Source organism: Sus scrofa, chromosome 6 (genome assembly GCF_054392235.1).
Source record: "Sus scrofa isolate SSC_HxYL_T2T_F1_AM1 chromosome 6, Sscrofa_HxYL_maternal_Yorkshire_Landrace_v2.0, whole genome shotgun sequence".
NCBI classification, from domain to species: domain Eukaryota; kingdom Metazoa; phylum Chordata; class Mammalia; order Artiodactyla; family Suidae; genus Sus; species Sus scrofa.
In genome coordinates, this window is record NC_139388.1 from 98,122,802 (window position 1) to 98,193,429 (window position 70,628).

Below are 70,628 nucleotides of genomic sequence, written 5' to 3' on the forward strand. Positions count from 1 at the left end.
GGGATCCGAGCCGCGTCTGCAACCTACACCACAGCTCACGGCAACGCCGGATCGTTAACCCACTGAGCAAGGGCAGGGACTGAACCCGCAACCTCATGGTTCCTAGTCGGATTCGTTAAGCACTGCGCCACAACAGGAACTCCAAGATCAAGTATTTCTGATGAAAACTGAGTGTCTGGATTAAGATATGCTGTAAGTATAAATGCACACACAGAATGATGAAGACTTAGTTAAAAATGTAAAAGATCTCATTAATAATTTTTTATATTGATTACATGTTAAAAAGATAATAATTTGCATAATTTGGTTAAATAGAAGATGTGATTAAAATTAACCTTACTTGTTTCTTTTTACTGTTTAAATGTGGTTACTAGAAACATTTTTTCCCTTTTTTTTGTTTTTGTTTTTGTTTTTATGGCCACACCTGCAGCATATGGAAGTTCCCAGGCTAGGGGTCGAATCAGAGCTGCAGCTACCAGTCTATCCCACAGATACGACAACACCAGTTCTGAGCCGCGTCTGTGACCTACACCACAGCTGGAGGCAAAACTGGATCATTAAGCCATGAAGCAAAGCCAGGGATAGAACCTGCATCCTCGCAGACTTTGTTGGAGTCTTAACCCACTGAGCCACAGTGGGAACTCCCCCCAATTTTTTAATTAGATAAGTGGCTCAGATTTTTTTTTTTTTTTGTCTTTTGTCTTTTCAGGGCTGTACTTGCGGCATATGGAGGTTCCCAGGCTAGGGGTCTAACCAGAGTTACAGCTGCCAGCCTACACCAGAGCCACAGCAATGCCAGATGGGAGCCGCGTCTGTGACCTACGCCATAACTCATGGCAACGACAGATCCTTAACCCACTGAGCAAGGCCAGGGATCAAACCCGCAACCTCGTGGTTCCTAATCGGATTCGTTTCTGTTGCACCACGATGGGAACTCCATCAGATTTTTTAAATTATAGTTTATTTACATTGTTCTGTCAATTTCTGCGGTAAGGTGGCTCATATCGTATTTCTATTGGATAGCCCTGGTCTATAATGCCATTCCTCATCTTTGTATTAACCCTTCTATTCATCCTTCAGAGCTTGGCTTAAATATTACCTCCCCTGGGAGTTCTCTTCATGGCTCAGCAGATAACTTACCCAACTAGGATCCATGAGGATGCGGGTTCAATCCCTGGCCTTGCTCAGTGGGTTAAGGATCCTGTGTTGCTGTGGCTGTGGGTGGCATAGGCCAGCGGCTGTAGCTCCAATTAGACTCCTAGCCTGGGAGCCTCCATATGCCGCAGATGCAGCCCTAAAATAGAAAAAAAAAAATCACCTCCTCTGAAAAGCGTCCCTGAGATAGAGTCCTTTTATTTGTATTTAGTTTTATCTATTTTCATAGCTCTGTATATGTTTCCAAGGTTGCCTGCCTTTATCTCCACTCATTTATAACTATACATTTATTTGAAGGATTACTTGATTCACGCTTGTCCCCAACCGACCTCTAAGCTCCATGAGAGGGAGGCCCCTGTCTGCTTCCCCTCTGGGAACCAAATATCCATCCAGAGCCTGGTGCATGGATGGCTACCAGTGGACACTTCAGAATTTCTCAAGAGGTAAGTACATCCATGGTTCTGCCTTCAGGTCCAGCTGTCCCCAATCATCTCAGAGATCCTGAGCATCCCTCCCACTAGAAGGGGCCACAGGACCCTTTCAGTACATAGATTCTACCTCTCCCAGATGGCAAGTCCTCCTATAGAGCTAACTAGAAGCCCTCTTGCTGCAAGCTGGCCGAGCTCTTTGCTCCATCCTTAGAGATAAAGAGAACAGTGCTTCTCAGACTTGAATGTGCAGGCCAATCACCTGCAACCTTGTTAAAAAGCAGACTCTGGTTCCTCAGGTCTGGGATGGGACCTGAGATTCTTCTTTCTTTCTTAGGGCAGCACCGTGGCATATGGAAGTTCCCAGGCTAGGGGTCGAACCTGCACCACAGCCACAGCAACACCGGATCTGGGCCGCATCTGTGACCTCCACCGCAGCTCATGGCAACACCAGATCCTTAACCTACTGATTGAGACCAGGGATTGAACTCACATCTTCATGGATACTAGTCAGGTTTTTTTCTTTTTGCTTTTTAGGGCCACACCTGTGGCATATGGAGGATCCCAGGCTACGGGTTGAATTGGAGCTGTACCTGCTGCCTACACCACAGCCACAGCAATGAAGGATCCAAGCCGTGTCTGCGACCTACACCACAGCTCATGGCAACGCCAGATCCTTAACCCACTGAGAGAGGCCAGGGATCGAATCTGTGTCCTCAGATTCATTAACCACTGAGCCACGATGGGAACTCCACTAGTCAGGTTCTTAACCTGCTGAGCCACAACTGAAACTCCCAGGATGCTCATTTCTAACAAGCTGCCCAGTGGTAATGTTGATCCTGGTCCATGGACCACACACACTTTGAGTAACAAAGATGCAGAGAATCTGGTCACCTAACTATCCCCTGAGTTTTCTTCCTGCTGTGGCCCCTCTGCAGAGGAGACCATGGTGGGGGGGGAGTCTCTTGAAATTCTGCCCTGTCCCTTCCCACCCCCATGGGTACCCCACCAGCCCCTGTCCCCTGACAAGGAACATGGTACCTGTGGCTACTGTTGTCATTTGGTAGTCATTTTTAATTTGAAATAAACCTTTAAGCAGTTTTCAGAGTCAGGAAAGCCCTGATGTGGATCATGGGTGTGTAACAATACTCTCCAAGGATAAAGTCACACAGCTGGAGAGGCTGAACAGTCCTCGAGCTTTGGCTCCTGTCTGCCACACCAGGCTGGTTCTAGCAGCTCCTGCAGAAAGCTCCACTCTGCAGAGTTTGGGCTTGGACGCTGGAAAACGTTCTCTCTGACACGTCCCCTGGGAGCATCACAAACCAAAGTGTGTGCCTCTGGGCCTTCTTTCGGGCAGAGATGCCCCCTCTGCCTCCCTGCCCCGCTCACTCAGTGATGTCCGAGGAATAGAAGTGTCTTCCCGCAGCTTCGATTGTGTGTGTGTGTGTGTGTGTGTGTGTGTGTGCGCGTGCGCGCGCGCATGCGCACACGTGCACACTTTTGCATGTATGTCAGTAACACCTTTGGACATAGGGTCTGTGTGTCTGTATCTGCATGTCCCTCTATGTACGGAGAGTGTGTGTACATGTTGCTCCCAGGGCTCGGGTTCGGTAAAGCTGTCATCACACAGAGCAGTGCTGGACTCTTTCTACATGGGCCCAGAGGCTGAATGGTGTCCCTAGGTGGGTCCCGCAGAGGTGATCGGCCCCACTGTCCCCTGGTGCTGCTGCTGCTGGCCCTTGCGTCTCCGAGCACCGGCGCCCGCTTCCTTGCCCTCCTTCCGGCTGGGGTTCCTGTTGGCGTTCTCCCGCCGGCCCTGGCCACCCTTCCTCCTCTTCTGGCCTGCAACCCCAATAGCAGGAAGAGTCAACAAAGGGCATCCTGACACAGCAGGGAGGCCCTGGGCAAGGCCAAGGGCCCCAGGGCGGGTGGGGTGAGGAAGCTGAGTCCGGGGATGTGGGAGGGAGGCCCTTAGGCCACTGGACCAGCAGCCACCACAGAGGGCCCTGCAACCCAGGTACTGAGAAAGGGTCCCATGAGCCTTTGCACCTTCCACCCCCGATGGATCCTCCTCTCCCTCATGTCTTCCTCAGATCTTGGATCTGAATGGATGGAGAACATCTGCCAGATGATCACTGCGGCTCTCAGGACAGGAAGGGTGGCCCCTACTCCTCCATCCCCCACCACTGCCGCACCATTGCCAACCACAGGCTGTGTGACCTTGGAGAAATCACTGCACCTCTCTGGGTCCTGGCACCCTCTTCCACGCCGCCGTCTGACCTCTGAGGGCCTTTCCAGGGCCAACATCCACTGGCTCAGAAGAAATGGGGAAACTGGAGGGAGAGGGCTACAGAGGCTTCCTGCCACACCACACAGCTGCCGGGACTGCTCGGTGCCTGGCACGGGCCGGCACAACGTGGGGTCCTGAGCTGGGGACGCCCCATGGGTCCCTGGCCTGAGGCCCTCTCGTGGGCAACATGCAGGAAACAGAGGTGGTCAGTCCTGCCATGGTTGTGCTGACCCCCTACCCCAGGGAGGCGGGGTGGCAGCTCACCCTCGGGGCAGGGCGTCCTCCGCACAGTGCACCTCCGGGTTTCCTTGGTGTCGGAGCAGATGGCGTGGTCCCCCCCAGGGGCCTGGAGCACCCTCCGTGTTCGCTCCTCCAAGCCCCTCCGGAAGCCACAGAGCTTCTTCTTCTTGGAGCACGGCCCCCACAGAGACCACTCGCTCATTTCACATTGTGCTGATGGGAGGAGGGTGAAGATGGAGAGAGGCAAGGGTGGGGCGGGGGTCCCCTCTCCTTCATGGCCCTGGGTACCCCCGGGGAGCCTCTCCCACCTGCTCTGGACCTCAGCCCGAGGCCAGAGGCATCTATGGTCCAGAGGGCAGAGAAACCTTAGGGGGGCGTCTTGGGGGAGCTTTCTCTGCATAGGGCCCCGCCCACGCTCTCCCTAGCCACACCCACGCGGCCCGCCCCTCCCTCCCGGTCCCGGACCCTCAGTGCGGCACCCGCCTCGCCTTACCCCGCCTTACCAGGGCTGCTGCACTCCATGGTGCCGTTGGCAGCCGCAGAGCCCTCGGGACAGGCGGGATAGCAGCGGCCCTTGTGCAGATACAAGCTCTCCTTACACTTGGTGCAGAAATTATGGCTGAAGCAGGCCTCGCAGTGCTCGATCTTGCATTCTGAGGACAGGGCAGGATTGAAATGGACAGCTCCCCTCCCCGCAACCACCATGCCCAAAGCCCACCCATCCACACCCATCCACACAGGTCAGGACCCAGGCTGGAGCTGGAATTATGGCAGAGGAGTATTGGGGGCGGGTGGCAAGAATGGAAAACCAGGGCGTGGGAGGATAGGGGGCTAAAGCAGTCTCTCTTGCCAGCTGGCTGTGATGCCTGCCACTCAGCCAACCCCCAACCCCAACCCAATCCCAGGCCCTGGAGCCCGGGGGCGGGGGGCAAGAGAGCCAGTTTCAGAGGAGAGGAGATTAGTGGGGGCAAGTGAGGAGGGTCCCAGCATTTCATGGCACCCAGAGGACACCAATCAGAGTTGAACTGAGGGATAAAATGACACCGAGAGTGGCTGTGTGGTTTCTTCTCCCACTGCTGGGCATTGACAATACCCCCAACCCTGGTTTTCCTCCTCTCCCTGGGCAGCAAGAATCTGCCTGGAGGAGGGGAAGCAATTCCAGGGCAAATTCCTCTGCCCCTACAAGGCCAAGTTCCACGAACCACCTTGGTTGGACTCTGGGTCCCTCCCTGATGCCTTTCTGCCAGTTCTCCCTTCTCTGAGGACATGAGGGGAGGTCAGATTGCTGGCCTAGGCTGGAAGCCCCCGGGGGTCTTTCACAATCTCTCCCCTCCCAGACTGTGGGCTGAGCTGATTTCTTTCCAGTCTCTGCTCCCGAAGCCTGGGCTGTCAGTTTCCCAGGAGCTGGCACAACCAGGTACTCCCTACCCTAAATACCTGAGGACCAAGAGGGCAGGATCCTACCTCCATCCTTACAAACTCCCTACCACCCTTACCCCACCCTCCTCTTTGCCTCCTGGGCTCTGATTCCTGGGTTTGGTGGCAGGCAATATATGAACAAAAATAAGAATAGCATCTACATTTATTGACTGCCAGACACCGAGGGCTTACATATGCCTCTCAAAACAATCCTACAGGGTAAAAATGTGCGCCCAAGTTCCCTCTGTGACACAACGGGATCAGCAGCATCTCCGCAGCACCAGGATGCAGGTTTGATTCTGGGCCAGCACAGTGGGGTTAAAGGTCCCCGTGTTGCTGCAGCTGTGGCGTAGGTCGCCACTGAGGCTCGGATCTGATCCCTGTCCTGGGAACTTCATCTGCCGTGGGGCAACCAAAAAAGAAAAGAAAAGAAAAGAAAAGAAAAGAAAGCACACCTGAATTTTGCAGATGAAGTTTTGAGAGGCTGCAACTTGCCCAAGGTCATACAATGAATAAGCAGCAGAGTTGGGATTAGAACCCAAGTTGATGATCTTGGGTCAATCATTTCCCCTGTGGCCTTTGTGTTATCAGCTACGAAAAGGGAAGCATCACTGAGGTCTGTCTTCCTCCAGAGGTGGTTGGGTAGCTCAGCAGCTAGGAAGTCTGGAAATGCATTCTAAACCCCAAGGCACTGAACAAAATGGGAGGGTCACTGGCATTGTTCATAGGAGTATGTTCACTGTGTGTCCCCTAGCATGTCACAACTGAGACAGGATGCAGGTGTGACAGCATGTGCATTGGAGCATGTGGTCTGTGACTGGTATAAGAGAGCAGAGCAGAGTGAGAAGACCTTGGGGGGAGAGGAGAAGGTTGAGGAGAGAAGGCCAATCAGGGCTTGAATTTCTCTGTGGTCACTGGAGCCAGCAATTATTTTTTTTTTCTTTTTCTTTTTCTTTTTTTTGGCTGCAAGCAAGACATAGAAAAATTCCCGAGCCAGGGATTGAACACGTGCCATAGCAGTTACCTGAGCCATAGTAGTGACAATGCTGGTCCTTATCCTGCTGAGCCACCAGGGAACTCCTAGGTAGTGATTTTTTTTTTTTTTTAAGTATGATTGGAAAGGTTATGTGTCTCAGAAGCATCTTTCTGGCTACAGTGCTGAGGAAGAGTACTGTTCATCTGAGGGTTGGGCGACAGATGAACAGGCTATTGCAATGGTGCAGAAGAGATGATGGGAGCCTGGATAAGCTCCAACAGCAGTAACGGAGTTCACATTGTGGTGCAGCGGAAATAAATCCAAGTAGCATCTATGAGGGTGCAGGTTCAATCCCTGGCCTCGATCAGTGGGTCGGGGATCTGGCATTGCCATGAGCTGTGGTGTAGGTCGCAGACGTGGCTCAGATCCCACATTGCTGTGGCTGTGGGGCGGGCTGGCAGCTACAGCTCGAATTTGACCCCTAGCCTGGGAACCTCCATATGCCTAAGGTATGGCCCTAAAATGCAGCAAAGAAGAGGAAGAGGAAGAGGAGGAAGAGAAGAAAATGGCAGTGAGGATGAAAAGGAGACGGAGGAGGGAGTTCTCTGGTGGCCTAGTGGTTAAGCATTGTCGCTGCAGTGGTACAGATTTGATTCCTGGCCCAGGAACTTCTGCATGCCACAGACATCCGCAAAATAAATAAATAGATAAATAAACAAACAAACAAATAAGAGAGAGAGGAGTTCCTATCATGGCTCAGGGGTTAATGAATTTGACTAGTATCCATGAGGACCCAGGTTCAATTCCTGGCCTTGCTCAGTGGGTTAAGGATCTGGTGTTGCTGTGAGCTGTGGTGTAGGTCACAGATGTGGCTCAGATCCCGAGTTGCTGTGGCTGTGGTGGAAGCCGGCAGCTACAGCTCTGATTTGACCCCTAGCCTGGGAACCTCCATGTGCCGTGAGTGCAGCCCTAAAAAGCAAGAAACCTTCCCCCCCCCCCGCCCCCCACAAAAAAAAGGGAGAAAGAGAGAAAGGTGATGGAGTAGGCACAATTTGGTTATTGGATGGATGGCAGGGGTGGGGTGGGCACATAAATGAGAGGTTGGCTCTCAGGTCTGTGGCTTGGATGGTGGGTTGGGACACTGAGAATATGGGTCAGTGCAGGTGTGGAGGGAGGAGCTGCAGCTGTGATAAGGGTTGGAAAGGTGGGTGGAATGTCTGGGGAGATGTCTGGCCAGCAGCTGGATATCTGAATCAGGAACTCCCCCTCCTCAGTCTCCCCTCTACTCCTTTGCAGGCCATCGACAGTTCCAAGCACCCCCTACCCACCACGTCCAGAACCTCCGGCGCCCTTCCCCAGCCCTGTGCACACTCACTGATGCATTTGTTCATGTCGGGGTTGCGGGCATCGAAGTATCCAGGGGGGCAGGATGGCAAGCAAACGCCCACCTGGCGGATGTCATTCCTCTCCAGCAGGATGAACAGCTTGGGCGAGCACTTAAGGCAGCCGTTGACCTCCGAACAGAGCTCACAGCCTTTGGCACAGGCCTGGCTCCCCTCGGCGCTGACTGGAAGGGGGAGCAAGGGTGAGAGGCAGCCATAGGAGAGACCACCTTTCCCAGGCTCCCCCAAGGATGAGAAATGAGTAGACAGGAATTTCAGCCTACGCAATGAATGCGCTTCTCAGAAAGCACAGGCCAGGCTGGCAGCTCTCTGCAAGGCTGCTTTATAAATGTCCCCAGTATCCGCTTTCAAGGGAACCAGCACAGCAAGAGCTGCCATTCATCCTACGTGCCTCCCCAGCTCTGGGTACAACGCAAGCTCATCTTCCAGGCTTGCTTAGCCAACCCCAGAGAAGCCACCAAAGCTGCACCCTTCCTGGAATTTAAGTCCCCCCCACCCCCTGCCCGAGGAAGAAAAGCTCAGCCTCAGGAATGTAAGGAGGGCTTCGTATCCTTGAGAAAGTTTTAAGGACAAGAGAGATATGAAGAAAAGGCCACCTGCCCAGAGATGAGAAGACAACTGGAATAACCCATGTCTAGAACACTGGTCCCGACCAGAGATGAGTCTGTTCCCCCAGGGGAAATTTGGCAGAGTCTGGAGACATTTTGATTATCACACTGGGGAGGGGGGTGGATAGGGGGATCTGGGGGACAGAGGCCCGGGATGCTGCTAAACACCCTACAATGCATGGGGCAGTCCCTACCACAATCATCTGGTCCAAAATGTCAAAGATGCTGGAGTTTTCTTGTGGCACAGTAGGTTAAGGATCTGGCATTGTCATTCCAGTGGCTTGGGCTGCTGCTACAGTGAGAATTTGATCCCTGGCCCGGGAACTTCCGCATGCCTTGGGCGGTGGCAAAAAAAAAAAAAAAAAAGTCAAAGTTGCTGAGGTTGGAACCATTCTTTGAAGCAGTGGGGTCTCCAGGCCCAGCAATAATAGTCTCAGATCTTTGATCTCTTTTTTTTTTTTTTTTTTTTTTGTCTTTTTGCTATTTCTTGGGCTGCTCCCGCGGCATATGGAGGTTCCTAGGCTAGGGGTCGAATCAGAGCTGCAGCCACCAGCCTACACCAGAGCCACAGCAATGGGGGATCCGAGCCACGTCTGCAACCTACACCACAGCTCACGGCAACGCCGGATCATTAACCCACTGAGCAAGGGCAGGAACTGAACCCGCAACCTCATGGTTCCTCGTCGGATTCGTTAACCACTGCGCCATGACGGGAACTCCTGATCTCATTTCTTCACTCAGTTGTTCAACCAACACTCATCCGGCCCCTCCCAGGTACCATGTGCAGTGTAAGTGCTGGGGACATGGAGACAAAGGCAGCTAGCTACCCTGAACTGATCTCTCAGGGGTGCAGACAGACCTGCAAACAGGTGCATGCTGGCAGCCACGAGGCCAAGCAATAAAGGATCCGGAAAGAAGAGAGGAAGGAAGGAGTCCCAGAGGAGGTGCTATTTGGACCAACTCTTGAAGAATGAGCAGCAATGTGTCCATTGGGAAGCAGAGATAAAGGCCCTCCAAGAGCAAGACCACAGAGGTATAAAATGACCCAAAGGGAACGTTGGCTAGTTTAAGGGTGCAGGAGAGGTGGAGAGGGCAGTGGTGAGGGATACGGTGTCCTATCATTTTGTTTGTTTCCGACCGTGCCCGTGGCATGTGGAAGTTCCTGGACCAGGGATCAAACCCTTGCCACAGCAGCAACCAGAGCCACAGCAGTGACAATGCTGGATCCTTAACCCACCGAGCCACCAGGGAACTCCCTGAGGTGTCCTATTTTTTTTCTTTTTTTTGTCTTTTCTAGGGCTGCACCCGTGGCATATGGAGGTTCCCAGGCTAGGGGTCCAATTGGAGCTGTAGTTGCTAGCCTACACTACAGCCATGCCAGATCTGAGCCTTGGCTGCGACCTACACCACAACTCATGGTAATGCTGGATCCTTAACCCACTGAGCAAGGCCAGGGATTGAACCCAAAACCTCATGGTTACCAGTCAGGTTCGTTAACCACTGAGCCATGATGGGAACTCTGAGGTGTCCCATCTTGAAGGGCCTTTTTTCATATCATGCTAATGAACTTGAACTTTATCCTACCAGGCAGAATTTCGCAAAGAGTATTCCTTGGAAGGTGACTCTCCTAAATATCTAAAGGAGAGTATGGAGAAAAGGCCAAGGCATTAGGTAAGACTGAGAACCATCGAGTCCGACTGAACAGGATTTTTTTTACTACAGGGCTTTTTTGCAGCCTTTCTTATGCTCCTGTGACATAGAGTGACTCTCTCTGAGGGGGACAGAGTGAGTTGCACTTCATAGACATTTTGGCCACAGAGCCCTTATATTTCGCAGGGTTTGAGGGGGACCTTTCTCAGAACTGACTAGGCAACAGGGATTCATTGGCAAGTTTTAATTTTTTATTATTCTTTTTATTTTTTGTCATTTTAAGGCCATATCTGCAGCATATGGAAGGCTAAGGGTCGAATCTGAGCTATAGCTGCTGGCCTAAGCCACAGCCACAAGGGATCTGAGCCTCCTCTGTGACCTACACCAGAGCTTGTGGCAACACTGGATTCTTAACCAACCAAGCAAGGCCAGGGATAGAACCCAATACTCATGGATACCGGTTGGGTTTGTTGCTGCTGAGCCACGAAGAGAACTCCATGGGCAAGTTTTAAGCAGGAGCAAGAGCTCATCTGATTTCTTGGTTGGAAGGGTTCCTCTGCAACCTGGGGAGAGATCAGAGACTGGAGGACCATTTGGGAGGAAGCTGACCTGATCATGCAGGTGAGAAAGGTAAGAGAATCTTAAACCAAGTTCTGCTCAGCAGTGGTGGAGAGAAAATGATTTGAGAGATGCTTGGGGAATACACTCAGCATGGCTGTGGTGACCAGTAGGAGTGAGAGGAGCCTGGGGTGTTTCCCAGGGTTGTGGACAAGGGGATGTTTGGGGCCAGTCACTGACAGAGGAACCAGGTGGTGAAGAGCTGTAGATAGAGGCTGGAGGCAGAGCCAGGGAATCAGAACAGAGACAGCAGGTGATCAGGCAGCAACACAAGAGTCAGAGTTAAGGCTTCAGAGTTGGCTGGACCTGGAGCCAAATGCCCAGCCCGTGACCCTAAGCAAAACAGTGCATCCTGGAGTTCCCATCCTTGTGCAGCGGAAACGAATCCGACTAGGAATCATGAGGTTGCAGGTTCGATCCCTGGCCTCGCTCAGTGGGTTAAGGATCCAGCATTGCTGGGAACTGTGGTGTAGGTCAAAGATGTAGCTTGGATCTGGTGTTGCTGTGGCTGTGGTGTAGGCCAGCAGCTGTAGCTCTAATTTGATCCCTAGCCTGGCAACCTCCATATGCCGCGGGTGCGGCCCTAAGAAGCAAACAAAACAAAACAAACCAAATACAAAAAAAATTAGTGCATCTTGTGGTTCTCCCGTCCCACCACCAGATAAGGGAGATAAGGAGGCCCATCCCGCAGGGCTGTGGGGAGGAGCACATGCTCCAGAAACAATCCCTGGTTTCAGAACAGGAGAATGAGTAAGAAAAAAGCGAGCAGAGAAGAAGTTGGGCACAACAGACGCAATGATGATTAAAAACAACTAAATCATCATCACGGAGGCTTATTCCCAAAGGCACCGCTCTCAGTGCTTTACAAGTATTAATTCCTTTAGTCCTTATGACCCAAGAAGTAGGTACTACTACTTTTTTTTTTTTTTTTTTTTTTTTTGGTCTTTTTAGGGCCACACTTGCGGCATATGAAGGGAAAGATTCCCAGGCTAGGGAGCAAATTGGAGCTGTAGCTGCTGGCCTGCATCATAGCCACAGCAACGGTAGATCTGAGCCATGTCTGTGACCTACACCACAGCTCAGAGCAACACTGGATCGTTAACCCACTGAGCGAGGCCAGGGAATCTAATGGTCATCCTCACGGACACTAGTCGGGTTCTTAACCCACTGAGGGATAATGGGGAACTCTGGTACTAGTACTTTCTCACACTCTATTTTTATGGATGAAGAAATGGAGAGGTCGAATTACTTGAAAGAAGCTTCACAGCCAGTATGCATTCTAGGAGGAGGGTACAAAGTTTATGAAGGCCAAGGGTGGGACATTATGAGGGGACATGGAAACTGAAAGCATATCCAGACTGACTTTTTTTCATTTATTTGGCTGCACCCATGGCATGCGGAAGTTCCTGGGTCAGGGATCAAACCATTGCCACAGCAGTGACAACGCCAGATCCTTAACCGCTAGGCCACCAGGGAATTCCCCCAGACTCATTTTTTTTTAAATGGAGAATTTATTGATATAGAATCAGTATGACCATTTAATTAATCAATGAATTTAAAATTAAATAACATTCTCGTTTGTTGGGTCATTGTAAAAGAAAAAAGACTCCCGAGGTTGTGCTGACGTTATAAGGGAGATTTCTTGGGATTAGTTTTCCACTTTAGGTCTTTATTCAGCTGTATTACGAATTAATAAATCACTGTAGATTTTCGATATCACTCCCTCTTCAAAGATATTAAATTATCTATCACTCAAGGTTTTTACTTAATTCATTGTTTTTTGTTTGTTTGTTTTGCTTTGCTTTTTATGGCCACACCCGCAGCATGTGGAGGTTCCCAGGCTATGGGTTCAGTCGGAGCAACAGCTGCCATCCTACACCACAACCACAGCAACACAGAATCTGAGCTGTGCTGCGACCTATACCACAGCTCACGGCAACGCCAGATCCTTAACCCACTGAGTGAGGCCAGGGATCAAACTCGCGTCCTCATGGTTCCTAGTTGGATTTGTTTCTGCTGCGCCAAAACGGGAACTCCATACTTAACTCATTGTTGAAATGAACACTCCCTCTAGGTTTTGGCCTTGGTTTCAATAACCAAAGTCATCCAGGCATCCCAGTAACAGGCCTCCAGCTACATTCCCTTATTCATTTGTTTCTCTCTTGTCACCTTTGTTAAGGGTGGATTTGCAAAAGGCCTTCTTAGAATCTAACTGCCCACCTCCAGCTCAACCAGTAACAAATGTCTGGATATCTTTGCCTTCAGAGCTATCAATGACACGCAAGAGCAGGTATGGCCCGTGCGGCATCTGAAATTAGTTTGGCACGGCTGGAGTGTGAAGTGAGTGGAGAGAGGGGCCAGAGGAGGAAGGACTTTGAACTTGTATAAAGGAGTACGGACAGTACCCTGAAGGCCAGGAGGAATCCCTGGGGGCTTTTTGCTGTTGCTGTTTTTGGCTAAACTTGCAGCATTCTGAAGTCCCCTGGCCAGGGACCGAACCCACACCACAGCAGCAACTGGAGCCACAACATTGGCAAAACAAGATCCTTAACCCACTGCACCACCAGGGAAATCTCCCTGGGGGCCTTAAAACAGGAGGCATGGGAGTTCCCACTGTGTGCAATGGGATCAGTGGCATCTCTGCAGCACCAGGATGCAGGTTTGATCCCCCACCCAACATAGTCGGTTAAAGGATCTGGCATTACGGCAGCTGTGGCTCATGTCTGTTCTTCAGCCCAGGAACTCCATATGCCTTGGGGCAGCTGAAAAAGGAAAAACAAGAACAAAAACAAAGCAGGAGGTATGGCCAGGATTCCACTTTAGAAAGATGACTCGGTAAGGTAGAGAATGGATTGTAGGAAGGGTAAACCAAACGGGGAGAGGACTCCCAGGTTCAAAGAGACAGAGTTGAACCAAGAGGATGGAAAAGGAGTAGACACAGGTAAGATCTCCAGGTGATAGAATCAACAAGACCAAGTGATGAACTGGCTGGGGATTGAGGGCCTGGGAAAACACACGGGTAATGGGGCGGCTGTCAGCCCATCACAAAGACAGGGCCCACAGAGGAGGAGCAGATTTGGGTGGAGGAATTGATGAGCTGTGTTGAGTTTGTGGTTCTTGTGGGACGCCCAGGGGAAGGTGTCTATTAGGTGGCCAAACCTGTGGGTCTGGAACTCAAGAGAAATATTTTGGCTGGAGATTGGGACATGGAGTCCTTAATTTGAAATAGTCATCGGGGAGTTCCCATCATGGCACAGTGGAAACGAATCCGACAAGGAACCATGAGGTTGCGGGTTCAAACCCTGGCCTTGCTCAGTGGGTTAAGGATCCAGCATAGCCGTGAGCTGTGGTGTAGGTCACAGATGCGGCTCGGATCCTGCGTGGCTGTGGCTGTGGCCTAGGCTGGCGGCTACAGCTCTGATTGGACCCCTAGCCTGGGAACCTCCATATGTCACAGGTGTGGCAAAAAAAAAAAAAAAAAAGAAAAAAAAGTTATCAAAGGCCTGGAGGTCCATGAGATGGCTGGGAGGGTAGTGAGAACAGGCCTTGGACATGGAAGAGAAGGACAGAAAAGAACGGTCCAGAAGGAGCACCCAAGAGTTCCCACTGTGGCTCAGAGGGTTAGGAACCCAACTAGTATCCATGACGATATGGATTTGATCTCTGGCATCCTCAGTGGATTAAGGATGTGGCATTGCTGCAAGCTGCGGCATATGTTACAGATGTGGCTTGGATCTGGTGTTTCTGTGGCTATGCTATGGTGTGGGCCAGCAACTGCAGCTCGGATTTGACCCCTCGCCTGGGAACTTCCATATGCTGCAGGTGCAGCCCTAAAAAAGAAGAAAAAAAAAAAGAAGAAGGAACATTCAGACAGGTTGGGGACACTGAAAAGCATGTTGTCTCAAGGAAGCCAAGGGAAGTGTACACTCAGGGAAGGAGGGGGAGGTCCAGTGCCGAAGGAATCGGCCACAAACAGGTTGTTGGTGTCCGTGGTGGGGGTGATGAGAGGAGGGCAGTGGTCGAGGGATAAAGGAAGGTGGGGAAGAAGAACCATCTCATTCAAGAAACTGGCTTTGGAGTTCCAGTCATGGCTCAGCGGAAATGAATCTGACTAGCATCCACGAGGACACAGGTTCGATCTCTGGCCTTGCTCAGTGGGTTAAGGATCTGGCATTGCCGTGAGCTGTGGTGTAGGTCGCAGACAAGGCTCGGATCCAGCATTGCTGTGGCTGTGGTGTAGGCTGGCAGCTACAGCTCCGATTTGACCCTTAGCCTGGGAACTTCCATATGCCTCGGGTGCAGCCCTAAAAAGACAAAAAAAAAAAAAAAAGAAAAGAAAAGAAAAGAAAAGAAACTGGCTGTGGAGAGGGGAAGAGAACTCAGCGATCCATCCTGGGAGCCGTGGTTGTGGTTAAATCCTTGGGGGTGGAAGGCATCCAGGGAGAAAGCTGTGCAGCTTGAGACAAGGACCACGCTGAGGTCCCGGCAATATGTTCAGCAGACAAGAGGAGGAAGGGGCCTGGAGAGAAGCTGAGAAGCAATGGCTGGAGAAAGACAGGGGGTGGGGGTGGAAACCCAGGGGACGAGGGGGAGATCTGCAGGGACCGGAGCTGGGAGGAGCACTCGGCAAACCTACCACTCGTGCACAGGAGGTGACTGGGTGACCTCAAGAAGGGCAACGTGGTGACGTGGTGGGATGAGGGCCAAACCACAGGGGGCCAAAGAGTGAGTGGACAGGATGGAGGTGGCAGGTAAAGGGAGGTGAGGGACAGAGAGGGTCAGGGAACACAGACACAGAGAGGAGAGAGCAGCTGGGAGCAGGGACTGTGGTCACAAGACAGAGGCAGGGTAAAGTGACGGAGCAAAGACCCCGGGATACGAGTCAAGATTCAGAGCTTATAGGCGGTATGACTAGGCTTGAGGCTTGAGGCAGGAGTCAGGGACAAGGGCCTAGGGAGCTGAGCTCCATGAGGTTTGGGGGCTTAGGAAGGGGGATGGGTGCTTAGCAAGGAGGAGAGGGGCTCAGGGATGGGCAGGGGTGGTTCACTGAGGACAGGAATGCTTATCAAGGGGCTTGGGAGCCGAAGGGTATTCTCAGCTTAGCAAAGCAAATAGATGGGAAGTGGTGGGGTGAAGAGCCAGAAGGAAGGAGGCTCGGCTCTGCGTGTCCCAAGAAGATGCTGGGTAAGGGCAGAGGTTGCATCATCGTTCAAAGGGAGAAACCGAAGCTCATTCATTCCACAGACGTTCGCTGCATACCTAATATGTGTCCAGAACCTTTAGGAGCTGGGGATGTGGAAGTATAGCAGCTAACGCTCACGGAGGGCTGGCTGCACATTGTAGGGAATGGAAGAGGATGGAGGGCGCTCCCTTCCCCAGCGGGCTGGGTGAAGAGGGTGTGCAGACAGGAGGAACAGCCTATGCGAAGGCTCAGAGGCACCAAACATCCTAGTGCATCCGGGGAATGGAAAACCAGGCTGTATTCTATCGGCAAGGAAAGGGACTTCAGAAGGGCATGGCGGGATTCACAATTTAAAATGCTCCCTCTGGCTTCTGTGCCTATGATGGAGGGAGGAGGGCAGAGGAGACAGCCTTGCAGGGCTGGAGCCTGGGTTGAGGAGACGGTGTGGGCTCAGTGATGGGGGAGGGTGCTCAGAAAGTGAATGGAGCCTCCTTCTAACCTCTTGGCCACCTTTCTCCCAGAGCTCTGCCCTTCCCATCCCCAGCGTACTCCCTCCATCCCAAGCACTCAGTGGAGCCCACTACTCTGAGCCAGGAAGGCAAGGCTGTGCTCTCCTCCGTTCCCTTGCTGCTTCTCGCCTCCCGAATCCTTGTGCAAAACCCTTTCGAGTTGATGTTTCTATAATCAGGCCTGGCCCCGGGGTGGCTCAGGCCGCACCTCTCTGAAGAATGGCTTCAGTGCCCCTTCCGCCTGGGCTTTACTTCTCCCAGCCCCCAACTTTCTCATCTCAATATCTTTCCAAAACCCAAATTCTGATGGTGTCATACACCTGCCTAAAACCCATTGATAGCTCCCAATCCATGCAGAATTTAGACCCAGCTCTTCTGCCTGGCTGTGCCACCCGCCTCATTTCTTTTTTCCCTCCTTTTAGCCTTTTTAAGGCCGCACCTGTGGCATATGGAGGAGCCCAGGCTAGGGGTTGAATCAGAGCTGTAGCTGCCGGCCACAGCCACAGCATCACCAGATCTGAGCGGCAACTGTGACCAACACCACAGCTTGTGGCAACGCTGGATCCTTAAACCACTGAGTGGGGCCAGGGATCAAACCCAAGTCCTCATGGATACTGCTGAGCCACAACGGGAACTCCCACTTCATCTTTTAATACCACCTCTAAGCAGTATGGAACTTTTTTCCCCCCCTTTTTAGGGCCACACCCGAGGCACATGGAGGTTCCCAGGCTAGGGGTCTAATCGGAGATACAGTTGCTAGCCTCCACCACAGCCACAGCAATGCAGGATCTGAGCCGTGTCTGCGACTTACACCACAGCTCACAGCACCAGATCCTTAACCCACTGAGCAAGGCCAGGGATCGAACCTGCAACCTCATGGTTCCTAGATGGATTTGTTTCTCTGAACATGTCACACTGCTTCATGCCTCTGTGCCTTTGCTCAAGTTGGGCCTTCTGTCTGGAACTCTCTCTGCCCCTTCCTTAGCCTAATTCTTTCATGCCTCAGAACTAAAGTCACCCCCTCCAGGAAGTCTCCCCTGATTGCACCTCCCTGTAAAATCTGGATGGAGTATTTTTCTGTGTTCCCTGCCCCCCGTACTTGACTCTATCATGGTAGACATCTTTTTGTGTCCTTATTGCCCACTAAGATGTCTTTTTCGCCAAATGGAAAGAGCTTTGGAGGGTGGAGCCAGTCCTATTTCTGAATGGGACACCAGTAAGGGGTGAGGTTCCACCAAGGGCACCCCTAGAATGCAGGGCTGAGGATGTAGTGAGTGAGACAGAGGCTTAGGGAGGGCGGAGTACATGGGTGGAGCTCACTGAGTGTTCAATGAAGTGTGGGGAGCAGGACTGGATAGGAATGGGGGGGGGGCTGCGGGCATTGGGTGAGGGTCCTTGGCAGAGAGAGAGGAACTCTCCATGATCCAGAGGAGGGCTGACCTTGGCTTTGAGGTGGAATCTAACCTTGGAGGAATTGGGTTCAGTGAGAGAGCAGTGAGTTAAGTGGATGGGGCTGGGGCCGTAACAGGAACAGCGGCCTCGCTGAAGGGGCTGAGGCAGGGGGTAGACAAAGGGCCTGCTGAGACCACACTTTTCCCAGGAGAAGAGCCCACTCCTGGTGCCCTGGCGCCCTGAGCATGCCCCCCAGGAAGATCCAGCATACTTCAACTCAACTGTGAGCTCAGTGAAGACTGAAGGTTTCCCTGACCTGGGCCCACATGGCCTCTCACTGGCCTGTTTGCCTCCCACCTCGAGCTGCTCCCCTCACGCCCTCCTGGAAGTGGACCACGCTGCTCTCCTGAACAAAATCTCCCAGGGGCTCCTCATCACCCACAGTTCAAACTCCACAGCTGGGCGCCGGGTGGGTACCAGGCACTCCAACATCTGACCTCTGCCCGCGGCTGCTTTCGTTCACCCCCAGGCAGCTTTCGTGGCTCTGCCCTGATGGGTTTAGCAGCATAACCCTTCTTCTCAGTAGAGAAGGACCTCCAGGTATAAAACAGAATGAGCAGAGCTGCTCCAGTGAAAACCCCAGCACTCCCAAGAACCGCACTCAGAAACCTTTTCTCCAGCTGCACCCCACTTACTGCTCAGTCTGGTCTGTGCCTCATCCCAACCCCACCCTCTGCCTGGAGTGTCCTCCACTCCCCCGACCTCCCTACTCATCTTTAAAATCACAATTCAGAAAGTTCCCATTGTGGCCCAGCCAAAACAAACTCGGCTAGTATCCATGAGGACAGGGGTTCAATCCCTGGCCCTGCTCAATGGGTTAAGGATCCAGCGTTGCTGTGAGCTGTGGTGTAGGTTGGAGATACAGCTGGGATCTGGAGTTGCTGTGGCTGTGGCGTAGGCCGGCTGCTCAGCTCCAATTCAACCCCTATCGTGGGAACTTCCATATGCTGTGGGTGTGGCCCTAAAAATAAATAAATAAATAGAATAAAATCACAATGCAGCAGTCACTGCTTCTAGGCTCTCGCAGCCCTCCTGGCTCTCTCCCGCGTTTCCTACACCAGGTTGAAATTGTATCTTCCTCCTTCACCCGTGGGCTCCTCACGATCTGTCTCTGCCACCCAGGGCTGGGCTCTGTGGGTTCACCGTGGATGCGTGCATGGGGCTTCAGCCAGGGAAGCGGAGCTCACAGATGGTCAGCGGGGGAGGGGATGAAGGCTCCAGATAGAGGATGGGGTGGTGAGAAGGGGCAAAAGGGGCATCCAGCTTCTGGAAGAGTCAGGGTTCAATGAAGGCTTCACGAGGTGCAGGACTGAAGGAGGGGGTCCAGGGATCAGGCAGGAGAAGGGTCTCAGTAAGCGGAGGGGCACTCAGTTCAGGGCACAGCGAGGGCTCCGAGGGCTCCAAGAGGAGCAGAGATTCCAGGGGGAAGGTGTTCAGGAGAGGGTGAGGGCCAGCGAGGGTGCATGGAGAGAGGGCTGGGAAGGGGGGCCCTCAGCATGTGGAACAGGAGGAGAACACCCTGCCAGGCTTCACGACTCATAGCTGAACTTCTCCCGCTCCACGCGGGGACATCATCACTCAGATCCAGGATCAGGCATTTCTGGGCTCAAAGCTGGCATGTGGCTCTGGATCAGAGCTATACTGGGTGGCTCCGGGTGGCTCTACTGGCATGCAGTCACGAGAGATGGCAGAGTCCACAGATCTGAGGCTCTTATACACAGCAAGCAGACTTTGCCCCCGAGGCTGCCCCCTGCCCTTGCATCTTGTGGGGACCACAGCAGCCTCCTCACTGGCTCCTATCCTCCGTCCTTCCTTCCCTCCCTCACTCACTCCGCAGATCGATTATGTAACCAGGACATGCTTCCCTACATCTACAGAGAGCTTGATATTTTCCCAAAGTTTCACAATCAGTGTATCTATTATCTCATATAATGCTCCCTGTAAGCCTTTGCAATTACACTTGCAGCCTTTTTTTTTTTTTTTGCTTTTGCTTTTTAGGGCCGAACCTGCGGAACCTGCGGCATATGGAAGTTCCCAGGCTGCGGGTGGGATTGGAGCTACAGCTGCCAGCCTACACCGCAGCCACAGCAAGGCAGGATCCAAGCTGTGTCTGCGACCTACACCACAGCTCATAGCAACGCTGGATCCTTAACCTACTTAGGATGGGACCTGGAGCTCAAAATGGAGCTGCAGCTGCCAGGAAGCAAATACAAGTCCTCATGGATACTAGTCAGGTTCCTTACCACATGAGCCATGACAGGAACTCCCCCCCTGCAGCTTTATGGTTACGATTTAACTATTGCCTGGCAACATCTACCCTCATCTCTCTCTGAGCCTCCATCCAGGTTGAACCTTCGCTGCACCCCGAGTCTTTCCCACACGTCTCCCCATCCTCATATCTCACCATCAACAATGCCTGTCACTCACACTGCTTGGTAATAAACACTGGCCTACGTGCTGCTGAGGCCGTGGGATGTGGCTGTCTCAAAAATGGACACATCCAAATCGCTGCATTTGATTGGCCGATGCTGGCATCTGCCCATTCTAATGGTTTTTTTTTTTTTTTTTTTTTCTTTTTCAAGTACAAACGATGAACCCAGGTCTTCTGACTCCTGGTTTAGGCGAGTTTGCGGTTCACCAGTGAAAGTAAGACCACTAGTGCATATCACACGAGGGTGCGTGACCTCTCCCATTCTCTCTCTCATCTCGGAAATAGAGGAAACTGATTATAAACCGCTAAACCGCATCTGGCCCGTGGAGCCCAAAATATTGGCCGCAACAGATGAGATGGGAGGAAAAATCAAGGCCTCGCTGCTGATTAAACCTAACTGCCTCTAATTGCTTGTGAGGCAGGGATTTTCAGCTTCACCCTTTCTCTGAGCTTCCCTCCCTCCGCTAGGATCTGGCCTTGGCCCCTCCCATGGGGACCCAACAACACTCCACCGCCTTTCAGCCGTTCCTGGCAGACCTCGGTCTGCAGGGCCTCAGGAGTGAAGCAAGAGGTGGCTGGGCCAGACTTCAGAGGAGCTGCCTGTCTGGGGGCGTGACATCTCTTGCTGAGGATGCTGAGAGACAGACAGGCATGGGTCGGGCCTCACCCCACTGCCTGGCACAGTCCCTCACACACAGTGGCTACTTCCACAACACAACAGCAGATTCTGAACCCCCTCTCTGGAGGCATCAAGCAGAGGTGAGGGGACCTGCTCTCAGGACCGCCTAGCATGGGATTCTGGGAGGGATGGTGAAGATGCTGGGGACAGGTAACTCTTGAACTCCATGGGCTCTGTTTTCAAGACTGGACTCACAGGCATCTGGAGACATGGGTTCCAATACCATGTTCTTCAGCCTGTGTCTCTCCCCCTTTCTTAGCCTCAGTTTCCCCAACCATACAATGATAGGATTTAATTTTGGGGTTTGTTTGGGTTTTTTCGTATTTTTAGGGCCACACCCACAGTATATGGAAGTTCCCAGGCTAGGGGTCCAATCAGAGCTGTAGCTGCCAGCCTAGGCCACAGCCACAGCAATGCCAGATCTAAGCCACATCTTCGACCTACACCACAGCTCACAGCAACACTGGATCCTTAACCCACTGAGTGAGGCCAGGGATCAAACCCACGTCCTCACGGGTGCTAGTCAGATTTGTTTCTGCTGAGCCACGATGGGAACTCTAGGATTTATTACTATTATTATTATCATTATTATTATTATTTTTGAAGCTGTGAGCAGCCTTTCTTCCAAAGACATCTTAAGTGGAATCGTCCCCAAAGCAGGGAAGAGTGAAGCTGCTCTGGTTTGAAGAACGGTGGGGCCAGCCTCCTGCCCACTGCCTCCCCTTCAGTCCCTAGTGCGGCCCTCTGTGTTCCACTGGGCGGGGTTAAAAACCACGGAGGCGGTGGACTATCCCACAGTTCTCCCGCTCCACCGCTTCTGCCCCACGATCTGGGCAGGGAAGGCAGCTGCCCACCACCAGGCTGTGCAGGGGTTCCTGGCCCCGAGGGGTTGAGGGCTGCCCTTCAGACACCACCAAAAGAAAGGAGTGCTGAACTCCTCTCCGTGGGGGGCTGAGCACCCCAGGGGCTCTGGGCGGGGAAGCATCTCCATGGATACCACACAAAGCTGGTGTTATGTCAAAGGGCAGAATCCACAATCAGGGTCCCCACAAGAGAAGGGTTAATCTAGAAAGCAGAGCGTCTACAAAGGGGAAAACAAAGTAATCTACAGAATGGGGATCACAATAAATCACTCCACAAACTGGATAATCCACGAGCTGGATCATCCACTGAGCAATCTATGAAGCTGGAAGCGACAAAGTGGAAATCTGCAATGGTCATCACAGAAGGAAACGACCGAAGACCCTAGACCCCGGACAGCACCCTCACCGCCACCACTGCCAAGGCCCAAGGTGGTCTAGCCCCATCCAGTACTCACTCCGCCTCTGCCTCTTCCCCTTGATCCCCCGGCTGCCGGCGGCGAGATGCATCCAGCTCAGAACCAGGGCCACCACACACAGCCCAAGCTGCATAGTCACTCGCCAGCTCCAGGCCCCTGGTAGGAGGGGTGGTCTCGGGGTGGGGGGGCGCTTGTGGATGGCGCAGGGCTCTTGCTAACGCCTCCGGGGCTGGGTCAGCAGCAGGAGGCCCAGGCCTGGGCTGTATCCCAAATCCACCCTGTATCCCAAATCCACCATAATCTCAGCTGGAGACAAAGAGGGTGTGGGAAGCCCACTTCTTCATCAGCCCATAAGAGGTCCAGAGAACTTTCCTCAAAGGCACCTCGGGGTGTCACATGGGAGAACTCTCTGTCACTTCAGCAGGGACACCTCCAAAAACCAACCTGTTGTGGATGGGAGGAAAGAGAAGGGTTAATTCTGGGGTACCACGGGCCATTCCAACCTAAACCTCCTGCCCTCCCATGTGGTCCCCTACCCAGGAGACTGTGAGAACTCGGAATGCTGGACATGGCAAGTTACCCATCCTGCATCCCTGCAGAAGGAATCTGCTCCTTTTCTTATCTTGCAAAAATCCCTAACGTGGCATGGGAGTTGGCTACTACTCAAGTAGTTAAAATATGGTGGACACTCAAATCAAACGTGTGGATCCCTGGAAACCAGCTGCCCAGTTTCCACCCTGCTCAATGTTAGCCAGCTCTAGCTGGAAGTCCTTCTTTAGGTCTACCCTATAGGCCTCATGCTGCAGTAATAGCACGTCTCCTAAACAGGAGCTCTTTCTGCCTTCTGAGAGTGACCCCTCGGCCTTTTCTCCCCCGTGCTGAGTCACCCCTGTGCCTTTCACAGGTCTGGAGCTAGAGCACTGGCCCTGACAAGCTGGCAGACCCTGCGTGGCCCTCTGGGCTTGGCGGGAGAAAAGGAAGTAAGGCTTCCCCCGGCCACAGAAACTCTGACACAGCAGGCCCGGCGGGCCTGGCCTTTGTGAGAGGATAAAAGAGGCAGCAACACCCGCCCTGGCCAGAGACACAGAGAATGGGGATAATCCCCCAGCCCAGCGAGAGCCTGGACCCGCTGGCCCGGGTGATGGGGGCAGGGGGAGCTGGTCCCTCCCCGATGAAATGTGTCTGGGAAGTTGGAGCCCAAACTGGGAGTCAGGGAATGAAAACCCGCTTCGCACTCACAGGATCTCACACTCCCACAAAGGAGACCTGCACACGCATTGCTCCCCTGCACACTTGAAGCACACACACACACTCACACGGGGGTGAGAGGAAAGAGTGAGCCTTCAGGAAGCTTCATAGATGCCAGGGCGGCACTGCCCTCCCACCCGCTGGGTAAGACTCCTTTGCACCAGTCACTGAGCCTCTCTGAACCTCAGTTTCCTCATCTGTGAAATGGGGATAAATATGCCTGGTCCACAGGCTGGCTCTGAGAGCTGGCTGAGTTTTCTGCTTAATGATGAGGAAACTGAAATGCTAGAGTAGAGGCGCCCCTCCCAACCTCATCCCAACCCTTTCCCCCTTCGCCTCTAGGGAGGCCCCAGGAGAGCCCACCTGCACGGAAGATAAATCATTATCCCACGAGGGAGTTCAACACCCCCTCCTCAGCCTCTCCCACCGGCTTTGAAGGCCAGACACACTCAAGTGGTTAAGCTGCCTGTGAGAAGTGTTTACATGAGACTGATGGGTCCCACCTGGTGCTGCGGCCGGAGCTCGCGGCGATGCCCCCAGCCGCCCCCAAATGCCCTGTCAGCTGCCAGCCCCTACCTGCCCCTCCAGTACTCCCTGCGTGACCTGCCAGACTCTTCTCATCTTCTCCAGCCCCCACGCCCCACTTCCCTCACCCACAAACTGCAGAAGTCTGGCTGAGCTGATCGCACTTGAGCCCCAAGAACACAATCCCACAGGCTGGCCGTGGAGCATGATGGTTAAGGGCATAAATGTCAGAGCTAGACTGCCTGGCTTTGAATGTTGCCTCTGCTACTTATTAGCTGTTACCTAAGGCTAGTGGCTTAGCTGGTCCGAGCCTCAGTTTCTTTATCTACAAAGAGGGCTGTTGTTGTTTTTAGAGCTTAAGTTGATTAATGCATGAAACTACTTAGGACAGTGCCTGGCCCATAAGGAGGACTCAATAAGGTTGTGTGTTCTATGACCAAGACTTCATGTTGCGTCTACATTCCAATGGTCATCTAAAAAGCAAGAGCAACAGTTTTCATACAATCTGGACACTCCTCTTAACACTGAGTCTGGTTATGCAATTTCCCTGTTTGCATTTGTCTTTATGGTTGATTGCCTTGGCCCTAGGGATAACTTAGAGAGATAGGGTTAGGCTTTTAAAATGTTATTTATTTATTCTTTAAATTTTTTATTTTATGGCTGCATATGGGAATTCCTGGGCCAGGGATTGAATCTGAGCCACAGCTGCAACCTACACCACAGCTGGGGCAATGCCAGATCCTTTAACCCACAGAGCTGGGCTGGGGATCAAATCCGCACCTTCACAGTGAGCTGAGCTGCTATAGTCAGATTCTGAACCCACAGCACCATGGTGGGAACCGGATTAGCCTTTAATGGTGGCATTTCTCAAGTTGAAATCTGAGAACCCCTAGCAGATACATTCTCAGGGTACCCTGAGTCCTTACAGTTGACAAACGCTGGAGGAGACCACATCGGACAGAGCTGGTGTCACATCCTGAGTTTGTGAGGCTCTGGTCTCGCTGCGGGATCAGCATCCTTGGGGTCCTTGGGGACAGAACAGGTCTGTGCATCTGTGCATGTCCGGTGCCTGCCCAGCTCACTGCCTGGCACTTCAGGGCTAGGGCTCAGCAAATGTTGGTGCCCTTCCTCTCCTTCCCTCTGCTCCCTCTAAATGCCCCCTCAATCCTCCCAGGCCTTAGCTTGCGGTCTGGCCCTTGCCAGGCTCACCCAGCCCTTTGCTAGCGAGGATCTTCGGACTCACTCCCACCCACCTGTATCCCCTCTGAACCATGATCTCAGTGAGGAAATACAGAGGAGACGCCAGGTCTGAATGTCACTAGAGCAAGTGACAGTGGCCTTCCTCACTTACCACTGGATGGGAAGCATTTCAATACAGAATCAACTCTGAAAAGGAGCTAAGAGTTCGATCTAACAGAGGTATAAGCAACAAACCAGAGGGATGCTGGGTGTGGACGGGGTGAACTGGAGAGCAAATGCCTCCATCTAAAAGGAGCATCTGCTATTCCATTCCAGCCGATTGCTGCTAGGCAGAAATACTGGCTCAATTTGCTAGGTCTTCTGATTTTTTTTCAAAAGTGAAGTTGAAAACTATGAATTTTATGTGATCTCTGATTTGAAAAGCAGGGCAGGTCTCAGGCTACGAACCCTGTGGTACCAAGCCCCAGAAGATCACAGCTCCACTTCCACCTAGCCCCCTACCCTCTTCCCACCCCCCCCCACCCCAACACGCAGTGGGTACTCACACAGACAACCTTGGACCAAGGCTGCTGAGAGAGGGCATAGGAGTTAATGACTTTCTTTTGAGTAGCCTGCCTCATTTCTATTGGTTCCTCTGATTTCCTTTGCTCCTTGGGCTACATGTCACAGGTGGATCCTTTTTTGAGGTCCATCATTCTGTACCAGCAGAGCCAGCAGTGGGAATTATTGGCAGTGGTCAAGGTCGCAGGCATCTCAGGGCGGGTGAGGGATTCACATCTACTGGTGCCTGCACCACCTGCCATGCTGCGGGGCCTCAGTGACTCCTCACCACAATGCTAGGAAGAAAGCAGACTTATTCCCACTTTACTGGTGCTGAGAGGTTAAGGGTCTTGGGATTATAAACCTAGTCAGTGAAGGGTGTAGGGCACAGACTCAGCTTGAGGACGCGGTGGGAGGCCGGTGACCTGGGGCCAGGGAGAGTGGCCTCACGTGCTAGGTGGTCTGAGGTGAGGAGGACAGACTGGGGACGGGGACACAGCTAGGGGTGGGGCGGAGGGCGAGGACTCGCCCTGCCCCCCAAGTTTGGAATGACTTTCACCTTCTTGCCTGTAACACTATCTGGAGAAATTGGTACTTCGTCCCGGGCCGGATACAGACCCAAAAATGTAAACCATCCCGATAATTTCTCATTAGCCCTCCCCGGGACCAGCTACGGGTGGAGAGGGCTGGCAGGCGGGGGCAGAGGTACTGCCGGCCTTGGGGGCGAGGCGGGGCGGAACCAAGTACGTGCCAGCCCGACCTGTCGGGATTAGTGTGTCTGCCGGAGCCAAGCCAGGTGCTGAGGCCGACCACCCTCCGCCGCCCGCAACACCAAGGGCAGCAGGGAAAGGCTCCTTCTCGTCGCTCCACCGAGACTCCAAGCGCGCAAACTCTTCCTCCCTACTTATCGGGAGAGGCCCAACAGGTGCAAGGGGAGAGGAGGCGGACCTGAAGTTCCCCTGACTGCACCCCAAAATACAAGAGAACTTTCCAAGTCCGAGAGGCCCGTTTCACAAGAAAACCCTTGCCCCAAGCGCGCGCACCCGGAATCCATCCTGGACCTCTTGGGAGCCCTGTGCGAACAAACAAGCCCTCCCCACTCCCCAACCAAGCAAGATCATCCGTCCCTCCGCGCCCAACCCCGCGGGTCCCTGAGCCGCGGCCACCTCGCAGCGCACCCGGGGCCGCCGCACACGCCTGCCACGTCGGACCCGGGCCCAGGCTGCGGGGGCTGGAGCGGGAGACGACTAGGGGCCGTGGGACTCGGGAAGAATCCGAGGCGAAGACGCCCAGGAATCAAGGGCTTCTGGTTCAGGGCTGGTGGAGAATAGGTCTGGCGGAGCTGCCGAGTTCAGAACTAGGAGCGAGGATGATCACCAATCACCCTGGGGCTGCGGGGCTGAGGGCAACACGAGGCAGCAGGGCGAGGAGGCTGCCCACCGGCCTGAGGGACGCCGGGGGTGGAGACGGCGGGATCTGCAGGAGGGGTTCCAAGAGGTGCCCTCTCCTGCCCTAGCTGACCCGAGAGCAGTCACAAGTCCCCTTCCTCTAGCGGTCCCCCCCGCCCCCCGCCCCCCGCACTCAGCTCCGCCAAGCCCGGCGGAGAGAGCCCCAGGTCCCAGGGGAAGGGGGCGCTAGGGAGAAAGACGGGGCAGCTCCGAGGGGACTCACCTCCGCGCTGCCAGCCGCGGCGGGGGCAGGCCCGGGAGGGGCGAGGGCGCGGCCAGCTCACCCGCCCGCCGCGGAACTGTCCTGGGCGCCCAGCGCGCCCGCGCTCCGCCCGCCGGTTTCCAAGTTGCTCAATCTGCGGGCGGCTCACGCCCTCCGGGGCCAGCGCCCCACCCGGCGCATCGGTCCTTTGGGGCGGCCCGGTCCGGCCCTCCTCTCCGCAGTGCCCCGCTCCGGCCGGCCGCTCCCCGGCTTTCCGCCCGCGCTGGGGCTCTCCTTTGCGCTTGGCTCCTCCGGAGCTCCCAGCCGGTAGAGGGGCTAGTCCTCCGCGCGCACGAGGGAGGGAATCCCCCCCACCTCCTTTGCAGTCCCACCCCCGAGCCGGCCCCCCTTCCCGGGATCCGCAGCAAAAAACGGACTGGAGCGCCAGGCCCGGGAGTTCGTAGCCCCCCTCCCGCAAGTCCTTGCCCTCAGCTGGGGTGCTGCACTTGGAGCAGGGCTGGAGACGGCACACTGGGTCTGGATCCTGGCGCAGACAATCTGTCCTTGCCTTCTCCCCTTCCGCCGCCCCGAACCCCGGGGATTCCACGCAGCCAGAGCACCGGCTGCAGCTCCAGGCATCTTGGGGTCAGAACAGGACCAGGTTGCCTCTTGGAACCTCAGTCTCCCCATCTGGAACCTAGAAAGTGACAAGGAACAGGCTCAACAGGGCCTATGGTCCCGGCCACACCTTCCTCTTCTCAGAGTCAACTCTTCAGAGCATCTTTCCAGTTCGGAGGAAATGTGAGGCTATAACCTCCCAGGAACTCAAGTGAGGCTCCCCCACTGGGAGCTGGTGAGAGAGGGTGATGTAGATTTTGCAATGAAACCTAGATTCAATCCCTGCTCCATCACGAACCAGCTGTGTGACCACACCTAAGTTACTTAACCTCTCTGAGTTTCAGAGGGCTCATCTGTTTTGAGGGTCAGTGAGATGAAGGATGCCAATGCCCAGTCAATGGTAGGGACTCTACAAATGTTGGTGGAATGTGTCTTGAAGGGCTGTAGACATCTGCAGGGACCCAGATGATGCTGAAGTCAAGCCTGAGGAAGGGGAGGGAGGGAGACTCACTTCTCAGGGTGGCAAACAGCTGTTCTTCGGCATCATTTCAGATTGGGTAAAGGGAAATGGGCTAAAACTATAGTTAGCAGGAGTTAAGTTGGAGCAGAAAAGCTATACTGATGGGGGTGGGGTGGGGTGGGGTGGTGAGTAATCAAGACAGGCTGTGGAATCTCCTTCTCAGGAGAGGAGGAGGGAGCCCTGACTATTGAGACAAGGGCACAGGGTCATTTACAGTGACAAGGGAATGGATGGAACGACCTCTGGTGTGTCCTGAGGGCCAGGGAGCAGAGATGGTGGCCAGAGAAAGCGGAACCCTTGGGTCCCAGATACCAGTGTCTGGGCTCATTCAGTCAGACCCTTGCCAAGTTTGCAGGGGGCAAACAGCCATTTCCCAGTTGGTCCTGGGCCCCCTCCATCCCCATTCTCAAGCCCCTCCCCTCTCCCCTCTGCCCTGAGCCTTCCCTCCACCTCACTGGCCCTTGGCTCTGCTCTGTGCCTAATCAAACAGCTCCAAATGCCGAAAACTCAATGTTTATTTTATTTTATTTTTTTACACACTTGCATAACTCCCTGACAAGCCACGCCAGGCGTTGGGCTTTTTGTTTGGTTTTATTTTGTAGCATTTAGGGGAAAAAAAAGAGAGAGAGAGGGGGAGAGAAGAGAATGAATAACACAAACCACCCAGCCCTAGAAGCTGTCCCAGGCCAGGCAGTGGGTCGGGTTTCCTGCCTGAGGAAAAGTCTGTGGGAGTTGGGGGGCCTCACTGCTAGGCTCAGGAATGAGTGAGGAAGGGAAGAAAGCCACCTGGGTCAGAGAAGATAAAGAATTAGAACCATGTGACCCGAACGGACGAATAATATAGAGCATTTCTTGTGCACCTAATATATGCCAAGCACTGTGCTTTGCATCTAAATTCTGTTACCTAATTTTGCAACTATTTTGCTTGCTTGTTTTTTATTTTTCTTACAAAGGAGAATTCTGAGCCTCAGAGACATCAAGTAATTTGCTCAGGAGTTCCCTTCATGGCTCAGTGGTTAACGAATCCGACTAGGAACCATAATAGTGAGGGTTCAATCCCTGGCCTCGCTCGGTGGGTCAGGGATCTGGCGTTGTCGTGAGCTGTGGTGTAGGTTGCAGACCCGGCTCGGATCCCATGTTGCTGTGGCTCTGGCGTAGGCCCTCGGCTACAGCTCTGATTAGACCCCTAGCCTGGGAACCTCCATATGCCACAGGTGTGGCACCAGAAAAGACAAAAAAAAAAAAAAAAAAAAAAGTAATTTGCTCAGAGATAGATACACAACCTATTAAGTGGCCAGCTCGGTTCCTATTATGCTAAATGACTTATAATTTCCCTGAAAGAGTAGTATTGTTCTAAGTTTGCAAATGCTGGTCATTCTGCCTAGAAATGTCTTTCCCTCTGACCCTTCTCTTATCATCCTTCGAAATGCCTACGTGAAGTTTCTCCCGGTCACCTTGCTCATCAGCCTCCAACGGTGTGTGTACCTACACATTACTCATCCCTGGCCTTCAACTGCCGTGTGAGCCCCTTAGGGGCAAAGGCTGTGTCTGATTCAGCCTTATGATCCCAGCACGCAGCATCACACTTAACTGCTATCTGGTGAATTGAACCCCTCGATGGCTAGGACTGTATCTTTTGTAGATCCTGCAGGCTTATTCAGATGATGTCTCAGGTTGCTATCACTACTCACCCAGGCCAAGATCATCATTCTCATTAGAAGGGCAAAGTTCAGTGGGCTCAGGCCAGGGCTCTAGCTCCTAGAGATTAGTGAAGTTCCTTATATGTTAAGTCATCCTGTACCAGGCAAGAACTATCCTACCACCTGCAGGGTCAATATCAATATATTTTCAACTACAAGTAATAGGAGACCAACTCAAAATGGTTTAAACAACAGGGTGGTTTCCTTTCTTTTCTACTTTTCTTTGTTGATTTCTTTTCTCCTGCATCAGGAAGAGCTGAGGTGGGAATGATCCAGCAGCCGAGGAACTATATCAGATTCTTTCCTTGACTCTCATTCCACCATTCTCAATATGTTGGCCATTGTCCTCATTATCACAAGATGGCTGCAGCAGCTCCAGACACTACATCCTCAACCAAGTCTGGCAGTAAGTCTAGCTTTCTCTTTTTAAAGAGTTAAGTGACACCTTAAAATGGTTAAAAGGATAAAATTTGAGTTATGTATATTTTATCACGATTTAAAAAACATTTTAAAGGAGCAAACTGAATCACATGCCCACCACTGAACCAACGACAGATGAGAAGGATGATGCTACTAAAATTAGCTTAGACCAGTCAGGATTTACCTGAATTATGCGGGTGGGGGGGTTGGGGAGGAAAGGTGTTCACAGACAAAAGCAGAACTCTGACAGCACTGAAAAAGGGGAGATGGGCTTTTGGGGAGGCCCCCAACAGTGCTTATGATCATACTGTTATTCAGAAAGATGACTATGGTATTGTCACTTGACTTCAGACTCCCCCAAAAACCTTAGTCTCCACGACCCCATTGTTCTCTGAGCTCTTGTCATCCTCTCTTTCATGGAGGCACTGAGGGATGATGGTTAAATACACAGACACTGGAATTAGCCTTGTCTGCATTCAAAGCCCATCTCTATCACCAGCTAGTTCAATGGGGCCAGTCACTTCGCCTCCCTGAGCCTCAGTGTTCTCATCTGTAAAATGGGTATAGTAACACTGTCTGCCCACTACAGTTCTTATGGGCATAAGATACGATAATGCATTTAAGGAGTTTACTGCAGTGTGAGGGTACTTAGTACATGCTGCCTCTTATCATAAGCTATAACTGTGTCCTGTCATTCATATGTATTAAGGGCTACTGTATCCTAAGCATTGCTCTGGAGGATGGAGAAATGGATACCACACTGTCTTCCCCGAGAACAGATTTATGAGACAAGGTAGATGAGGAAGAGTGATGGCACAAAGAAAGGGGCACTCATGAAGGCTTGAGGGAGTCAGAGTAGCTTCCCCAAGGAGGGAATGCTTGCTTGAAAGACTTGGCATTTTCTAGGCACATGAGATGAAAAAGGCATTCCAGGCAGAGGGAATGGCATGTGCAAAGGCCCGGAGGCCTGGTGCATCGTGGTGCCCTTGGAGGTATGTTGTCCTGCTTTGAGGGGATTTAAGATGAGAGAGGTGGGAAGGAGGGCAGCAGATGAGATCCTTCCAGAAGGATCTTGTGTACCAGGCTAAAGAGCAGGGACTCAGCTTGAGGGCAGTGGGGTTTATGAGGTGGATGTGAGGCAGGATGGAGTTGTGCTTTAGAAGGAGTGCCTGGCAGCTCTTGTGAAGGCTGGATTTGAAGAGAGAGCGCCTGGAGGGGGTGAGGAGCCCCGGTGAGAGAATAGAAGGGAGGAGACTCCCAAGAGCGGCTGGTGTGCCCTCTGGAAACTTACTGCCAGCATAAGCCCACCTTCCCAGATTCTCTGCCTTGTAGGGAGCGTGGGCTTCCCTAACACACCCCTGGGACTCTGCAGCCCTCACCCTGAAGGGTCTGGAAAACCCACTCATTCTCGTCCACGGGGAGCATATGGGCCATCTGCCTTCTTCCCCTCGCCCCCCCCCTTGGTGGCCAGCCCTGCACCATCCTGGGAACGCCCCGCTCTTTCCCATCCCCCCATTCTGTCTCCCTCCGCTCCTCACCTGGGTTACCTGCCCTCCGGCACCTTCACTGGTCACACAGGACCTTGACATCTGTCTCCAGGTTCCTCTTCTCTGTTGCAGGTGCAAGCGTCATCTCAGGGACCTCATGCTCCATGTCAGCGCCACTTTCAACACCTCCTTGCCTCCCAGACGGTGTCAACAGTCTATTTCACTTCCTCCTCCTGCTCACAGGGCAACCCCCTCCTGGCTTCCCCCCAACTGCTCCATCCCTGTGGTTGTCACCCTCCCAGGGGCCCCAGCAGACCCTCCTCCTCCCTTCCTCCTCATTCAGATTCTAGACCTTTCCACTACTCCATAATGATTTCTGCCCTGGCCTCCCCTTAGTGCCTCCACTGCCCTGCAAACCCTCGACCTCTTCTCGCTGAGTTCTGCAAGAGGGTCCCCCAGCCATGCCCGGGACGATGCCCCTGCCAGCCTCCACCTGGCACTCGGCCACCAGCCTCCAACCCTCAAGCCACTGGAAGCCCACCCTCATCAAGACATGCTGAGACGGCCGAGAGTGACACCTTCAATTTCCTACCCCTAAAACTAAACTCGTGAGCCCTGCCCAGGACCTCATTCTCCTTAGATTTCCTCCTTCTTGGTAAACAGCAGTGAACCTGACCAACAGGAAACCGGAAGTTGTTTTTCATTCTTCTTCCTCTCTCACCTCCCACATCCACTCCACTGGCAAATTCTACTGGTTCTACCTCCAGACCATTTCCCAAGCCCATCTGCTGCTCACCTCCCTGCCACCCCTTTGTGCCATCTTCCCTGCTTACCTAGTCCATTGTAAGTGTCCCCACCTGTTTCTCCTTTATCCCCTGCCCAACACAGGCTTCACACAGTAGCCAGAATAAACTTTAAAAAGTATAAAGCGGATCCCATCACTCACTCCCCTGCTTAAACCTTCCAGTGATTTTCCATCGCGCTTAGAATCAAATCCAAACACCATCCCTTATAAGGCCACATCCCTCCGGCTTCATTTATCGCCTCTCTCTCTCTCTCTCTCTCCTTCAGCCCTTCCTGAGCTTCTTCCAATTCTTTGGCCGCTCCAAACTCTTTCTCATCTCAGGGCCTTTGCACAGGTCCTCTGCCGGCTCACCCTTCCCACAGCCCTTCACGGGGGCAGCTTCTTTTCTTCTTTCCAATCTCAGCTTAAATATCATTTTGTTTGAAGGGCCTTTCCTGACCTCTCCATCCAAGTAGTTTCCTCAACATGGCCCATCACAGCTTCCTTTCTGTTTTATCGGAGGTTGTACTTTGTAATCATTGCCTTGCTTGCTTCCCCACTGGACTCAAGTCCCCATTGCTGGCATGGGAAAGAGACTTTCTTCCTTTCTGCCCTTCACTCTTCCTGCGGGGTCTGTCGCTAAGGTCACCAGCAACCTCCTAACCACCACGTTCTGTAACTCCTTTTTCTTCCTTCTCTATCTCCCCGCAACCCTCTTTCTCTCGATCTTTTTTTTTTTTTTTTTTTTTTTTTTTTTTTGCCGTGCCCATAGCATGTGAGAGTTCCTGGGCCAGGAATTGAACCCTCACCACAGCAGCGACCCAAGCCACAGCAGTGACAATGCCAGAAACCCTCTGAGCCACCAGGAAATGCTTCTCTACAACTCTTGTGTATGTGTGTGTGTGTGTCTTTTTGTCTTTTTAAGGCCGCACCCGTGGTATATGGAGGTTCCCAGGCTGGGGGTCGAATCGGAGCTGTAGCCGCCGGCCTACGCCAGAGCCACAGCAACGTGGGATCCGAGCCGCATCTGCCACCAACACCACAGGTCACAGCAATGCCGGATCCTGAGCAAGGCCAGGGATCAAACCCTGGTCCTCATGGATGCTGGTGTGTGTGTGGGGGGGGTTCGTTAATCTCTGAGTCACGACGGGAATGCCCCTCTCTACAGCTCTCAATACCCCCCTCCTTCTTGGAATACATCTTTCTGCCACCCTGCTTCCTGTTCTTTGTCTTTCTGCTGACATCTCCTCCCTGCCCTTAAAGGTTATCCCTGGCCACTGCTCTTCTCTTTAACCAGGAATTAATACAGATTAAAACAAAATGCAGTTCCTGTTATGGCTTAGCGGGTTAAGGACCCAGTGTTGTTTCTGTGAGGGTTCGATGCCTCCCTCGTTAAGGATCGGCATTGCCACAAACTATGGCATGGGTCACAGATGCGGCTTGGATCTGGTGTTGCCATGGCTGTGGTGCAGGCTGCAATTGCAGCTCTGACTCAACCTCTGGTCCAGGAACTTCTATATGCCACAGGTACAGCTGTAAAAAAACAAACAAACAGGAGTTCCCATCATGGCACAGCAGAAACGAATCCGACTAGGAACCATGAGGTTGTGGGCTCGATCCCTGGCCTTGCTCAGTGAGTTAAGGATCCGGCGTTGCTGTGAGTTGTGGTGTAGGTTGCAGATGAGGCTTGGATGTGGTGTTGCTGTGGCTCTGGCATAGGCTGGCAGCAACAGCTCTGATTAGACCCCTAGCCTGGGAAGCTCCATGTGCCACAGGTGCGGCCCTAAAAAGACAAAAGACAAAAAAAACAAAAAACAGGGAGTTCCTGTTGTGGTGCAGGGGAAACAAATCTGACTAGTATCCATGAGGATAAGGGTTCTATCTCTGGCCTTGCTCAGTGGATAAGGATCTACTTGCCTTAACTGCCATTAGCTGTGGTGTAGGTTGAAGACGTGGCTCAGATGCCGTATTGCTGTGGTGTGGGCTGGCAGCTGCAGCTCCGATTCAACCGGTAGCCTAGTACTTCCATATGCCACGGGTGCAGCCCTAAAAAGCTAAAACAAAAATGAAAACAAACAAACCAAAAGCCCCACCACAATGTCTGATAGTAAGAAAAGTAAGTGTGATGATTAATTTTATCTGTCAACTTGGCTAGGCCATGGTGCAAACATTATTCTAGATGTTTCTGCGAAGGTGTTTTTTAGATGAGATGAACATTTAAGACTTTGAGGAAAGCAGGTCATCCTCCACAAAGCAGGTGGGTCTCATGCAATCAGTTGAAGGCCATGGTAGAATAAAAACTGACCTACCTTGAGCAAGAAGCAATCTGCCAGCCCTTCAACGACCACACCAGCTCTTCCCTGGGTCTCTGCCTTCAGCCTACCCGGTAGGTTTTGGACATGCCAAACCTCCACAATTGTGTGAGCCAATTCCTACACACACACACACACCACACACACACACACCACACACACACCACATTGGCTCTGTTTCTCTGGAGAGCTCCACTGAGTCTCCCAAACTCTTCCTTAGTGAAACCATCCTCACAGATACAAACATGTTGGGCCTGAGAGTCAGGACATCCGGGTTCTAGTCCCAGGTCTGCCACTTGCTGGCTGGATGACCTTATCCAGGTCCCTTGATATTTCTTTTTTTTTCTTTTTCTTTTTCTTTTTTTTTTTTTGTCTTTTTGCCATTTCTTGGGCTGCTCCCGCGGCATATGGAGGTTCCCAGGCTAGGGGTCGAATCGGAGCTGTAGCCACCGGCCTACGCCAGAGCCACAGCAACGCAGGATCCGAGCCGCGTCTGCGACCTACACCACAGCTCACGGCAACACCAGATCCCTAACCCACTGAGCAAGGGCAGGGACCGAACCCGCAACCTCATGGTTCCTAGTTGGATTCGTTAACCACTGCGCCATGACGGGAACTCTGATATTTCTAAACTTGTTTCTCTCCAAATCTTTCCCATCCCAATAAACAGCCCCTCCAGCAAGCAACCAACTGCTGAAGGTAAAACCCAGAGGCACCCTAGGTTTTACCTTACTCTCCCATCCGATCCACCAGCAAGCTGTTGCCCTTCTGCCTCCAGAGGATGTCTGGATCCATGCACTGAGCTCTAGCTCCTTTCCCATCACTATGGTACAGGCGCCATCCTCACCTGCCTGGTGATGCTGGTCTCCCAGCTTTCCTTTCATTCCAACAATCCACAGCAGGCAAGGTGATTTTTTTAAAAATAGAAGTCAGGGAGGAATTCCTGTCGTGGCGCAGCAGAAACGGATCCAGCTAAGAACCAACTAACAACCAACTAAGAAGTTGCGGGTTTGATCCCTGGTCTCACTCAGTGGGTTAAAGATCTGGCATTGTTGTGGCTGTGGTGTAGGCCAGTGGCTACAGCTGTGATTAGACCCCCTCCACATGCCACGAGTGTGGCCCTAAAAAGACAAAAAAAAAAAAAAAAAGGCAGGGAGTTCCCTAATGTGTCAGCAGATTAAAGATCTGGCATTGTCCCTGACATGGCTCTGGTTCCTGCAGTGGTATGAGTTCAATCCCCAACCTGGGAAATGTCACATGCTGCAGGTGCAGCGAAAAGAAAAAAAATAATCAGATCATAGCACTTATATGAGTTTCTTATTGCTGCTGTAACAAATTACCACAAATTCAGTGGCTTAAAATTGGCACAACATTGTACATCAACTATAATAATTTTCAAAAATGAAAAAAAAATACAAATTTATTAGCTTCCATCTAGCCTGCTCTGGATTATAAGGGCTCGTTCCTCCTGGAGGCTCTGGGAAGCCGGTTTCCTTGCCTTTTCTACCTTCTAGAGGCCACACACATTCCTTGGCTCATGGCTCCTTCCTTGCATCACTTTGACCTCTGCCGCTGTCATCACATCTTGTTTTTGGACCCTGAGCCTCCTGCCTCCCTCTCACGAGGACCCCTGTGATATACCAGGCCCACCTGGCTGATTCAAGACCATCTCTCCATCTCGAGATTCTTATGTTAGTCACATTTGTGAAATCCCTTTTTCCAGGTCAGGTTTGGGGGATTAGTGGGTGGGCATCTTTGGGGGGCTGTCTACCACAGTGCTCGTAAGTCTTCCCACTGTGCTTAGAATTAAGGCCAAACATTTCCGCTGATGCACAAAACCCTTGGTGGTCTGCCCCTGCTCATTGGCTCTGTCCATGGTGGCCTCTCGCTGTCCCCCGAGAGCCCAAAACCCAGTCCTTCCAGAGAGCCTCTCTTTCTCTCTCTCTGGCTGCAGCGTGCAATAGCTTGATGTGGGATCTCAGTTCCCAGACCAGGGATTGAACCTCAGGCCACAGCAGTGAAAGTGCCAAGTCCCAACTACTAGACCCCTGGGGAACTCCCAGAGAGCCTTTCTCTGGCTTTTTCTTCTGCCTCGAATGCTTTTCTCTCAGGTCCAAACTTGGCCTGCCCCCCCCCTTTTTTTAAGCTTTTTTAGGGCTGCACCCTCAGCATTTGGAAGTTCCCAGTCTAGGGCTGAATCTGAGCTGTAGCTACTGGCCTACACCATGGCCATAGCAATACACGGATCCAAGTCTCATCCATGACCTCCACCAGAGCTCACAGCAATGCCAGATCCTTAACCCACTGAGCGGTGCCAGGGATTGAACCCTCATCCTCATGGATACTAGTTGGGTTCTTTGCTGCTGCACTGCAACAGGAACTCCCTGGCCTGCCCTTCTTGTCACTTATGTCTCAGCTCCACTCTTACCACCTCAGAGAGGCTTTCTCTTGCCTAAAATAACAGGCCATTTCTTTCCAGCACTGTACTGCTGCCTGATGTTTTCCTGTGTATTATTGTTTTGTCTGTTGCTTGTCTCCCCCATCAGAAATAATCTTCAAAGCTAGACTCTTGCCTCTCCTGTATCCCCAGTGCTGGAACTCAACTAGTATTTGTTGAGCGCATCTGTGAGCCTCAGTTTCCTAAAATTTCCAGTGGGTGTAATGGTACCTTCCGTCTTTCAGGTTGCTTTGAGGAGTAAATGAGATAATAACCACCATTTTTTGCTGCCAGTGATGAGCCAAGCACGACACCAAGCACTTTATACTTAAGATAGAATGCTCACAGAGTTTCCGTCATGGCTCAGAGGAAACGAATCTGACCAGCATCCATGAGGATGCAGGTTTGATCCCTGGCCTCGCTCAGTGGGTCTGGGATCTGGCGTTGCCGAGAGCTATGGTGTAGCTTGCAGACATGGCTTGGATCCGGCATTTCTGTAGCTGTGGTGTAGGCCAGCAGCTGTAGCTCTGATTCAACCTCAAGCCTGGGAACCTCCGTCTGCTCCAAGTGTGGCCCTAAAAAGCAAAAAAAAAAAAAAAAATGATAGGATGTTCATTTGTGAATTCAATGGCGTTTGATGGCAAAAAAAAAAAAAAAATCAGAAACTCTCTCAAGCCAACTCAGGGGAAAGAGGTTGATCAAAATGCTGCAGCTGATAATCTGATGATGATCCAAGGAGAGAAATTATAACACAGGAGAGATGGGCTACCTCCTGGGGACCAGAAAGGTGACAGTCATCATCCTCCATCTCTATGTCTGTGGGGCCACATGGTCCCTTCTCATCACTTCTCTCTGTGTAGCTGTGCCTACTCTCTGAAGACCAGCTTCTTTCGCTTCTAGGTAGCCACTCACAGTCCAACCTGGCTTCCCAAGATCTACTTCTGTCTCCCAGGGTCCCAGCCCATTCCAGGGAGAGAATATTCAGTGGACCTAACTTGAGTGCACTGTTGACCCGCTGGTGCAGTCACCTGTGGGTGGGATGATGAGGTCAAGGGGCGCCTGTGGCTGCCTGGGCATGTGCCTTCAGAAGGGATCGTGGATAGAGGACAATTCCAAAGAAAGGGGTGTGACGGGACAGGCCCCCCAAAACACACCTGCCGTAAATCAGAGCACTTAGCATGCTCTGGCACGTGGCACATCCTCAATAGACACTCTCAGGAATGTAAATTGGTGCAACCACTATGGAAAACAGTATGGAGAGTCCTCAAAAAAACCTAAAAATAGAATTATCATTTGATACAGCAATCCCACTCCTGGGCATCTATCCAGAGAAAACCATGACTCAAAAAGATATATGTATCCCAGTGTTCATTGCAACACTATATACAATAGCCAAGACATGGAAGCAACCTAAATCTCCATGGACAGAGGAGTGGATAAAGATGTGCTACATATACACAATGGAATATTACTCAGCCATAAAAAGGAATGAAATAATGGCACTTGCAGCAACATGGATGGACCTAGAAATTATCATGCTAAATGAAGGTAGATAGTGAGATACAAACAGCATATACTATCACTTATATGTGGGATCTTTAAAAAAAAGGATACAATGAACTTATTTGTAGAACAGAAACTGACTGACAGACTTTGAAAAATTTATGGTTACAAAGGTTGGGGGGAGGGATGGGCTGGGGGTTTGGGATGGAAATGTAAAATTAGGTGATCATGGTTGTACCACTATAAAAATAATAAAATTCACTGAGCTTAAAAAAAATAGGAGTTCCCATCTTGGCTCAGTGGTAACAAACCCAGCTAGTATCAGTGAGGACAAGGGTTCGATCCCTGACCTCGTTCAGTGGATAAGCAGCCAGCCTTGCTGTGAGCTGCCGTATAGGTCCCAGACATGGCTCAGATGCTGCATTGCTATGGCTGTGGTGTAGGCAGGAGCTGCAGCTTTGATTTGACCCCTAGCCTGGGGACTTCCGTATGCTGAGGACATGGCCCTAAAAAGACCAAAAACAAAAAACAAACAAACAAACAAACAAACAAAAAAACCCACCAGACACTCTCCCTTCTCTCGCCCTTCCCTCCTGCTGGGGTCCTCTGGCTCCCCTGTCTATCCATCTCCAGCCTGGTTTTCCAATCCTCACACCAGTGAATGCCGCAAGCTTCCTGCTATCTCTTCAAATTCAACCTGAAAAAAGATTACTCTTCCCCTCAAAACGAGCCCCTCTCCCCCGTTGTCCTGTCTCTGACCCAGCTGGCCTCTTCCAGGCAGCCCAACTCCAAATCCCCCCACCTCCCCTTACCCATCTCAGGGTTCTGGGGGAAGTCTTCCTACCTTCTCCCCCATGGTGAAGCATTTCCCCAACTTGTCTCTAGCACCAGAGAGTTAGAGAATCCGAGACAGCAATGTGGCTAAAGCCACATTGGAGCCAGACTACACCTGGGTTCAAATCTCAGCTCTGCCTGTTAACTTTGTGACCTTGGCAAGTCTCTTGAACTTGACAAGCTCTGTTCCCTCACATGTAGAATGGCGGTAATTATAGTTCACCCCTCACAGGATTGTGGGGAGAGTTGAAAGGATGCATGGAAAGCAGGTATATACATAGTTTCTCAAAGATGGATTGATTGATTAGGTTCCAGTAATATGCCCAGGAAAAGAAAGATGAGTAGGAAATGATCCCTGGCTTTAAAAAGTGTAAAGTTTCTTGACAGGTCCGCGACACTCATTGCAATAGTGTTTTGACTCCCTGCCTGACAAGACCCTTCTGGCAATACATCAACAGTGAGTTATATTATGTAATATTAATTATGTATAAGTAGTTCCCTGTAATAAGATTGTGATTATTTAGAAAACAGGAGGAGTAGACTCATCCCTAATCTCATTGTGGAGGCACTCCTTCCTTCCAGAGGTGCTGCTCAGCAGTGATTTTGTCACTTGTCATACACCATCTGTATCAACTGCTGCTTTGCAAATATTGGGCTATGTCATTAAAGAGCCTTTGAAGTACCCTTTTGAATGGCTTTTTTGAGGATGCGGTGAATGTGACAATATATATTTGCCCCTCTTCCATTGATGGACACCTGGGTGGGTGTTTCTGGCCATGATAAACAATGCACAAGGCAAATCATGTGTCCCCGGGCTCTGCCACTGAGTCGCTTGAGGTCTGATGTCTACACCTTTGTCTTGCTTAGGGCTCAACAGTGCTTCGGACTGGGTATTGTTATCCTCATTGTACAGACAAGGAAACAGAGCTTGGCCCCTCAGGCAGCTCCCCTCAGGTGCCACAGACACTAATGACACAGTCTGGGTTTGCATCCACTTCTCTGGGAAGCACCACCAGGCTCAACCAAGGCAGTCAGTGCTGTAGACGGGACTTCTCACTGCAAGGCTGGCGTATGAGGTTTGAAGGCTCCTCCTTTCTACTGCCAACCCGCTTCCCACCACCCAGTATGGTGCCTGGTGTGTCGTATGTGCCTGAAAAATATTGAAAGATGACTGGAAAAAGTGTCTGTGTTTGAGGTTGTCCATTTCATGATGATTTACCGAATCTTTTTCTCTCTTTTTGTTTGTTTCTTTCTGTTTTCTTTTTTGGCGGTAATCTCTTTCAAGAAAAAAAAAACTTGGCTAATTCGATAAGCGGAAATGTCATCATTGCTTTAATTTGCCTTTCTTTGGTGATTGAGAAGATGGAATATATTTTACAAATGTCTACCACCGAACATTTATAATTTATCTCCTATGAATTTTTAAACATTTTATTGAAGTATATATAGTTGATACATAGTGCTCTCTCCTGTGAATTTTGTATCAATATCATTTGCCCACTAATAGGCTGAGGTCTCTCAGGAGGGGTTCCCCTTAAGTTGTATAAGATTGTGAGATGGCAAGAATATTCATTATTTGCTTGTCATATTCATTGCAACTATTTTCCCCAGCCTGTCATTTGCCCTTTATCAGATTACATGTTTCTGTCCCCTGGGGCTCCTGGATATTCATCCATTCTCCTGGTTAGACCATAAGTCCCCCAAAGTAGGCAGAAACTGGATCTCAAACTTTTCCTGAATCTCTCAGTTCCTGGTCAGGGGCCTGAACACAAACCATTCCTCGGGGTCACACGACATTCTGTGTGTTTTATAGACACTCTCTTTTCTTCTGATCAAGGCCTCCCTACAGGGAAGTTATCCGTTTCTATCTTTCTGATGAAGAAACCGAGGCACAGAGAGGCTAAGTGCCCTGCCCATGAGGGGCCAAGCCTGGATCTGAACTCAGATCAGCTGACTCAGTAGCCTGAGCTTCACCTGTCACACTCAGATGCTGATGGCAGGTCAGTAACTGACAGCTGGAACAGGCCCCAGGCATCTTTTTCTTGTGAGCCTCTTGTTTTGCCCAGTGTTCGTGCACAAAGCATGTGTGTGTGTTTGTGTGTGTGTGTTCTTCATGGGGCGAGGGGAAGGAATGAAATAAGGAAGCCGTGGGGCTGAGACTGGATGGTGGAGGGCCTTGAATGCCAAACCAGAGTCAGACTTCATTCTGTCAAGTAAAGGGTGCTTGGATTCTCCACTTGTGCCCCTGCCCCTCCCAGAAAGCAAGGGCCAGTTCCGCCCAAACTGCGGGCCCATGGTTGGGAAGCCGGAGGCCCAGGGCTTGTGAAGTGGCAGAGCTGGAAGGACGTCGGGAAACACCTGGCCATCAGCTCTCCTCCACCTCACAGAGGAGGAGACCAGGCCCAGCGAGGGGACGTGACTTACCCAAGGTCACTCTGCCACTTCATGATTAGATTCCCTGTGGTGCAGTGGGTTAAGGACCCAGCACTGTCACTGCAACAGCTCAGATCACTGCTGTAGTGCAGGTTTGATCCCTAACCTGGGAACTTCCACATGGGTGTGGCAAAAAAAGAAGAAAAAAAAAAGATTTGTAATTCTTTGGAGTTCTTGTCATTGCGCAGCAAAAATGAATCCGACTAGGAACCATGAAATTGCAGGTTCGATCCCTGGCCTTACTCAGTGGGTTAAGGATCCAGCGTTGCCATGAGCTGTGGTGTAGGTCACAGATGTGGCTTGGATCATGCATGGCTGTGGCTGTGGCGTAGGCTGGCAGCTGTAGCCCCAGGTAGACCCCTGGCCTGGGAGCCTCCATGTGTCATAGGTGTAGCCCTAAAAGGACAAAAGACAAAAGACAAAAAAAAAAAAAAAAAAGAAGAAGAAGAAGAAGAAGAAGCCTGGTGCCTCTTCTACCAGCTAAAGACCCCATCCTCTCATCACCCAGCCTTTCCAAGCAATACCAGGGTGTCAGTGAGGAGACTGGCTGAGGAGTTCCCATTGTGGCTCAGTGGGTTAAGAACCCCAAATAGTGTCCATGAGGATTCGGGTTCAATACCTGGCCTTGCTCAGTGGGTTAAGGATCTGGTGTTGCTGCAAGCTGCAGCATAGGTCTCAAATGTGGCTGGGATCCAGCATTGCTGGGGCTATAGCACAGGCCAGAAGATGCAGCTCTAATTTGACCCTGGGCCCAGGAAGTTCCATATGCCATAGGTCTGGCCCTAAAAAGGAAAGGAAAAAAAAGACTGGGCTGAAGCTCTCATGCATTCATTCACTGATTTCATTTATTCAATTAGTATTTATGAATCATTTACTATATGTCAAGTTCTAAGCCAAAACCCAAACAAAAACTAGAAAACAGTGACAAATAGAGGAAACTTGCCCCTGTCCTTGAGAGCAGCCAAGGGGAGAAAGCAGAGGGACAGGTCATGCAGCGTTTACATTTCAGAGGAACGGTGTTCCCTTTGGGATGAATCAGAGGCAGTGGGACCCCGGAGCAGAGGTGGATAAGCTGTAAAGATTCCTGGAGAAAGTGACTCTCAGCTGGGATCTGAAAGCACACGTTGATTAGGCCAACAGTGGGAAGGAAAGGTTTGTATTGAGGGCAGGAGCATGTGATTAAGTCCTGGAGGCTGAAGATAAGTCATCATCAGAGACCTGAAGGAAGTAGGAGGGGGCCGAGTGTGTACTGTGAGGTTGCCGCAACGAGAGATGATGCTCTGTAAGCAGGGGGTCGGGAGCTGAGTCCCAAGTCCACGGAGGGCTTGTCCAGCCCCTCTCTGGACTAGCCTGCCCCAGGCAGGACCCTCACAGAGCAGGCTGGTCAGCCAGTGAAGTGCAGGTGCTCTGGCCCCTGGACTCTGTGGGGAGGGAACGAGCAATGGAGAGCCCTCACCCATCCTGCAGCGTGAACCCTCAGTTCAGTTCAGTCTGGCCCAAGCCAGCTCAGATTTGGGGAAACGAGGGTATTCATGGAGGGACAGGGTGGGTGGGCTGGGTGGAGGAGTCAGGCAGGAGCTCCTGTGATGAGATCAGATCTGTTCATTGTGATGTGTGTGTCTATGGACCTGTGTGCTCATCAGTTGTGTGTGTGTGTGTGTGTCCACCTGCTATCAGTGACATATCTGTGTGCACAGGAGCCTGTGTCAGTGTGTATGTCCTGGCACGTTTGCACACGTGAACCCATCTGTTCTGAGTGTGTGGGAATCAGTGTTTATGCATGTGTGCTTGCATCAGTGTATGGTTTGTGTGTCTGTGTGTATGTGTTCTCGCTTAACCCCAGGTCTGATGTGCCCCGCCTAGCCTGGGAGGGGAGAGGAGGGTGGGGATTTCCTAACTCCCTAATCTTGTGCCCACCCCTCTGCCTGCTCTGTGATGCACACCCACCCTGGGGGCACCAGGCCCAGAGCTGACTTCTTCCAGCTTCTTTGTTCAGCCTTCCCAGGACCCCATTTGTCTGTGAAGTGTTGGACTTGGGAGTTCCTGTGGTGGCTCAGTGGTAACGAACCCGACTAGTAACCATGAGGACATGGGTTCCATCCCTGGCCTCACTCAGTGGGTTTAGGATCCGGTATTGCCGTGAGCTGTAGTGTAGGTCGCAGATGCAGCTCAGATCCTATGTTGCTGTAGCTGTGGCATAGACCAGCAGCTGCAGCTCTGCTTCAACCCTTAGCCTGGGAACCTCCATATGCTGCAGATGTGGCCCTAAAAAGACAAAAACAAGAGTTGGGACTTTGAGGTGGGTCAGGCCAGGGTCCCTGAGGCAGAAACAATTCAGGTTCACATGCATACACATGCACACACAACACACACACATGCACAGACACGTGTGCACACATATGCACACCATGCATGAGTGCAAATATGCTCAAGCAATCACATCCTTTGGGCACTGGTCCAAGAGAGACAAGAAGAGCCAGCTGCGTCCAGTGTGCCCCAGAGAAGCCTGGGTGCCCTGTCCCAGGACCTGCCTCTTGCACCTCATGTCCAGTCCATACCTGGGTGACCAGGTAGCAGCTGGGGCTAGTGGAGGGACAGGCTTCTGCGTGCAGAGCACACATGGTACGCTGAGGCACCAGAGTAGCCAAGAGGACCATGGGTGTCTATGGGACAGCAGGGGCATCATGCCCTGTGCCTGGGCACCTACACGCACAGAGTAACAGTGATAGTGTGGGCCTGCTCACTGAGTGATGCGAACAGAAAAAGGGCTTGACAGCCAGGAGTTCCCGTTATGGCTCAGTGGTAGTGAACCCAACTAGTATCCATGAGGTTGCGGATTCGATCCCTGGCCTCACTCAATGGGTTAAGAATCCAGCATTGCTGTGAGCCGTGTTATAGGTTGCAGATGCAGCTTGGATCCCGCATTGCTGTGGCTGTGTTGTAGGCTGGCAGCTGCAGCTCCAGTTCAACCCCTAGCCTGGGAACTTCCAAATTCTGCAGGTGTGGCCCTAAAAAGCAAAAAAAAAAAAAAAAAAAGGGCTTGACAGCCAGATAGGCCCTGTTCTTCTGTTTACTTGGCTGGGTGACCTTGAGCCTGCTTACCCTCTCTGAGCCTCAAGTGAAGATAATGTAACATGGAGATAATAATAGCACCTGCCTCACAGAGTTATGATAATGACAGGTAAAAACTCATATATATGAATACATATTTTTATTGAGTGCCTATGACTTGCCAGACACTGTGCTAGGCACTGAGGTTATAACACTGAACAAAACTGAGAAAAGCCTCTGCCCTTATGAAATTACACTCTGGTATATACAGACTAATACGTGCATTGCCCTGCAAGGCCTGGCACACAGTTGGAACTCAATAAACATTTACTTCCCTATCCTCTCCTCCCACCTGATGTTATTTCCTGGGGGAGAAATGAGGCAGGAGCCTCTCTTCCTGGCCCCTTTCCTTCTTCCTTTGTTCTTTTTTTTTTTGGCTTCTTAGGGCCAAACCTTCAGCATGTGGAAGTCCCCAGGCTAGGGGTTGAATCTGAGCTGCAGCTGCCGGCGTACACCACAGCCACTGCAACACGGGATCCAAGCCACATTTGTGATCTACACCACAGCTCATGGCAATTCCGGATCCTTAACCCACCGAGCGAGGCCAAGGATCGAACCCACATCTTCATGGATACTAGTCAGGTTCTTAACCTGCTGAGCCACAACAGGAACTCTGCTCCTCCTTGGTTCTTGACTCCAGTTTAAATACCTGAAGAAGGCTTCTTCTAGGGTAGGAACAGGGTGGATGCACAGCTGCAAACCTTGCAGGTGTGAAATAGTTAAAAGCAAAATGACAGCACGTGTTGCCCTTGGCCTTGGGATGGGGAGGGGAAGAAGGGCTCAGGTCATGACTGCCCCCCTTGTGGCAGGGAGAAGAGATCCCTACCCAAGGACACTGGGCAGATCTAAGAATCTCCAGCACTGCCTGCCACCCAGCAGCACCCCTCGTTCCCGAAGGGCCTATGGTCCTTCAGACTGGAGGTGGGGGTTGCCAGGAAAACTGGGAGAAGAGCTGGGGAAGGCTCCTTGGGAGAGATGTTGCCTTTCCTCATCCAGGCAGGCTCCCCCTCCTACTGAGGTGGAGGCCCAAATGGGGGAGTTTGCAGAAGGAAGAAATTTCCAAGGGTTCAGGGTGGGGACCGGTCACCTGGCTTCAGGACGGAGTCAGCAAGTTCTCACTGAGCCCCCACAGAGGGCCAGGACCTTTGGTGGCTGTGATCTCTAGAGTTCTCACCACAAAGCCTTATTTATCCTGCCCCTTTCACAGGGAGGCAAACCAAAGCTCAGGGCAGCTACATGCCTTGCACCCAGCCGCAGAGCTGAGGCACTGAACCTGGGTCTGTTCTGACTCCAAGAACAGAGGAGAGAAGGAGGTGGTCCAGTTTCCCTAAGAGCCCAAGCTTGGGCAGGGAAGAGAATGGAGCTGGGGGGCCTCTGGCAGCTGGACTGTGACTCAGAGGCCCCAAAACACATGTATGCTGAGCTGGCTGCTCCAGGTTTGTCAAGGTCTAATAAGGAAAACCCTCCATCCCTCCTGCTTTGGGGTCTGGGTGGGGGCAGCAGGGACTGTGAGTCACAGACAGCTGGAAGGTCAGCCTGGGGGAAGCAGAGGGAGCTATGGTGGGGTTTGAAGACCCCCTCTCCTTGCTCTTTGGTGGTCGGAGTTTCTCTGCCCCACAGTGGTCAACCCCTATGTCCACCCTACTGGGGGCTCAGGATCTGGTGGAGGGGTCAGCTAAGCCCACCTGGAGCGCCCTAGGTGGGAGTGGCCCTGGGCTGGGCTGGCTGAGCCACCATGATGGAAGCCACCTGTGGCTGGCGGGAACTGGGGCAGGTGGGAAGGCAGTGAGAGAGGAGCTCTTGTTTCCAAGTTTATGGCCCAGACCTGGGGGCTGGGGTTGGTGAACACGAGGTGCCAACCAGCAGACCATCCTGGGCAGAGGAGTCATCCCCCTGACCTTTCACTCTACTGATTCGCTGCCCCTCAACCTCCCTTTCACCTGGAGCTCCTTCGCTTGAGAGTCCTTCAGAGCTGGGGTGACTGGGGTGAGCACTGCCAGGCATCAGGAGACTGTTTTTTTTGTTTGTTTGTTTTTTCAGTTTTATTCTTGTTGGCTTTTTTTTTTTTTTTTTTTTTTTTTTTGCTTTTTAGGGCCGCACACATGGCATATGGAGGTTCCCAGGCTAGAGGTTGAATTAGAGCCACAGCTGCTGCCCTACAGCGCATCCACAGCAATGCCAGATCTGAGCCGCATCTGCAACCTCCACCACAGCTCATGGCAATGCCGGATCCCCAACCCACTGAGCAAGGCCGGGGATCGAACCCGCATTCTCATAGATATTAGTCAGATTTGTTTCCCGTGTGTCACAACGGGAACTCCAGGAGAGGTGTTTATCATTCCCCCTACCCTGCTCACCCCAAGCCCCCAGAGTTGGGTGGGGCTGTTCTCCCCAACCCCAGTGATGCATCCAGCCTGTCCAGAAGCTGGAGAGGCTGACTTCCCTCAGTCCCCAGCCCAGCAGGTCCAGCCCTGGTCCCTATGACCCCAGAACTCCCCCTACCCAGCCAGTCCCCAGCGCTCCCCTGGGGGGTTCCAGTGTGTGGAGCTGGGTGGGAATGTATGAATCAGCTGAGAAGGGAGTGTGTGCTGTGGGGGTGGGGGTGTGTGTGACTGTGTAGGTAAGTGTGAGTGTGTTAAGGATTGTGTATGGGGGGTTTGCTTCTAAGTGCACGTGCCTTTGTTTACACCTGCTCGTGTGTGTGTGTGTGTGTGTGTGTGTGTGTGTGTGTGTGTGTGTGTGTTGGACTGGGTTGCTGATCATGCAGGCACGTCCAGCTGTGTACATCTGTGGGGCGGGGGGTGTCAAGAATCACAGGACCTCGGAGTTCCAGCTGTGGCGCAACAGTGTCGGCAGCGCCTCTGGAGCGCTGGGAAGCAGGTTCAATTCCCTGCCCAGCACAGTGGGCTAAGGATCCAGCATTGCCGCAGCTGCAGCTCAGATCTGATCCCTGTCCTAGGAAATCCATATGCTGTGAGATGGAGGGAGAAAAAAAAAGAATCGCAGGACCCTAGAGCGCTTTCAATCCTACCCAGTGCCAGCATATTTGGCAGCAGAGCAGAGAGGAACATGCGTGTGGGTAGGGGAAGGTGGAAGCAGCTTTGGCAACAATGACCCGCCCTCTGGTCTGGGAGCACCGGCTCGCTGCCAGGCATCAGGCCAGGTCCTCACACGCAAGAGATGAATCAGCACCACCGCCCCTTGAGGGAAGGAAACGATGTCATTCTATAAACGAGGGACCTGAGGCTCAGGGGCCAGGCACACTCCCTGGACTCAGGGGTCAACGTCTAGACTAAAAGCCCAGAGTGGTCCAGGGGCCCAACCCCCCACCCCCAGCCCTGTGAGGCTTACCTGTGACCTGGGGGACCCACGAGGGGACAGGTGCCAGAGGAGTGTAGGCAGGAGCGTGCATGCGGTCGGGGGCAGGGGGTGTTGCCTGGGCTTGTGTCGGGTTTGAGCACAGCTGTGGAAGCTGAGCGGGCACGTGGAGTGAAAGTGAGCGGGATGTGAGTGTGGTGAGGGTGCAGGGGGGACTGTGAGGGTCTGTGGGAGGGAGGGGGGCCCGTCCATGTGCATTTGAGTGAGGGTGTGTGAAACACTTTTTTCTTTCTCTTCTCTGACTTCAACCAGGAACAGATGTCTGAGCAGGCTAACGAATTGGAAACATCTGAAACAACTGTCCGAGTTGAAGTGTAATAAATAGGGCTTTCATCACATTCCCCAGAAGGGGGTCGCTCGGGACGGGCTCCGGGGAGCATTTAGAGGGGTTGAGGATTGAGAGTGGCCTGAGGATGGGTGGGTGGAAGGACAGACAGACGGGTCTCCCCTTCTCTGCCCTGAGATGAGGGGAAGACAGACCTGCCTCCAGCCCCTCCTGGCATCCGCAGTCCTCACTTTTCCTATCTGTGTAGTGGGTTTGGTGTTGGTTCTGAAGTCAGAGACCTGGCACCCTAAGGAAGAAGCTTTTTTTTTTTTTTTTGCTTTTTAGGGCTGCACCCTTGGCATATGGAGGTTCCCAGGCTAGGGGTCGAATCAGAGCTGCAGCTGCCAGCCTACACCACAGCCATGGAAATGCCAGATCCAAGCTGCAGCTCCTACTGCAGCTCACAGCAACACCAGATCCTTAACCCACTGAGCAAGGCCAGGGATCAAACCTACATCCTCATGGATACTAGTCAGATTCTTTTTTTCCTTTTTTTTTTTTGTTTTTTTGGGTTTTTTTTTTGCCATTTCTTGGGCTGCTCCCGTGGCACATGGAGGTTCCCAGGCTAGGAGTCTAATTGGAGCTGTAGCTGCCAGCCTACGCCAGAGCCACAGCAATGCGGGATCCGAACCACGTCTGCAACCTGCACCACAGCTCACGGCAACGCCGGATCCTTAACCCACTGAGCAAGGCCAGGGATCCAACCCGCAACCTCATGGTTCCTAGTCGGATTCGTTAACCACTGAGCCACGACGGGAACTCCCACTAGTCAGATTCTTAACCTGCTGAGCCACAACGGGAACTCCAGAAGAAGAATTTTTAATTTGGAAACAGGCTGCCAGTTGACCATACATGGAGTTGAGGATCCATAAGTCAGGCCTAAGCCACCCTCAGATATGCCAATACCCTGGCCCCCTGGCCCCCTGGCCCTGAGCTCCTGGGGCCTGGCCTCTGCCTTCTCCCAGAGTTCTCACAAGAGGCCTCCTCCTAGACTTTAGCTTTCTGAAAGAGAACACACAATCTTTCCTGTGCCCACATGTACCAGCTTGAAGGGTCTGATAGGAAAATTACAGCTGGGCTGGAGGTGGAAGGAAGGGGCTTGGAGAGGGGTTATTGGACATGGAGTGTCCTGGAAGGCCTCACCCTCACCCCCTCGTGATGGCTTTGTCCCAGGCCCACATCTGCCACAGCTGCAGACACACGTTCCTGAGAACAGAGCCAGATCCGGGGCCCAGGAATTCCAGGGAAGGAGAGATGGAAAGGGGTGGGCCCAGTGAGCCCAGGGTCTCCAGGCCATTGAGAGGCCGGGCATGGGGGGAGGTCAGGCCACAGGCTCAGGATGGACAAAAGTGGTCCAGAAATTTGGGCCCCAGGCACTTTGATCTCAGATCCCAGGGGCTGTGTCTCAAAGGAGAGGGCCTTGGGGCCTGCCCCCAGCCTGTCAGTTCATGCCTGGGTCTCTGTTCAGGGGTCCCCTACCGTAGCAGCAAAGAAACATTCCCCTGACCCCCCAGAGCCAGCTGACAGATAAGGTGGAACATCCTGAGTCCACCACGGAGCCACCACTAGCTGTGTGACCTTGGCCACTGACAGATGCTGCAGGGCCTCACTGTCTCTCTGTGTAGTGAGATCCATCAGCTCTCATTTCACAAGGTTGCCGCAAAGATTTCATGGGATGAGGTGCGTCTACTGCAGGAGCTGCATTCAACAGATAACAACCCAGGGCTCACCAGAGGCCAGGCTCTGCCTTAAACCCTGGAGTTCAGGCTTTTGCACATGCTGTTGCCACTGCTGGGGACACCCTTCTTCCAGCTGGTTTTTTTTTTTGGTTGCCCCATGGTATACAGAGCTCCCAGGCCAGGGATCAGATCTGAGCAGCAGTCATGCTGGATCTTTAACCCACTGTGCTGGGCTGGGGATCGAACCCACGTCCCAGCACCCCCAAGACACTGCCAATCCCTTTTCGCCACAGCGGGAGCTCCAACTTCCAGCTCTTTACCTTCCAGCTCTTTACCTTCTCACCCTTCATCTCTGACCTTGAATGTCCCTGCATCAGGAGTTTCCTCTCCAACCCTCAGCCCACTTTGGACCCCGTGACATGTGCTCCCCTAAAATCCTGCCTTCACCCACTACAAACAGTCACCATACATGACTGTCATCAAGGGATCAAGAATGACAGCTCATCCCATCTGACCAGTGTGCAGCTGTACCTTTTTAAAGCTGGCATGTACAAGGATTTGCTCTGTGTCAGGTGATATTCTGTGAGCTTTACGTATATAACAACTCATTTGATCATAGCAACTCTGAGGAGGGTACCATTATTATCCATCTTTTAGAGAAGAGAACGAATGGCCCCGGTTACGCAGCGAGTAACAAATGACTGACTGACTGAGTGAATAAATGATGTAAGGGTTACCATCTAGTGAGGCAGGCAGGTCATTGGTTACCTACAGAGAGACAAGTTGCCATCCAAAAGCCATGGGAGCCCAGAGGAAACCTCTAACCCGGGAATGAATGAGGGGAGTAATTAACGGAGCCCAGGTAACCTGGAGTTCAGGCCTCAGACCCCAAGAGAGGCAAATCTTATTCTGGATCTTTCTCAGGGTGCTTGTTCTGGTCCCTCTGGCCTCAGATGGGTGGGGCCTCTTTCTTTCCTCCTGACTCCCTGAGAGCCCAGGACCTCACCTTTCCCCTCTAGGCCACCCTACCCAGACTCGGGGGTCCAGACCAGCCATCCTGATCAGGTCTACTGACCAGCCTCTCTGCCTTGGTCCCCATCCCACATTTTCCCCGTCCACTGAGGGCATCCCTGGGACATGGGCCTGGGCCTCTGACTCCTCCCCCTTTTGTCCAAGCAAACAAATAAGCCGAATGTCCTCAGCTCGGGACAAGGTATCCTCCCTAATCCAAACCGATGCTTCTCTTTGGCGAGGCCCCCTGTGGACCCTCCTACCCATCCACTCCTCCCAGAGCCCCTTCCCAGGGGAGAGCCAGCCCCAGGCTCCAGGACCTGAGTCACCAGAGGTGGTTTACAAAGGACCAGATCAACAAGGTCCATTTGGCAAAAGTCAGAGTTCATGGGAACTCCTTGACCTTGGAGCCAGAACCCAGAGCTGGGTCTCTCCGTGGGTGATACTGCAGGGGATTGGGATAGCTGGGGAGGGCCTGCCAGGCAGAGGCTGAACAAGCGCCTTTCCAAAGTCCCTTCCAGCACTGGAACCCTAGGGTTCCTTGCATGTCACCGTGCTCTGAGAATGAGGACGGGTCTGCATGTGTCTGCAGCAGACATCAGACTCTAAGTGCCCACATGGGGTGGCTGCGTGTGTGTCCGTGTGTGTGATCAGAAGTTCGGACATTCGTGTGTCTGGGGGCAGTGCATCTGTGAGTGCGGGTCTGTTCATGCGCATGTCCGCTGGAGTAAGGGTGTCACGTGGTCTCTCTGTGTCTATGCAGCTATGACAGGCGTGTGTGTGCGCGCGTGTGCGTGTGTGAGTGTGTGCGAGCGCATGCGTGCCGAGGGAAGTGTCGGGAGCTCTGGCAGCTTAATAGTCACACCCTACCCTGTCCTGGGGGGTGCCTGGCTCAGAATCACAGAGAGGATTTCGGAACGTTTGAGAAGGCAGCATCCTGCCTCCCCCCGTCACAGTCACCCAGACAGACCCGCTGGGTGGGGAGGAAACCGGAGCCTTTGGAGGCTCCCGTGGCTCTAACTCAGTTACACGCTCATTACACAGCTTCTCCACTGTGAACCCAGCACTGCGGAACCAGGCGGGGTGCAACCCCTTTGCTGTCCTCCTGCTGGGTTGGGAGAAAGGCTGAGGAGGGAGCCCTGGCCCTGGCAGACTGTCCCGGGGGGCCCAGTCCCTGATCAGAAAGGCGGTAGCTAGAGGGGCGTAAAGCTGGATGCCTCTTCCATCCTGCAATGGATTAAGATGAAGGCAGCATGGCCCCTGCTCTAAAGGCCTTCTCTTGGGGAGCCCATTCCCTGCCCCTCTGGGCTGGCACTCAGTGAGGACTGGGGCACAGCTGTGTGCTGGAAGTCACCCCAGAAGGTGGGAGAGGCCTGACTGCTCTTCTCACACGAGATGTGCACTTACTCACACCCCCAAACTTCATAATTAGACAGTGTGGTTTGCAAAACCCAACGCCAGCCTAATGAGAAGCACATGGCCTCCCCAAAGAAGCTGAGAAGAGAGGGCAGCTCAGCACCCCTGCAGCCCTAGGGAGGGCCAGCCTGTCCCTCTGCCCATCCCAGCCTCTTTACCCCTGCAGTAGGGTCCCCAGGCCCTCGCCTTCATCCTGGGGGGGGTCATTTGGGAGCCAGATGTGGAGTCCCAGCCTCTGCGAGAGAGAGAAGCAAGGGGGGGGAGGAAGAGAATGGCCTTTGGAGTCAAACAGATGTAGATACTGGAATCTGGGCTTCACCACTTGCACACAAACTCTGTGTTCTTGGGCAAGTTTCCGAACCTTTCTGAGCCTTTGCACCGACACTCAGAGGTTGCCAAGGATGAGAGTAGATCTTGAATGTAACACCTGTGAAACATGCCTGACACAGTAGTTGCTCCATGTTTGGAGACCCCACAAGAACAGAGAGGAGGGAGCAGACCCGGTGGGGTGGGGGGTCGGGGGAGAATTTGTAGCTAATGCAGTAGCAGGACCTGTGGGTGGAGGTGAGCGCTGAGTGCTGAGAGCCTGGGGCTTGCTTGCGGGAATCCCAGCTCTGCCCCATGCTCCCTGGGGGCGGGGGTGAGGGGGTTGGTTGCTGCGAGGGCAGGTCTGGACAGTGGAGGAGGTGCTGCAGGGCTGGGGCCAACTGCCCAGCTCACACAGTCCCGGCTCCACACTTACTGGGTATGACTGCAGACAAGCCCTCCCTCCTCCAAGCCGTGGTTTTCTTCCCACTAAAGCAGAGAGGATAATAGAACTACCTACCCCCAGGGTGGTGATGTGAGAAGTAAATTACTATAAAGGGCTTCCAACTCTCACTGCTGCTTGGTAAGCCTATAAGCAAATCTCTCTCTCTCTCCTTAATCTCTTTTAAATTATCTGATATTGACTGATCTAATCACTTTACATACAATATCTTATTTTTTTATTTTTATTTTTGTCTTTTTAGGCCTGCACCTGCAGCATGTGGAAGTTCCCAGACTAGGGGTGGAAAACTGGAGCTGTAGCCACCGACCTATGGCCACATCCACAGCAACGCAGGATCCAAGCCCTATCTGCGACCTGCACCACAGCTCATGGCAGATCCTGAACCCACTGAGCAAGGTCAGGGATTGAACCCTCGTCCTCATAGATACTGGTTGGGTACCACTGAGCCATGTCAGAACTCCAATATTTTTTTTTTTCATTTATGTTTTATTTTTTTGACTGTGCCAGAGGCATGCAGAATTTCCCAGGCTGGAAATCGACCCTGCAACACAGCAGTGGCCCAAGCCACAGCATCGACAACACCAAATCCTTAACTGCTAGGCCTCCCTTTAAAAAAAAAAACACACTATCTTGGAGGAGTTCCCGTCATGGCTCAATGGAAACAAATCTGACTAACGTCCACGAGGACGCCGGTTCGATCCCTGGTCTCACTCAGTGGGTTAAGGATCCTGCGTTGCTGTGGCTGTGGAGTAGGCCAGCGGCTACAACTCCAATTCAACCCCTAGCCTGGGAATCTCCATATGCTGAGGGTGCAGCCCTAAAAAAACGAACAAGCAAAAACAATATCTTATTTAACTCTTTTTTTTTTTTTTTTTTTGTCTTTTTGCTATTTCTTGGGCCGCTCCCGCGGCATATGGAGGTTCCCAGGCTAGGGGTCAAATCGGAGCTGTAGCCACTGGCCTACGCCAGAGCCACAGCAACGCGGGATCCAAGCCGTGTCTGCAACCTCCACCACAGCTCACGGCAACACCAGATCCTTAACCCATCGAGCAAGGCCAGGGATCCAACCCGCAACCTCATGGTTCCTAGTCGAATTCGTTAACCACTGCGCCACAACGGGAACTCCATTAACTTATTTAACTCTTAAAATACCTTGTGAACAACCAAGTGACCTCAACTGGTGGATGGACAGATGACATGGGTACACCCATAAATGGAAGATGACTCAGCAGCAAAAGGGAGTGAAGCTCTGCTCCCTGTTACAACACGATGCATCTCAAAGCATGATGCTAAGTGAGATGCTAAGTGAGAGAAGTCAGACAGCAAAGACCACCTCCTGCATGATTCCATTTATAGGAAATGTCCAGGAAGGGCAAATCCATAGAGATAGAAAAAAAATTGGTAAATGCCTGGGATTCAGAGGGACTTACACAAGCATGAGAGATATTTTGGGGGTGATGGAACTGTTCTAAAATTGGACTGTGGTGATGGTTGCACAATTTTGTACATTTACTAAAGATCATTGAATTGTGCACTTAAAGTGGGTGGGTTTTACCAGGGAATTTTATAACAAGATTAAAAACAAAACAAAACTGGAGTTCCCATGTGATGCAGCAGAAATGAATCCAACTAGGAACCATGAGGTTGCAGGTTCAATCCCTGGCCTCGCTCAGTGGGTTAAGGATCCGGCATTGCCCTGAGCTGTGGTGTAGGTCACTGCCGTGGCTCAGATCTGGCTGTGGTGTGGGCTGGCAGCTGATTTGACCCCTAGCCTGGGAACCTCCATATGTCGTGGGTGCAGCCCTAAAAAGACAAAAAGGCAAACACCCAAAAAACAAAAACATAACTATGAGATAAACATTATTAGCCCTCTGGCCCTTAAAAAAAAAACTCAGTAAATTTCTGGACTTCCTTCCATGCCAGGTTTGTTTGCTTTCAAAGACTTTCGTTTGGCAGAGAAAAGAAAAAACAAACAAAAACCTGAGGGGGACGATCTCTGACTCCAGTTTCCTTCCCATTCAGGAGCCAAGAATTGGTTCAGGGAAGTGAGGTGGGGAACAAGGAAGGCGGACGGGACCCCAAGGCATTCATTACCTGGGAAAGGCACCTGGACACTCCCGGTCCTGCCCCACGGACTTTGGGCACTTCATCAGGCACCGTTGTCCCCATGGGTACACACAGAACGTGGAACATACAGAAGGCCATGTCTGGAGCACCTGTTAAGCTCCAGGCTTCGCGCTCCGACATAATTTCTAGGCTTTAAGAGGATGCTGCAAAATAAGAATTGTTTCCATTTTGAGGATGAGGAAACTGAGGCTCAAGGTGGTGATATGGCTTGCCCAAGGCCATGCTGCTCTGTACCAGGTGTGACCTGAAATGCAGAAAGTTCCAAAGCCTTCCCCCACCAACATCAAGCGGACCCCGATCTCTCTATTTCTCTCAGACTCTCGAAGTCTCTATGCCAACTTGCTTCTCTCTCTGTCTTCCCAGCTCCCTCTTCCCATCAGTCTGTCTTTTCTTTGTCTCTCTTTGCTGGCCTCTGTCTCTCAGTCTCTCTGTCTCTGTTTCTGTGTGTGTGTCTCTGTCCCTGGCTCATTTATTTTTTAATAACCACAATAATGAGAAAAGCTCCTTTCCGACCCTCCTGGGGAGGGAGACAAAAGGAGGGGAGCCTGGGGAAAAGAGGGAGGAATAACCTCCCCTCTTGCTCCTGAGAAATTTAATAAAGGGCCTGAGAAAGTGCTGGGCTCCACGGCCGGCCAGTACCCTGGGAAAGGGGGCAGCCCCCTCCCCCACCACAGACACGGCTCTGCACGGGCCTGGGGTCAGGGGAGGGAATGTCTCCGTGCTGGGCCCCCCTTCTCCAGCTCCCAGGCTTTATCTCTCCCCTCCCTGCTGGTGGGAGCAGTTCCCCCAGCTAATCCGTCCCTGAATATGGTCCATACCAGACTCCCTCCCCTTGACCCAGACCTGCCAGCTTTCCCAGGAGCACTGCTTAGAGGGGAGAAGGACGAATTGGAGCCTCTGGGCTCACAGGAGGTCAGCCAGTCCAGCCCCCTGCCTTCTGCTGTGTCCAGGCCTGCTCCCCACAAGGCCGTGCCCAGCCCCCTCACCCCCTGCACGTCTGGCCAGAGGGGGCTGGGCCTGCCCACCCCCGATCCTGGCCAGCATGGAACCTGATGCCAAAGTATTCGGCTGGCCCCAGACCCTCCCCAAAGGGCCCCTGGGGAGAAGGTTCAGCCCTCCCCTGCCCCCTTGAAAACCAGCATTGACCAAGACAGGGTCATCTGGTTATAGGTGTCCCTCAGCCAGTCCCCAGCCTCACCTCCCCCTCCAAGGGCCACTTGGAGAAGGGCTTTGTGGGTCAGAGGTGGAAGGATGCCCTGGTCCCATCTCCTCCTGCAACTTTTGGGGGAACCAAGGGGGTGAGAGCAGCTGGTTGACTTCACCTCCGCTAGGCCGGGAAAGGAAGGCCAGGCGCCGCGCAAAGCCGACATGGGCCCAGAGCGAGGGGCAGCGGGTTAGGAAAACGCAGCTAACTCAGCAGACAGAGTATTGAGGCCAAGTTCAGTGGTGCAGGTGGGCCTGTCCAGCTCCCCACCCAGGAATGTGCTGCAGGGTCCTGTCTGCCCAGGGCGGCTGCGGGCCCTGGGGCTGCCCTGGACGAAATCACCCTGCTGCTCCCAGGTGTCCAGACAGCTGTTCCCAGGCTGGGAAACTGCACTCTGGCAGAGCTGACAGCATCTCTCACCTGGTGGGGAGGCAGAAGGAGGGGCTGAGGAGCTGGGGCCTGGGGCTGATCCTGAGACTGGACATTTGCCAAGCCTGGTGCTCCGTTCCAAGGACAGGGGTGTGACAATAACAGCATATTCCTCAGAGGGCTTGCAAAGTGCCGGGGACTGTGTAGATACATTAGCTCACTAGATCCTCACGGCAAGGCAATGTGCTCTCTGCACTTTGGAGATGAGAAAATTAGAGGTGCAGAGAAGGTGGGTCCCTGTTCTAAGCCAGTTAAGAAGACAGCCTCGGTCTAAATTCTGCACTGATCAGCCCTGGATGGAATGTGGGTGACTGCAAGGCTAGGACAACTCTGCCCACCCAGGGATAGGCGATACCCTTCCTGTCTCAAGAAGCTCACAGACGAGGAGTTCCCGTTATGGCTCAGCAGGTTAAGGACCCGACTAGTATCCATGAGGATGCGGGTTTGATCCCAGGCCTTGCTCAGTGGGTTAAGGATCTGGAGTTTCCATGAGCTGTGGTGTAGGTTGCAGATGCAGCTCAGATCTGGAGTTGCTGTGGCTGTGGCTATGGCTCAGTCCGGCAGCCATAGCTCCGATTCGACCCCTAGCCTGGGAACTTCCATATGCCCAGGTATGGCCCTAAAAAGCAAAACAAAAACAAAAACAAAAACAAAAAGAAGAAGAAGAAGGAGCAGCAGCAGCTTACAGACGAGAGAAGTGAAGTGGGCTGGGGTGCTGGGAGTGGTGGGGAGGGGCACGAGGGTTTCAGAGATGGCCGGAGCTGGAACACTCAGTCCTACTTCATTAGAAACAGGAAGGCAGAGTGATGACCTCACAGGCACTGCTGACAGATGCCAGCTGCAGACAGGCTCTGCCCAGACTCATAGAGCCTGGTACCCAGTGGGCAGCCAGGAAGAGCCCGCACTCCTGCATACCTGGGCCAAAGGGCTGGCCTTGCCTCTCCTGGGCCCCCCTTGCCTGGAGCCACAGACAGAGGAAGGGAGAAAGGAGCCAAGAGATAGAATGAAGAGACCCACTCACCCCCACTCCCAGCCTGACTCTGTTTTATGCCAGGGCTTGCCCTGACATGGCAGGGGTGTTAGATGAGGCCGCTGGGCAGTTCCTTGCCCCAGGAGCTGATGATCTGGCATCCTTGAATCTTCTCAGAGAGCCATGCCATGGGACGTGGAATTCGGTGGGCATGAAAGGGAAGGCAGATGAGCCAACGTCAGTGAATCTGAGTTGCCCAAAGCCCCTCTTTGGTTATAGGATGACATGGTGAGGGAAGGCCTGGCTGCCTCCTTCCTTCCTTCTTTTTTTTCTTTTTTGGCATATGTTCCAAGGCATATGGAGCTTCCGGGCCAGGGATCAGATCTGAGCCACGGTGGCAACCTAAGCCGCAGCTGCAGCAACACCAGAGCCTTAACCCACCATGCTGGGCCGGGTATAGAACCTGTGTTCCGGTGCTCCCAAGATGCTGCCAATCATGTTGCACCACAGCAGGAATTCCTGGCTGCCTCCTCTTCTAAATCTGTAGGAGCAAAGATCAGAAAATAAAATACGAGAGTTTCTGTTGTGGTGCAGTGGAAATGAATCCGACTAGTATCTGTGAGGGTTCGGGTTTGATCCCTGCCCTTGCTCAGTGGGTCAGGAATCTGGCATTGCCGTGAGCTGTGATGTAGGTCGCAGACTTGGCTCGGATCTGGCGTTGCTGTGGCTGTGGCGTAGACCGGCGGCTACAGCTCTGATTAGATTCCTAGCCTGGAACTTCCATATGCCGCAAGTGCAGCCCTAAAAAGAAAAAAAAAGAAGAACTTGAAGCCAGAGAGGTAAAGAGCTTTGCCAAAAGCTGCACAGCCTGTGATGAACAGTATATAAAAACTGAATCTCCCCAGTCCTTGTCCAGGATATGGGGGGCTGGTATATGCCAAGGTTGGCCCAACTCGGGGGTGAGCCAAGCTGGTTCTAAGCCCATCTCTTCCCAGCGAGCAGCTGCAGGTGGACAGGCATGGCTCCCACCTGGAGTTTAGCACGAGTCCCATAGCGGCTGGTGGGCAAGCGAGGCTCTTCAGGACACGTGTTTCCACTTTCACTGGAGTTGGGAACTAATAGCAGAAAAACCTGTGAAGCTGCTAATGGGATAATGGAGAAAGTATTTATTTATTTTTCAAAGGGGGCCTGCGAGGATCTGGGGCAGACTCAGTGTGAGGCCATGGAGGCGGGAGGTCAGCCTGCTGTGAACAGGGATTAAGCAGACACCATGGAATGAAGGGGTTTCCGGAGTGGAGGCTGGAGGCAGGGTCCGGTCGGGTGGTCTCAAAGTCAGCTCCCCCTGGAGACGGCAAGGCTAGCCGAGGACCCAAGGCGGTTCTTGGTAAGGGTGGTGATGCTCCAAGCTTTCCTCCACACCTGCCCCCTGCCATCCCCACGCAAGGTGCCAGCCCCTAGGGGCCATCAAATCCATCTCCTGCTTCTAGGCAGTGTGTCCCCAGCACCTCCCGAGGAAAGCTGGCGGCCGGCCATTGCTCCTTCAGCAGGAGATGGGACCATTCACAGGAAGCTAGTTCAATACGATAAATGTCTTCATGACTCAGGGACAAAGGGCCTAGCCTCCCGCATCCCTGCTGTCAAACCGGTTGTCAACACCTTTGCAGCTGACACCAGTGCCCTTGGACGTCCCAGTGCTAACCGGCTTAGGCGCTCCATTGACCTTGAAGGCAACAAGTCCCTTAGAGGTGACCAGGTCCCATGGCTTTCAGCCGTGGGTTTCGGGGAGGCTGAGCAGGTGGGGCCTCAGACCCTCCCCAACTCCAACCAGAGTAGCTCTGCTTTTTTTGCTTTACACGTTGACATTCCAACTCAGGTTTCTCCTCAATCTGAGAAGAGTCCACTTCTGTACAAAAACAAAAAGTGTTTAAATATCCTCGCCCCATGGAGTTCCCATTAGGGCTCAGTGAGTTAAGACACAACATAGTGTCCGTGAGGATGAGGGTCTGATCCCTGGCCTCGCTCAGTGGGTTAAGAATCCAGTGTTGCCATGGCGGTGGTGCAGGCTGGCAGCTGCAGCTCTCATTAGACCCCTAGCCAGGGAACTTCCGTATGCCGCAGGTGTGGCCCTAAAAAGACAAAAAATACCCTGTCCTTGCCCACTCTGTGTGGGAAATAACTCAGGGCTCAGAGAGAAGAGGCCTGCCCAAGGTCACAAGAGGCTAGAACTTGACTTCAAGAGCCTCCTGGCCCAGAGCTGTCCCTCCGCCCTCTGTTGGAGTAACCAACATGACTTTGGGAAAACCAGAGAGAGATTGAAAACAGCTCTTTAAGGCATGAGGAGGGAGGAAAGACTGTGTGGCCTGGTGTTCCCCAGGCCCTTCCGAGGCTTTGGCTTCACCCCTCTAGACCTCTCGAGGTCTGTGAAGCACAGACAACAGCGAACACTGGGTGAAGGCAGAGAGGACGTGGTGGCCCGTCTACAGGCCAGCTGGGGGCCTCTGCCTTCCGGGCTGAGCCGGATTGAGGATGCAGCCCTTCCTTCTTGGAGAACCGCCCCTGCTGGAGGCCTCTTCTTGCTGGCCTGCTGGGTGGCGAATTGTCCTGGTCCAGGCCAGGCTGAATTTCTCCTTTCAACCCCAGCCCAGCCCGGGAAGGCTGAGGTTCTACAGACTCCTGCCCAGACTCTGCCCCATGGGGATTCCAAGACTCCTGATGCCCCACACCGTGCACCCTGCAAGGGAGAGCTTAACCCTTTTCATAGGCAGTGTCTCTCCACCAGGAAACTCTTTAAAAAAAAATTTTTTTTTTGTCTTTTTAGGGCTGTACCCGCAGCGTATGGAGGTTCCCAGGTTAGGGATCCAGTCAGAGCTGTAGCCATTGGCCTACGCCACAGCCACAGCAATGCAGGATCCGAACCATGTCTGCGACCTACACTACGGCTCAAGGTAACACCGGATCCTTAACACACCGAGCGGGGCCTGGGATCGAACCCACGTCCTCACGGATACTAGTCAGGTTTGTTACCCGAAAGCTCTTAAGATTCTGGTCAGAGGCAGGCCCACCTCGCCAAGCCCCACTCACCACAACTACACTCTATTTCCTCAGGAACATGTGTTTGACATTTGTCAGTTCCGTTTCCAACCCGCCCCCACCCCCCTTGCTTTCCTGTTCTGGTCCCTCAAGCTGCCTTTTCCTTGGTGGAACAAGGACAGGCATTTGGGGAGGATCCCCAATGGCCTCTGTGTTGCTTGGCTCTGGGACAACGGGCTTAAGTTATTTCTGGAGATATAGGCAGACATTGGGAAGAACTTCCTGACCAACAGGGGTTTAGAAACTGGAAGGGGGCTAGAGGAAGACAGTTCCCACTGGCCCTGAAGACATTCCATAGTGGCTGGGCATGGGGGAGGCCTGAGGGGCTGTCCTAGGCAGAGGCAATTCAGCTCTTAGGGGCCCCAGTCCTGCACCTGGACACAGGCCCAAAGTCCATGCTTCACCCTTCACCCTTTTTTTTTTTTTTTTTTTTTTTGCTTTTTAGGGCCACACCCTCAGCATATGGAGGTTCCCAGGCTAGGGGTCTAATCAGAGCTACAGCTGCCGGCCTACACCACAGTCACAGCAATGCAAGATCTGAGCCGAGTCTGCGACTTACACCACAGCTCACAGCACCAGATCCTTAACCCACTGAGCAAGGCCAGGGATCGAACCCGCAACCTCTTGGTTACTAGTAGGATTCGTTTCTGCTGCACCACAACGGGAACTCCATGCTTCATCCCTTTGTCTGACAAATACGTGTCGAGCACCTACTCCATGCCAGGCATCCACTAGGTTCTGGAGAAGACCAGAGAACAAGGGACGTGGTGCCTGCCCATCCTAAGTCACAGACAAGGAGCTTTAAGATATGCATTGTTGGGAGTTCCCATTGTGGCTCAGTGGTAACAAACCCGACTAGTATCCACGAGGACAAAAGTTTGATCTCTGGCCCCACTCAGTGGGTTAAGGATCTGGTGCTGCCATGAGCTGTGGAGTAGGCTGGCGGATACAGCTCTGATTTGATCCCTAGCCCAGGAACTTCCATATGCCTCGGGTGTGGCCCTAAAAAGACAAACGAAAAATTATTTACATATATAAATTAATATTATGTAAATTACAAACTTATATATGTAAATTAGACCTGGACCAGGTCGAGAGGGGACTTAGGAAAGACTTCTTGGAGGAAGAAATTCTCAGCTAAGACTAGAAAAAGAGGGAAGACGGTAAACAAAGGGAGAGCCTAGAAAGTTGTTACCTGGGACCTGAACCCCACGGAGATACCCCAGAAGCTCAGCTGGGGTGGTGTTAAGGAGCCTCTTTCCTTTCTTAGGTGATTTTTTTTTTTTAAATGGATGGGCCAGTGAAGAGAAATATAAAACCACCAGATCACAAGACTGACAGTAACCTGGACAGGGATTCCTATCAACAAAATACATCAATACTACATTTTCAGCCCAGTGCTTGGCACACAGTAGGACCTCAATAAGCCTTTGGTCAGTCCAGAATTTGGCCCTCCCACTCGTCTTCTTTCTCTTCCCAAACTGCAACGTGTCTCAGCTCAGAACCCCACCAAGGAGAGGATTAACCTCCAAAGCATCCCCCCCTCCAAAGGCATTTATCAGGCCTTTTTCCTATAACTGTCTCCTACAAAGGAGTAAAAACAATGACAGCTAATGCATACTGAGGGCTTATCACATGCCAGCCACCCTTTCTTTCTTTCTTTCTTTCTTTCTTTTTTTTTTTTTTTGCTTTTTAGGGCCGCACCTGTGGCATATGGAAGTTCCCTGGCTATGGGTCTAGAGTCTAATCAGAGCTACAGCTGCCGGCCTACACCACAGCCACAATGCCAGATCCAAGCCACGTCTGTGACCTACACCACAGCTCATGGCAATGCCAGATCCTTAACCCACTGAGCGAGGGCAGGGATCGAACCCGCAACCTCATGGTTCCTAGTTCGATTTGTTTCCGCTGCACCACAATAGGAACTCCCCCGGCACCCTTCTAGTAACTTTGTACCTGTTACCTCATTATTCCTCGAAACAGTCATATGAGATAGACTCTATCATGGCCTCACTGTACACATGAGCAAACTGAGGCACAGAGAAGTGATCTATCTCACCCAAGGTCACACAGCCAGTACACAGGGGGAAAGAAGCACTTTCTGTGTATCTACAGGGGGTCAGGCATCGTTGGGGCCTTTAATTCTTAGAATAATTAAGAGAAGCATGGATCAGTCCCTTGTGACGGATGAGAAAACCAAAGCTCAGAGAGATAAGTAACTTAGCCAACCTGGATGCTTTGGGAATTTGGCTCACAATGCAGTGCTCCCTCTCCTCTGCACCCCATCTGTTCACTGGGGCCTCTCCTGAACTGGGGTGCGCACAGCTGCTCCTGGGATGCTCTGGGGAGGACACAACTGCAGGAGGAGAGCTGGCCCAGTGACTCGCCAACAGGATTTATGTCCTGTCCAGGGTGGACAGTTTGGCTGCTGTATGAAAGGCTGAGTGGAGCTCAAAGATGGAACTTATTCCCATTAAACGATTGCAAATGTCAGGCAGCACGGCCTCGGAGCTCCTTGCGCACGCACCCGGGTGGCTGGAGGCCAGGCCGCCCATAACAAGAATGCCCACTGACCTCATGCTTATTCTTAATACAACTAGAGCCCACGAGGAGACAGCGGGTTCCGACACGGAGCCTGAGCAACGTGCTGTCCGGGGCACACTGGGGCCCCTCCCGCCAGGGAGATGGCGCTGGGACAGAGAGTGTTGTTCTGATTAATTGAATGAGATCTGTTCCAGTGCAGATGGATGCAGAAATTACCTGCAGATGTGACTATGCACAACCCTTTTAACTGTCTGGGCTGTCACGCAGGCTCAGGGAGCCAGGGCCTCTTAGAGCAGGATTCATTTCAGGCAGCCCCCTGTCTCTGGGCAGTGCAGACTTATGCCAACCTGAGCTGAGTGATGGCTACCTCTTTAGTGCTTCCCAAGTCTCAGTGCTCCCTGGTCCAGAGGCCCAGCTGGCAGGGTGGGACTCCCAGGGCTCCTAGCTCATGGCCTCGTGGAAAGCTTCTGCAGAGGCACCGGGAAGCAAGGTGCCCGTGGTCCTCTGCAGGTTCCCAAGGGTCCGTCCTCATCCATGTGCTCTGCCAAGCCCACCTCCCTGGGTCTTTGAATGCCTATGCATTTGGGGGTTGTATAAAACTGGATAACACATCAAAAAAAAAAAAAAATGAAGACAGGAGTTCCTGTCATGGCGCAGCGGAAACGAATCAGACCAGGAAAGATGAGGTTGTGGATTCGATCCCTGGCATCACTCAGTGGGTTAAGGATCTGGCATTGCTGTGAGCTGTGGTGTAGGTCGCAGACATGGCTCGGATCCCATGTCGCTGTAGCTGTGGCGTAGGTCGGCAGCTATAGCTCCAATTGGACCCCTAGCCTGGGAACCTCCATATGGCTCAGGTGCGGCCCTAGAAAGCCACACACTCACACAAAAGACAGCTGTAGCAGTTGTTCCCACACTGATGGCACAAGATCCATGAGGGTAGTGACTCACTCATTTATCTCAGCACCCACAAGGCTCCAAACCCAGCTCCTTGCTGGGATGTCACAGAGGATCAGCCCTGGCCCCTGTGTGGCAGGAGCTCACAGTCCAGGGGAAGGAGATGGATGTATATACAGCTGGTTACCACAAAGCAGGATGGGCTACTCTACTGGGATACAGGTCACCAATTTACAAGGGAGGTGGTGTTTCAGCTGAGCCCTGAAAGGTGACCAGAACTCCTCCCTCTCCCCCAGGTGGATAAGAGCAGCGGGGCTTCCCCGCAGAAGAACCCCTGTGAACAAAGGTATGGGGGCAGAGGGGACCTGAGGAAGGCTGGGAAATGAAATGGGGTTGGTGGGCCAATGAGGGGCCTGGAGCACCAATGCTGAAGCGTTTGGGTCTCCAGCTAGACACTCTGGGAAGCTCTGAAAGACTTCAGGAGTCAAAGGCTACCCAGGTAGCTTTGTGTTTATGTCAGAACGATCCCCCTGGCAGAGGGCGGTCGGGGAGAGGGACTGGAGGCAGAGGCCAATGGTGGGACTGGCAAGGGAGGGAAGGAGGGGAAAGGACATTCTCATGAGAGGCATGGACATTGCTACCATCCTGGGGACTGACATGCTGGAGCCAGAGCAGGGGTAGGGGGACCAGCAGGTAGAAAAGAGGGAGGAGTCAAGGCTGATGAGCCTAGAGGGATCGTGGGAGGAAGGGAGCCATGGGGGGATAGGGAGACAGAGGACCTTCGAGGCCCCACTGCCCAGGGGTCCTGTCCAGCGAACCAAGATTTCCACATTATGATCCTGGCTCCTTGCAGAAGTGTTTTGAGAGTTTCTCCCTCCTTCTTCTTCTTTTTTTTTTTTTTTTGCTTTTTAGGGCTGCATTCATGGTATATGGAAGTTCCCAGGCTAGGGGTCAAATCCAAGCTGCAGCTGCTGGCCTACACCACAGCCACAGCAATGCCAGATCCAAGCCACGTCTGTGACCTACACCGCAGCTCACAGCAACACAGGATCCTTAACCCACAGAATGAGGCCAGGGATCAGACCAATCCTCGTGGATAATGGTCAGGTTCATTTCTGCCGAGCCACAACGGGAACTCTGGGGCTTCTCTCTTCTATTTTCCCACCTCAAGTCAGAATGTCAATTCCCACTCCTTTTCCACTCATTTCCTCTCAATATGGTGAAGATAACAGAGAAATATTTAGGGGAAGGTATAAGGAGCAATTTGAGGGGAATCACTGCTTAAAGCCAGTCTATTTGGTGTTTTCTGAGCCCTCTGGGTCCACTCTGGGGGAGGAATAGAGAAATCTCAGGCCCAGCCTTGCTGATGAGCTCAGCAGCTTCCTCACTCAGGACTCTTAGTGGCCGTTCAAACTTTCCTTTCCCTTGTCAAGTCTCCACCTGCCTGATCTCCCCTTTGACAATGCACCTGCCTGCTACCTGCCACCCAGATGACACTCCCTCCACTTCCCATCCTCCCACCAAACTCACGGTAACTGTTTCTGTCCTTCCCTCCCTGGGTACCTGAGCCAAGCTCCCCACCTGTGCTCTGGGACCTGGTGCCATCAACCTCCCCTCCCAGCCTATACAAAAGGTTCCTGTCTCCTCCATCCTAAAAGCCCCCCTCTGCATCTCCTTCAAGCTGAGTTCTTCCTTTCCCTCCTGGAAGTCTCTCTGCACGCATCACTTCCATGTCCTCATTTCCTCTCACCCTCCACCCCTCACCCCGTTGCAAACTAGTTTTCCCCCAACCCAAGAAACTCTTCCTACAGGGGTCACAGCCATCGTCCTCCACACGATCCCTCTGCACTTTTACCAGCCCAGGCCTGCCTTCCTTCTTGAAATGGCCTCTTTGTTTTTTGGATTTTTGGCCTTTTGGGCCATGCCTGTGGCACATGGAAGATTCTGGGCCAGGGATCGAACCCTCACCACAGTGAGCCACTGAAGGACAACACTGGATCCTTAACCTGCTGCGCCACAGGAGAACTCGATAAACCATCTCCTTCTTTGGCTCCTGGCCCCCACGACCTTCTGGTCCTTCCCTGACCCTGTCTGACATCAACGCAGACCATGTCCTGCAGGTTGGGGCTCCCCAGCAAAGGTCCTCAGGAACCTTTTCTCTTTTCAGCACACCTTCTCCAAAAGCCTCACCACTGTGGTCCTGACTCCTCTAGTGATGGGCAAATGCATCTCTCCAGAAGCCAGCTGAACATCCTACACCAGTCCCCCTAAAGCTCATCCAGCCCCTTTGTCGTGTCCCCTGCCTTGATGACTGGCTGGCAAGCTGGGGCCATCGTCCCCTATTCCTTACATTTGATTTATCACCAGGTCCTGCTGACTCCGCCTTCCGGGTATCTGGAATCCCCATCTCTCCATCTCCACAGCTGTTGTCTCCCTCTTCTCTCAACACCTGAACTGCCTCTTGTCCTCTTTGGCTTAAAGCAGACCTCCCTCCAGACCCCCGCATGCCTGGTTTCCACTTCCCCCTCTGACCTCATCTGCCACCCCCCCTTCTCTCTTCACTCTAGTCTCCTTACCTTCCTGCTCTTTCCTTTTTTTATGGGTGGGGGTGCACACCCACGGCACATGGAGGTTCCCAGGCTAGGGGTTGAATCAGAGCTGTAGCTGCCAGTCTACACCACAGCCACAGCAACTCAGGATCTGAGCTTCGTGTGCGACCTACACCACAGCTCAGGGCAATGCTGGATCCTTAACCCACTGAGCAAGGCCAGGGATTGAATTCATGTCCTCATGGATGATAGTTGGGTTTGTTAACGGCTGAGTCACGATGGGAAATCCTTCCTGCTCCTTCCTGAACACACCATACTGGTTTCCACAGCTCAGGACCCTCTAGAAGCCCCTTCCCCTGGATCAGCAGTTTTCAAACTCTTTGGTTTCATGACTCCATTAGATTCTTAAACATGGAGGACCCAAAGAGCTTCTGTTTGTGTTCACGCGGGCCGTATCTATCAACATTTGCCAAAACAGACATTAAATCTGAGAACATCTTAAAACACTGGAACACACAAGCACAGCCCTCGTTATCTGTCAGAGTGAGGATGTCATTACACACCACAGGGCATCTGAAAACTCCCCTGTTAGACCCAGTAGAACTCCGGCCAGGCGAGGGATAAACAGTCTCTCCCTCCCACTTGTGAGAGAACGAGAGTAGAAAAGGCAAACAGCATCTTAGCACGGTCAGCCCGCTGCATCCATGGTTCTGCATCTGCGAATTCAACCAGTTGAGGATCGAAAATATTGGGGGGGGGAAAGAGTCCAGAAAGTTCCAAAAAGCAAAACTTGAATTTGCCTCACTGACAACCATTTACATAGCATTTACACTGTATTAGGTATTAAAAGTAACCTGGAGGAGTTTCCATGGTGGCGCAGTGGAAATGAATCCCACTAGTATCCATTAGGATGCGAGTTCCATCGGTGGCCTTGCTCAGTGGGTTGGGGAACCGGTGTAGGTTGCAGATGTGGCTTGGATCTGGTGTTGCTGTGGCTGTGGTATAGGCCGGCAGCTGTAGCTCCGATTCAACTCCTAGCCTCAGAGCTTCCATATGCCGTGGGTGCAGCCCTAAAAAGACAAAAAAATAAAAAGTAACCTAGAGATGATGTAAAGTATACATGAGGATGTGTAAACACTACGCCATTTTATTTTATTACTTTTTTTTTTTATGGCCACAGCCAGGACATATGGAAGTTCTCCAGCCAGGGATCTATGCCACCTATGCCGCAGCAATTCTGGATCCTTAACTGCTCAGGGCCAGGTATCAAGATGGCACCTCCACAGAGACAAGCCAGATCATTAGCCACTGCTCCACAGCCGGAACCCCACATGCCATTTTATTTATATAAGGCCTTGAGTACCTGCAGATTTTGGTATCCTTGGGGGCCCTGGAACCAATCCCTAAAGGACCACTGTGTTATAAAACATGTCCTCCTTGCAGATCCCCTGAAAGGGCCTCAAAGTCTCCAGACACACACTGAGAACTGCTGATTAATATCCATCTCTCGCTTTCACGGCCTTACTGTTCCATGTCCAATATGGCACTTACTACCAATTGCAACTATCCACTTTCCTGCTTATTTTGTCTCCCCACTAGAATACAGGCCTCATGAGGGTAGAGGCCCAGACTCTTGTTCACCTCAGATCCTGGCATGGTGTATGACATGCCATGACACTCCAGAAGATTCTAAATGAACGAGTTGTGTAAAAGCAGCTCTTCTCTGCCTTTGTGGCATATCACAGTCACAGGGAGGGGGTGCTTTTGAAATGCTTGCATCCTGGAGTTCCCATTGTGGCGCAGCAGGTTGAGAACCCGACTGGTATCCATGAGGATGCAGGTTCAATCCCTGGCCTCGCTCAGTGGGTTAAGGATCCAACATTTCCATGAGCTGTGGTGTATATAGCAGATGCAACTCCGATCCCTCATTGCTGTGGCTGTGGTGTAGGCCGGCAGCTGCAGCTCCAATTTGCCCTCTAGCCTGGGAAGTTCCAGATGCCACAGGTGTGGCTCTAAAAAGCAAATATATACACACACACACATACATACTATATGTTATACACAAACACACACACACACACACACACACACACACACACATAAAATACAATATATATATAATGCCTGCATCCCAGCCAGTTAAATCAGAATATGGGGTGGACACAAGCTGTATAAAGCCCCTGAAGGGACCCCCATTGCAGCCAGGACTGGCCTCAATTCTTAAGTGGTCACTGAGGGGGAGACTGTTTATTCCTCACTTGGTGGAGTGACACAGGGTCTCAGTGATGGCCACTCCATGTCTTTTTTGTCTCCTGCTGGGCCAGGCAGCCAGGCCAAGGGATGACTGGGCAGAGGAAGGCACTAGGCTTGGGTCCTCCACCAGAAAGAAGTGCCTTCCTCAGACGTGGCACCTTGGATCAATGCTCTGAGGCCCTGGCTTGCACAGGTGGTGCCGGTTATTCTCACAAACAGGTTGGCAGGGCTTGTTCATGGGGTGCACTTTCCCCCACGCAGTGGTGTGGAATTTGGGTCCTTGGGCCACTCGTGGAGCATGATGGGAATTTCAGTGGCTAGAGATGAAATGAGGTGGATCCCAGAT

The 70,628-nt window shown here is 52.4% G+C and overlaps 1 protein-coding gene across 2 annotated transcripts; it reads right to left on the minus strand.

The window, feature by feature from the left end:
- Positions 1-2,633: 2,633 nt before the first annotated feature.
- Positions 2,634-27,811, minus strand: RSPO1 (R-spondin 1). Of its 2 annotated transcripts, XM_021095970.2 has the most exons (6): positions 27,504-27,811; positions 22,359-22,763; positions 7,884-8,075; positions 4,617-4,766; positions 4,138-4,326; positions 2,634-3,425 (listed from the first exon to the last, which is right to left on the minus strand). In XM_021095970.2, the coding sequence occupies exons 2-6, from the start codon at positions 22,450-22,452 to the stop codon at positions 3,262-3,264; spliced, it is 789 nt and encodes a 262-aa protein (XP_020951629.2). In that variant the 5' UTR covers positions 22,453-22,763; positions 27,504-27,811; the 3' UTR covers positions 2,634-3,261. The 2 variants fall into 2 exon arrangements, with proteins under 2 accessions (XP_020951629.2, XP_084820070.1); XM_084963944.1 differs by lacking the exon at positions 7,884-8,075 and having other exon boundaries at positions 27,504-27,624.
- Positions 27,812-70,628: the final 42,817 nt, after the last annotated feature.

Coding starts and splice junctions, on each gene's coding strand:
- RSPO1 (XM_021095970.2), bottom strand. CDS start 22,452: ATGCAGCTTGGGCTGTGTGTGGTGGCCCTGGTTCTGAGCTGGATGCAT. Junction 8,076..22,358: donor GGGGAAGAGGCAGAGGCGGA/GTGAGTACTGGA, acceptor TCCCCCTTCCAG/TCAGCGCCGAGGGGAGCCAG. Junction 3,426..4,137: donor GAGGACGCCCTGCCCCGAGG/GTGAGCTGCCAC, acceptor TTGGGGTTGCAG/GCCAGAAGAGGAGGAAGGGT.